The sequence below is a fragment of the Typha angustifolia genome, chromosome 1 (assembly GCF_048772165.1).
Source record: "Typha angustifolia cultivar Huaian chromosome 1, ASM4877216v1, whole genome shotgun sequence".
Lineage (NCBI taxonomy): Eukaryota > Viridiplantae > Streptophyta > Magnoliopsida > Poales > Typhaceae > Typha > Typha angustifolia.
Window position 1 is genome coordinate 10210474 of NC_133239.1, and position 51330 is coordinate 10261803.

Sequence of the window (51330 nt, forward strand, 5' to 3'; positions counted from 1 at the left end):
TTGATAAAAAAAAATTACTATATCTTGAAGTGCAAATTTATGGGCAATATCAATCTCGATCATAAGGTTGGGTTCTTACAATCTCGAGTCAAAACCAACGGTTCATTTATGTTAAAAATCTTATTCAAGATTTAGATAAATTTATAATTCATTTTATTTATATAATATTTTAAAGAGAATAGGAGAGAATTTGTATTGATTAATTGTACATAAATAAAATCTCCATTAACATCAGAGGTAAAAAAAATTTCAAAAGATAAATTAGGAAAAGATCTCCTTAGGTATAGCTGAAACTCAGCGCACACCCTGAGTTGGCAAACAGATCTGTGACGTAATTGGCTTCTCTGTACACAAGTATAACTTTACATTTTTGTAACGTTCAATAAGAGAATGTCATTAATGATATTTTTGTAACGTATAATAGGAGAATATCATTAAGAGGAGACTCTCTAGACCATCCAACCTTCATTGTTGGTGCTTCAGCCTCTAGGCCTGATTTGAAGGTGCATGTTTGAGAGGGAGAGCAAATCCATCTCAATTCCAAGGTAAGAGATTGCAACCTTCATCATCGCTAATAATACCTTATTGATCGACCATGCTTTAGCCTTTAGCCCTAATTTGAAAGTGCATGTTTGAGACCAATAGTGAATCTATCTCAATCCAAATACAGGAGATAATAAATTCCATCACCAACAACATCTCATGGATCGTTCATGCATTAACCTTCGACGCCGATCTGAAACTGGTGTACCAATTAGTTGGCGACTCTTTAGGGCACCGGGCGAACGACTTAATTCTCTCGATCTTTTTCAAGTTAGTATCATTTATGTAACTAATATGGTTAATTTTTACCATAATTTTACTTTATTTTTTTAGCATCTAATATATATATCCTAAATACATACTTTTGTTTTCTGATTAATATTATAATTGTATGGAGGATGAAAGCTCTTCCATTTTGGCAAGTGCAATCCCAAATTTCATGAATACATTGTCGGTCGGTACCACCAAGTCAGAGGCGAGCACTTCTAGGCACTTTCAGGGTCTCCCCTCACGTGGCAACTTCTCGTCTCCTATCATCGCGTCCAACCTGGTATTCCTATGCTCTTCTCTTTCTACTTTAACCCAAACCCTAATTTCCTTATCTCTTATTAATTTGGATGTTAGATTCTTTAATATTTTGATAAATTTTTGTTATAATCCTCATTTCTATGTTGCTAATTGGATTTATGCAGGGTGGTGCTCAAGAGAACATTTGTGTTCATGATACAGCTCCTCAAGGTTCGCTTCGGTTGTTTTTATTTGTTTGACGCATGATTATACAAAATTATTGAAAAGATTCCAATTTTAAGTCAGAAATAGAAAAAATTAGATGATAATATTTCATGTGTTAGGATTTTCATATAATTTAAAATTATTCTTAAACTTGTCCTATTGCATTTATTGTGGTTTAAAAGTGTTCTTTTTTTTTTCTCCAAATAATGGTTGTTTCAATCCAACTTTAAATCTTCATTTTTCAAAAGAAAAGTTCACAATGATTTTGCATGGAACAGATGGGGTGATTTTATATTCATGAAACCATGGAAATGTAATCAAATTGGATTTGAGAACATCTTTGCCAGTATTTATGAATAACACTAGTTGTGAATTGATACCATATTATTAGAGATATTTAATCTAGAAAGTACATAATTTGGAAAGTTTTCTTAGTAATTTTGGATTTTTAATCAATTTAATTTTGAAACTTTTATATTTAAAAGTACATATTTTAAATGCATAAAATACATAATATTTCTCGTCCTAAATTTGCCATATTGCATTTGTTGATTGTGTGATTTTGTATTCAGAAAATCAAGGATAAATTTAGTATTGGTTTCAGCTTAAATAAATTTGGTTCTAACACTGCAAAGCTTTTGAGCTTGTGATTTTTTAATGATTTTTTTTAATTTCTAATAAATTAAATAGAGAATAGTCCACTTATATTTATGCATAATATTGATGGAAGATCTGCGTAAATTTTTTTACGAACTAGATCTAGACTATTCTAGACGTAAGAAAATTATGAAAGGATTTAATAGGTTTAGTTTTATGTAAATCCGAGGTTGGAGTGAAAATTAAAAATAAAAGAGTGAAGGATTAAAAATAAAATAGTGAAGGAAGGTTAGGATGGACAAATCGATAAATGTCCAATGTTGCGGCAGTTGTTGGAGGGTGGTAAACGGCCAAGGGTGGTGGTGGGCTGCTGTGTAGATATAGTAGGGTGACTCGTGATGGAGAATCGTGGCTAGGATTTAAGTGTTTGAAGGTAGATCTACGGTTACAATTTACTCTTTCAAAAATAAGAATGATATAACAATTATAATAAAAGATAAAGACAATAAGAATAAATTTACTAAACTTAAAATTCATTCTATGGTAATTATCAACTCATACTACTTTTATTTATACGAGTAAATTCTAGCGGATCGGATCCACGTGCAGATTATTCACTTTATTTAAATTTAAAACAATAAGCAAATCTAACCAACTAACTTGACTCGATTCTATTCGATTTGACTCGACTGGACTTGGCTTGATTTATGATGTTTGATCACAATAATATTATTATAGGAATAAAGTCTTATCCACATACATTGTATAAATATTTTACAAAAATGTAAGATATGCCATTATCTTATATTAATTATGATGGTTTCTATATGGAGTAAAAAAAATCAGAGGTAATAAAATGCCCCCCATAATCACTTTTTGTGGCCTGTAAGAATAGCAATATTCTTATTATATATTATGGGTGTGGGAAATATTTTACTTTTGGAATGTATTAGTAATACATTCCAAATGTGAGAAGGGAGAGAAAACAATGAGAAGGGAGAAAGAATGATGCACTTGCTCTCACATCTTACTTTTATTTCCTTTCACTTCCTTTTTCCTTTTCTCATCTTTCTTTTTCTTTTTCAAATTTTACAAACTTTTTTATTGTTTGGAATGGTAAGAAATTCTAGCAATAGGAACTATATATATATATATATATATAAATTACTGTTTTGGTTGATTATTTGTAAATATATTGAATCTTGACAGTTAAATTGTCAACATTTAATTGGGTTAATTAAGGCTTCAATATGTCATCTCTTTCTAGCAATAAGGAATCATAATCTATTATTAACAAAATGATATCCAATTATTATCGGAACGACTAAGGTATTTGGTAGGAATTATAATTGATGTTGCCCCTTGTTTCAAGTATTATAAAAAATGAGAGAGAAGATATTTTTTTAATTATTAATAGGGCAAAATGCATTTTATACCACTATACTAATGCCCGAAATTAGTTTACCTCTCAAATTCTTCAAAAAGTCTTAAATCAAAACTATGTACTTATAACTAAAGTGAGACCATTAGTTTTTATGTCAAAATTAGTGTAGCGCGCCCAAATGACCAAAATACCTGTTGTGTTTATTAGGCAAAATAAATGGGGTTTTGATATAATTTTTTTAAACTCATATTCCTCTTCTTCCTAGATGTGTTCTAATAACTAAACTTCATAAAAACTCAAGTTTAATAATACTTTAATTATGTGTAATACATTGAATCTTTTTTGAAGAGAAAAAAAATGTTCATATAAGAGGAGAAATGTATTCTTATCCATAAAAGAATTAGAAATTTAGCGAATTCAATTTTAGATATTCTTCGGTGTGCTATGTTAATTTGGATAGAAAAAACTAACTATTTAATTTTAGTGATCATAAGTATAGGATCTGATTTGAGATATTTTAAAGTATAGATAAGTAAAATATTTTTTTGGGCTATTTTGATCATTTAACTGCATTATCTCAAAATCTGTATGTTGTCCACCATGTATAAAATAAGCTAACAAGTTGTCCAATAAACATATAATATCATATGTCGGGACCATGTAGGCTTTGTATATAGTACCTAACAGTATAGAGTTAAGATGTAGTGTGGAATTAAAGACTTATAAATATGTATTGTCATAATATGCAACGATAGTGATATGTTAGTTATGAAGTTTAAGATTGAGACCTTTAAGTTTGTAGTTATAGACAATCAGTTAGTGACACCGAGCATAAGTATGTGAGATTTATCTCTAAGTTCTATTCCCTTATCTTGTGGTAGCTTTGGGTAGTTGCAATACATAATGCCTGAAATGGATGATAGTAGATGCCAATTATTGAGTTGTATAATGCCCCAAGATGTGTGTGTGAATATATATAAACTTAATAGGAATATGTTACTTGTTGTAAGCAATCTACTTTCATTTTGATCATGATATCGTAGCATATTGTATATACTCTTAATGATCTTAAATATTAGTATAAGATTGTCTTATATGAATGATTGTTCAATAGATGCAACTCTTATCTTTTTCGCGTATAGTTCGTTGAGCTTATTTATATTTAATTTCATTTCATATTAAGCATGAGTAAAACTCATTTGCTGAACGTTAGACTCACTCTACATTCTCACTCTTTAGTTGTTGAATTTCTTAGGGTGTTAAATGAATATTACTATAAAAAGAAAGGGTCGTGTTATCAAATCCCCAAAGACGGGGTGCGAATCACAAAATAAGCAAAATATAGGGTGTGATTTATAAAAATCCTATTTTAAAATTACTATCATAATCAGTAATTTTTAAATATAAATTCGTTAATTGAGTCAATAATTAAAAAAAAATCATATAAAATTAATTTTTAATTTATTAATTTCCTTGCAAATTATTTATTAGGAAAATGATTTATATGAGAAAACTTATATTTAATTGAGATTTAGTTGCATATTGTAATTAGTAGAAAGTTTTGAAGTCCGGTAGACCCGTAAAAAAATTTATTTGGGAGGGCTAATTTGGTAAAAGAAAATTCGGAAAATTGGACCGAAACCCCCACCGAAACCTTAAATACTCGGTCTGTTCCTTCCTCTTTCCCAGCTCTCTCGACGGCAAATTCGACTGCGACGGTGGTCGGCGAGCACGACGGAGACGGTAACGTTAGTCTCTTCCTCTTTCTCTCTCACTCCCACTCTTTCCCTCTCACAGTCTCTCTCTCGATCACTGTCACTCTCTATCTCTCTCCCTCTTCACCGCCGGGGCTAACTTTCTCCCTCTCACGGCCTCACCCACTGCCGCCTCTACCTTTCTCTCTCTCTCCTCTGCCACCGATCACATTTCTCCCCCTCCCTTTTTATTTTTTATATATTCAAAATTCTCGTGATGCGTTTTTTTTTAATTTTTGTTTTTATTTAGATGGTTCCTTATTTAAATGCTCAAGCTGTGAATTTCTCGAGACATTTCTTTTCTTTTCTTTTTCCTAGGTTCTCAAGTCGTGTATTTTCTAAGATGATTCTTATTTACATGCTTGGGTTGTGTGTATTTTGAAGATTTCTTATTGAAATGCTCAGGTCGTGTATTCCTTGAAATGATTTTTTATCTAAATAATCCGGATGTGTATTTCTCTAGATAGTACCTTGTTTACATGCTCAGGTTTTGAACCTCTTAAGATGAGTGTTGTTTTCTAAATGCTCAAGTGGTGTATTTTCGAAGATGATTTATTTACATCCTCAGATTGTGTCTTTGTTGGGACGATCTTTCGTTCAAATGCTCAGGTCCTAGATTTATTGACATGGTTCCTTATTTACATGCTCAGGCTGTGTAGTTCTTGAGATTGAGATGGTTTCCTATTTAAATACTCGAGCTGTGAATTCTCGGGAATTCTTCTTTCCTTTTCTTTTATTAGATTCTCAAGTCGTGTATTTTCTAAGATGATTCTTATTTACATGCTTGGGTTGTGTATTTTGAAGATTTCTTATTGAAATGCTCTGGTCGTTTATTCCTTGAAATAATTTCTTATCTAAATAATCCGGACGTCTATATCTTTAGATAGTACATTGTTTATATTGCTCAGGTTTTGAACCTCTTATAGACGAGCGTTGTATTCTAAATGCTCAAGCGGTATATTTTCGGAGATAATTTATTTACATTCTCAGATTGTGTATTTTTTGAGATGATCTTTTGTTAAAATGTTCGGGTTTTTGATTTCTTGACATGATTCCTTATCTACATGCCCAGGATGTGTATATCTTGAGATTGTTCTCTATTTAAATGCACTGCTTGTGTATTCTTAACATTTTTGGTTGTTGTTGTTGTTGTTGAATGCTCGGGTTGTGTACCTTCAGAGATGGTATTTGTTATCTTAATGTTCCTCATCTTGTAAACAGTGAAACTCCTGGATATGTTTGGGTATGCGGGTCATTCTTTCAGTTATTTGGTCATGTGAAAAGATGAGCTTTGTTGTTTAAACCCTTTAGTTGTATGTCTTGATATTGGTTTTGTTCACTTTGCTATTTGAGCGTTGGACTTATCTTAAAAGAAAAGAAGAGAGAACATAATTTCGATCCATTCTTAAATATTAGGAGGATTTCTTTTTATGGCTTCTTTGAGGTCTCTTGGTTTGATGCTAATGTTTTCTTATTTAAAAAGTAAAATTAGTGGACTTTGGTGACGATCCCCTAGTCATCTGGTTTTCCTCATATGGGTTTTTGCTTAGAATATTGGTATATTCGATGTTTTGTTGACAAGAGGTGGTTTCAAGAAATATGTTCTTTCGATTCTAATGTCTTAGCATTAGGGCCTTAGGGATGAATTCAAATATTGATTGGCAGACAAGCCAAGAGTCAAACTTAGTAGAATAGGATTGTACTTGGGTATAGGTATTTCTTTGTATTATACTTTTGAAATTTATTATCAAGAACTCTTGTTATTTTTGACATTTTCAAGGTAAGGCGGAGAAGAACAATAGGATAGTATGCTATTAGTTTTGAATGCAACTGATGTTAGGAAATGGGAAGGGTATTTGAGCAATGGATCATACATCTATCAGGATGCTATAATGGTAGTGTGAATAATAATTTAGCAGTCACAATTGCATTTTCAAGGTAAGGTGGAGAAGAATGATAGTGTAGTATGCTATTCGTTTTGAATGCAACTAATGTTAGGAAATGGGAAGGTTATTTGAGCAATGAATCATACATCTATCAGGATGCTATAATGGTAGTGAATAATGATTTAGCAGTCATAATTGCACCTGAATATTGATTTTTATGTCTTGGAAAGTGGAATGCAACATTATATGCTACAAAGTTACTAGGAGTATTGGTAAATATCATGGTTCAAAATTTCATTTTTAACTCCTAGAAAAAATAAATAATCTAGGCTGAAATAGAATGGTTTTAGGCTTTTAGCCTATTGTGGTCCAAAATAAATGTCAAACTAGAAATCTTGATAGTTTTAGCCTTCACCAATGAGTCTCAACTTTAGTTTTTATTAAGTTTTGGCTATTATTGTTCCATCTCCAATGAAACTTCAAATCATCGTAAATATCCTTAGGTGCCCCTTTAACCTAACAAATTTTGAGGTCAAAATTTCTAATAGTAAGGAGTTGTAACACCCAATAAAAAAAAATTGAAGGAAAAAAATGCAAACAAAGAAAAACTTGACCCAAATATCCATCCCCACTGTTTATTCTCCCTCTTTTTATCTATGCCCTTCCTAGCCGCCTCCTTCTAACCTCTTGCCGTTGTCATTGTCGTCACCCTCTGCCACTGTCATCATCTTCTTACTCCAACCCTACCATCAATTTGCCCCACTTTTACTCCCCTTTCTTCTCCCTCTTGTTTCTTCCTCTTCTTGCTTATCTTTTGACCTACACCACGAAGCAACACGACTGTTGTGGCTTGTCTTGCCATATGAGGGGTTGTGAGATGCCACGGGGATGAAGGAGATGAGGGAGAAAAAAGAGAGTTGTCAGATTGACAAATAGAGAGGGAGTGAAGAGTTGGGTTGTGGGAGTAAAATAAGAAATAAAGTAGGCTTTAGAGAAAGAGGGGTGTGGGAAGAAGAAAAAAGAGAGGGAAAAGAAGAGAGAGAAATTTGGTAGTGAGCCCCAGTAGGCATGTTAGGCCTTTCAAGCCCGACTAAACATCATGGGATGTTCTGAGCCTTCACGTTAAGTTTGCGGAGTGGTTGCAAGATTTGTTATTTACTGTTGAGAACATCAAAGCATGGAGGACCGCAACCCTCTCCCCCCCCCCCGATCTTTGGTGGGACAACTGTGCCATTTTGAGACATCATAACTTTTAGGCAAGTGGACACAACTCTCCTCTTTTTGTTCTTGCATATATGTTTGGTAGGGATTTGTGTTAATCATAAGCACCAACACATGCATATAAATTGTTGGGTAACATAGAGAGATAACCTTATAAAGTTGAAGGTGCTTGTGTGCTTCTTATGTTGGTTCTCTCATTTCATGTGAATGATTGTGTTTTTATACTATTTATTGTATTTATGTTATGTACTCATATAATGGTGACAATTATACATATGTGCGTGCCAACACTACACTACATACACGAACTCATGCTAAGAAACATATCGTATTGACGATACCCCATAGGCCTCACCAAGGTAAGGGTGTGGAGCATACTTATACATTACATTATGTTAAGAGTCTCGCCTAAGGTACTAGTTTGTGTTTTCTAGACATTTAGGCATACTGTCGGCCAGCGATAAGTAAGCGTTGAATTATTGTCGTTAAATGAGTATGGGCCGGCGAGTACTCCAAACATGTAATATCAAAGGCAGGAACTATGTAGACTTGGCAAACTTGGCAATACACGATGACGCTTGACTAGGGTGTAGTGTGGAGCTCAGAGTTCGTGAGTATGCATCTCATCGATGTGCGATGGTGGTGATTAGATGATGGTAGGTTCACGATTTTTAGTCTTCATCTACAAATAATTATTTAGTAGTTCGTCGAGCATGAGCATGCAAGATTTATTGCTAAGTTCTCTCCCATTCTTGTGGGGTAGGTTTGGGTAGTTGCAATCCATGATGCCTGAAAGGATGGTAATAGATGCCTATTGTTTAGTTGTATGATTCTCTAAGGGGCTTAGTAGTGGATGCTAGGTGTGTAAATAATGTGTATGGATATGAACTTGATAGGAATGTGTTACATCGTTACTTCATGTATGTAGTTACTGTCACTTTGATCATGACATTATAGCATATTGTATTTACTCTTGGTGATTATGGATATTAGCATGGGATTGTCATATATGAATGATTGCTGGATTGATGCGACTCCTATCTTCTTTGCTATTGTTATTGAGCATGTTCATATCTAATTCTTTATATTTACTTTTGCATCTTTACATCACTGGTGTGACCTACTTGCTGAGCACTCGACTCACTTTTCAATTGATTTTTTTATTTTTCAAACTAGTCAGTGTCGTTGACTAAATGTTGAGAGACTAGGCTCTTGTGAGGCTCTAGCTTTTCCATTTCTTTTGTTAGTGCAATTGGTCTAAAATAGGTTTAGGCTTCTTTAAATTTTTATATCAAAATCCAAATGTATTTTCAATTGTCGTTAGTCTTGTTCGATGTACCACTAATAGACATATAGTCGCCTGAGAGCCCTATTATATACTTTCTCTATATGTTTGGGGGCGTTTGATGCTGATATACATGTATGAGGCCTTATTACTTGGGTTACTGTGTGAGCCTCACTAGTGTGAATCTCATGAATGGGAAGTGATAGCCTAAGGGTATTTCAATCTAGTTCCCCTAACCCTAGCCAAGTCATTCTCATTTATATAACTTTACAATTAATCATCACCACAATTTCACTTTACCTTTTTTGGCACTTAATATGTTTTGAGGTATAGTTCTATACTACTAAATGCATAGTTTTGTCTTCTGAAGAGTATTATACTGGTATGGAGGAAGAAGGCCCCGCCATCCCGATGAGTAAGACCCCTGAAGCCACGGAGGTGACGCCAACCGCTGCCCCCAAGTTGGAGGCGAGTGCTTCTAAGTACCTTGAGGGTCTCCCTTCACGTGGCAACTTCTCCTCTCCCGTCCTCCAATCCAGCATGGTATCCCTTCGATGTTCCTCTCTCCATTTCATCCCAAATCCTAAGCTCCTCTTTTACCTTCTTGATTTGGATGTTTGTTTCTTTGAGATTTTGATATGTTTTGGTTATGATCCCCCATTTCTGGGTTGCTCATTGGATTTGTGCAGGGTGGTCTCCGATTATATGTCTGTGATCATGATACAGCTCCTCAAGGTTCGGTTCAGTAATTCTTGAACTCATTCTTGATGACATTATTTTTATTTTCTTGGGGATGCATGGTTATGTGAAATTTGTTGAAAAGATTCCAACTTTAAGTTTGAAAGGGGAGAAATTAGATGATAATTGTGCATGCATTAGGGTTTGAATAGAATATGAAATTATGCTTAAACTTGTCATATTACATCAGTTGAGGGTGTTAGCTTTAAATGTCTTTCAAAATAATGGTTATTATTATCCGACTTGGTTTTGCATGTAGCATATAGTGTGATATTTGTATTCAGGAAACGATGGAAATGTAAATATGGCTTGCATTTGCTTCGGCCATAATGGATTTGGTTTGAACGCCATGAAACATTATTTTCGAAGTTGCTAATTTTTTTTTATATAAATTGGATTGAGAATATTTTCATCTGCGTTTATGCATAGCAATGGTGGGGAATCGACACCATATTACTATATGTTAAGGATATTAAAAGTTCTTAATTTGGAAATTATTGGTTGGTAATATTGAACTTCTAATCAATCCAATTTTGCAAAGTTTCATATTTAAACTACATGATTTAAATGCATAAGATACACTTGGTTTTGCATGTACATGGTGTGAATTTGTATTCAGGAAACTATGGATAATGTTAAGTATGACTTCCGCTAATTTGGCTGTAAGGAATTTGGTTTTGACACCACAGCATTATTTCTGGGGTTGCTATTTTTGATGGTTTTCTTTATAATAAATTGAATAGAGAATATCTCCTCTGCATTTATGCATACTATTGGTGACAGATCGGCACCATATTATATTATATTATATTATAGCTATGGGATAAGCAAAAGTAGGTGTATCATGTCATTCCTTGAACAGAAAGAATTACAAGTGGGAAAAGAAATTGAGGGCGGAGGATATATGTACACAGATAAGCAGATATAGCCAATATATAAAATGTGCATGTAGACTATATTTATATTTTCGAAGTATATGATGCTAAGGGTGCCTATATATAGGTGTTTATTAGTTGTCAATTCCACAATACATTGGACTGTCATGCCATTTTATGGCAGTATGCCTTGTGGAGCATGCTAGCATCTTATTAGGATGTCATGGTTCAGGTGCATTGGCTGACACAAGTGCTCTTGATATCCTATCCATCTTTCTTCCATGAATAAAAATAATATGTTAAAAAGATGACATTTTTTATATAGAGATCTACATACATTTATACCACTTAATATAATTACTAACAAATTGGCAATAATCTTATTACAGACTCATAAGTCCATTTGCCATGTTGTATTGTTTGACATAATGTAAGATTTCAATATAAGTACGTGAGTTTTTGTATAGTAGATTCCATAGTTCTATCACGATTTGAAATCGAAATCATAATCAGCTATATACCTCAATACACTTAAGATATATAAAGCCTTAACTAATATCATCTAAGTCCATAATACAAGAATTAATATGGAAATCTGACTTCAATAAATTTTATTCAATAATAATGAGAAATAATCAATGTCACCACTAATGTGTCTCTAATTAAATTGAATTAACAGATAATTTAAAACATAAAGATTAAAATAACTGAGAGGTAAAAAGGGGTATATCCTAAATAGAGGTAGAGTCCTGGTGTATCTCGCTTAATCATCATGTTGACTAGTACTTGAAATATTGTCCTGGTGTATCTCGCTTAATCATCATGTTGACTAGTACTTGAAATATTAGAAGAGAAATCTCTTGAGCCAACAACTATAGCTCAGTAAGTAAAATCCATTTTAAAGCCAATTAAATCCAAATTCATAAACGTAACTTGAAAAAATTCAAGTCCAACGATATAAAATGATAATTTTACTAAACATTCTTATTGTAACAGTAATAACAGCACAAATAATAACAAATTAAGTCATATCTCATAACATGCTTAGTTTCAACATACTAAATTTTTTTCAATAATAATAATGTCATTTATCTCAGTTGGATCAATGCTTTGTGTATCAATATCAATTAGAAGTCACTTCGAGATGACGCTTATGTCTTTTCCTTATCTTATAATTTAATTTAATTCATATCATAATTTCTGAAATTGAAACTAATCAATTACTAAAATAGGCTAATTTAATCCCTGTGGCTGGCCCGTAGCCCACATTTTTCCTTTTATAATTATTAGGCTTGGCCAAGGTCCAACCCATTACCAAAATAAAAGGCTGGGCTGTGGAGTAATCCGCAGCCCACAACTTAAAACTAAGGATCAAGTCGGATCCTTAGGTCCAAAACCCAGATGAGAACTCGAGAACCCAAGCCCAACCTTTTCTTCCTCAATGAGACTGACAAGGGAGAAAAGAAAGAGAGGAAAGGGAAGGGAAAGAAAAGGAAAATCGTCGACGATCACTATCATCGACAGTTCACCGACCTAGCCAACACTCTTCTCGCGACCTCGACGACTTAAACGAGGGGAGGAAAGATCAGCCATGGCGATCAACAGTGGGAGACCCTCCATCCATGACCGATTGCGACCCAAGCCATGAGAGCATCCCTAGAAGGTACTAATGGCATGAGGCCTAAAGCACGGAGCTTTCGGTGACGGAGTGGCAGTGACCCAAAGCCGCTAGCCAATGTGATTCACCGACGAGGCCGAAATACCAAAATTAGGTATTTTTATTGTAACCCATTAAATTTAAATTAAAGATTAAGGGGCGGGGGAGGATTGACGTCTTAGTCGCGTGGTGGTCTTCGATTGCTCCGGTGATGCTTAGGCCAATCTTTTGAAACGCGGTGGGGAGTGGCCGGCGGTCACCCCACCGCCCAGCGCCAAGGCAGAAAGCGGGCGACAAGGCAGCTGATAAGGTGGTTTAGCATTATTTATATAAAAGAATTAAAAATAATTAAAGATTATATGTAAATATTATTAGATAATTAATATTAAATTTATTACATTGTACTTTTAAATTCACACTATTCATCACTTATATAGAGAAATTTGCAGCATGTGGCAAGTTTAGTAATTAGAAAAAAAGAGGGCATTTTTTCCTAAAAATAGGTGCACTAGGACAAAGCTAGTGCTTAGGCCAGCTGCCATAAATCACTTCACATCAATCACTCGACAATCTACATCACCTTTCTCCTAAACCAGCTGTCGTCCCCTTTGCCTAAACCAGCTGCCATCTCAGCCTATGAAAATCAGTTGCCATCCTCTTTTCCTAAACCACTTATCCTTTTCTTTCCGTTTTCCTTTTCTCTTCCCTTTTCCCTTCCCCTTTCCAGCCCACAAACAGATGTAATGCATTATATTATTCTTCACTGAGCGGTGTTGTTTGAGTTCGTCGTCGTCGTTGCTCCCACTGCCGCTGCCAATATAGCTTGCTGTTGTCGCTTAAGAGAAGATGGAGAGGAGGAAGAGAGCTCAATTGGGTTAGGGTGGAGTGCGATTTTTTTTTAAAAAAAATTTAGTTACTCACTAACTAACTATATATTAGATAATCCAACCCGTTACCGTGTTACCTAACCCGCTATAACGACTAAGCAGGCCATGTGGGCCACTAAACGATAAGGGGCCTGCCAAAAGACAAATGGTGGCCTACTCGCCATTTGCAGGCAGCCAATGTGGGATGTGGGGCGGCTGGCTCGTTGCCCCGCCATGGCGGCCGCCTTGGCTGCCATTAAAAACACTGGTTCCGACAGTCCAATCTCATTGCGCAAGCTCCAATGGGTTTAGGAAAGAATTTGGATTTGATTCGGAAAGAATATATATATATATATATATATATATATATATATATATATATATATTGACGTAGGGTGTGAAATAATAGGGTTGGGATTTATCTTTATAAGTTAAGTTTTTAAATCCTAATCCGAATTTGGATTTGATTTGGAGTGGTCGAAAATCTTATAGCCACCTCTCCTGTCGTGTGACAGGGAGGGAGAGAGAAGGGGGTTGCATGTGTGCTCTCTTTTCTATTTTTTTTTTTTTTCAGTTCTTACATCTTCTCGCTCATGCTAGAGTAGTTGCATTAATAAGCTGGTAGAGTGTATTTTTTTTTACCTCCAATCCTGCACTTGGAGGTTTAGCATGCACAGCAATGTTCATACAGTGACTAAAGTTGTCTTGTTTTCAATATGTTAGAATTTTTTTCCCTGTTCTTTGTTTCTTTTGCATCAAGATATTTTGTCTAATCTATCTTCCGTCATTCACATTGAATGTTAAAAGAGACCAACTGCTTACTGCTTTGTGGCCTCCTCACTTGGAAAAAAAATCTTCAGATGGTCTTATTAGGATTATATTGTTTTCTCTATAGGCTTCGTAGTAAGTGGATATGGTGCTGTTAAGAGAGTTTGGGAATTTTTTATACATCTTCTGGGTCTTTCTTGTTCAAATTAAGTGCTCCATGACAAGAAGCTAATTACTTTCTACTTGTCATTGTAAATTGCCAGCTGAATACCTCTTTGTCTATTGTTCTTTCAAATGCTTTTCTGTGTTCCAATCTTGACTTTGTTGTGATTGTAATTACTGATTCTGGTTGTTAATTCAGAAGGGCAGATAATTAAGACAAATACAACAAACATATTAATCAGAGCTCTTCAAATCAACAAACTGAAGAATGAGTCAAAGGATGCAAATGCTAAAACAAGAGGAAGTGGCAAAGGAAAGAGGTACAACTTCTCTCTATCTTGAATAGTTGACAAACACTTAAAATTAATGCCAACTGATGTTCACTGCATGCACCTGAATCTTGAAGAATCCCGTTGCTTATCTGTGTTTACCATTCCAAACTCGTCTGTAATTTGTAACTGTATCTTATATTTTTGTGACTTTCATATACTCTTATCTTTTCCATGCACTTTTCACTTCTTCTTATGTGCTTGTTCCCTCTGTTTTTTTATGCTTCTATAATTATCATCTAATTGATGCCCTCTAATTACATTTTTAGCTTTTAAGGCCTATATGTTAGTAGTTCAAGGAGGGGAAAAACAGTGAGAGAGATCATCTGGGTCGAAGAGGCAATTGTCGATAACAGTCAATCTAATTTACATTAGGTAGCCTGTTGATCCATTAGTATGTTTCTGTAAGTACTAAGGCTTGTCCTAGTGCCCTGTTCTCCAGTCATTGAAGCATCCCTTCTAGAAGTAAGGTTTTATTTCTTTCCCTCGACATCAGTGTTAAGTGGTTTAGGACTCCCTTCACTCAACAAACCTACTCCCTTCCCTTAAAGAAACCTGCTCACATCAGCTCAAACACGCTGTTAGCTCCATGCCCTTAGAAATCCCTCTTTGATCAACTTGAAAATTAATTCTCTTGGATATCCCTGTTTTTATTTTTTGGTTGTCCAAGTCTCTTCTTTTCTTTTCTTTTTCTTTTTCTTTTTTCTAGTCGTTTTTTCTTAAACAAAAACATAAATGTTGAAGGTGAACCTCCACGAACTTGATTAAACGTATGTTGTGAACTTGAGTCTGCATTGGTTATTTATGACTGAGGATCAAAAAGAGGAGCTTGAGGTTGATAAGTAATCCATTAATGTAAAGTAGTGTTGGAAGATGTGAATTCATCACAGAGAAAAGTTATGGGCAAAATTCACGGGATGCATGGCAAGGACTTTGTGGATGGTCTCATTGATTTTGTGTTGCTCTTGTTCGGTTTGACATGGGATATGTTCAAAATAGCTTGCCCAAACCAAGGCATGCTTTAACAAAAGGTACATAACAATGGTTAAGATGATGCTGATAGATCTAGAGATTATATGATGTTCTGTCAAATGATGCAAATTAATAGTAGACGTAGTGTCAAAAGTTACTGTGTTGTCGGTTTTACTTGCATGTGTGGTTCAGATACTATAAAATAATATTATAACGGAATTGAAGCATGTTGCATGGGATTGAGGGAAAACATGTTAATTTCTTACAAGTTGAAGTTTTTAGGATTCATGACTTTCATATATCATGGTTTTTATTTTGTGATGTTAAATTAAACTTATCATTATCTAATATCGTAAGGTTTTAGAGTAGTTGGTGGGATATCATGGTATCAGAGCTAAGAGTTCCTAGTTCAAATTCTATTCGGCTTATGCCATTTAAAATGTAAAATTTCTACAAATGTAATTCAAACTCAGGAGGTAACACAAATACACATAACAGAGTAGGTTATTGATAATATAATGGTCAGTGTATTAAAAGGCGGCTATGGATTGTGGCTGGTCAGGCGGTTACACCACCATATAGTGCCTAGGTGGAAGGCTAGCGCTAAGGTAGTCTAGTATTTTTAATATATAAAAAAGTAAAAATAGTTGTATAGGATATATGATATATATTAATATAGTATATATAAATATTTAGTCAAATAACAAAACTCAATCACTGCTAATTAAATTCACAGTTCACAGTCAACTGATAGTTATAAATGTCAATCATATGATTTGCTAGATTATCAAATTGGCTTAATCAACTAAATAAAATCCAAGTGTGTGCTGTGCTTACACTTTTAATTTCATGACTTTCTAGATTGTGATTCATAGATAGAAGTGACATACATGTGGACACATGAGAGCTGAGACACCTCTTAGTGAGGTTTTTTTTGAATAAAAAGGGATCTGAGACACATTAATTTGTCTTCAGGTGAGCCATGAGAGCTTAATGCAGCAGAAGAAACAGCAGGTAATGTTTTGGAAGAAAGAGAATAAACATAGGAGAGTGGAAGGGAATAAAGAGAAGAAGAAGCAATGGTTTTCTAGGGTTTCCTGTTGCTGTCCGCTTGCCATCACTTTTGAGAGGAGATGATCAAGAGGAGTGAGGGAGAGAGGAGAGATTTGGGGTTAGGGCTCAAACAAATCAATAGAGAGGGAGTGAGGGAGAGTGAGACATTTTGGGGTTCTTTTTTTATTTAACTTAGTTCACCCATTAACATTCCAATTTGACTTATTAGCTAGAGACTTGCTCCAATACCCAAGCAGGCTGCAGGCCTGCCAGGTGAAAAGGCGGCCTGCCTGCCTTGTGTTGGCTGCATTCTTGGTTTGTGGGATGGTCGGTGTGTTGCCATGCCAAGGTGGCCACCTTAAATACCTTTCAAAACATCGATAATGGTATCGTGGGAAAGTATTTGCAAAAAACCCAAAAAGATCAATTGTTATGGAGTTGTTACTTTGTCGATGATTTTCTACTCGGCATTATTTTGTTAGACTTCTCTTTTTATTCTAAAACTACCTAATCTAAAAACAATGTCCTCATAAGAGGATATTAAATATTTTTTAAAATTGACATCTTAATATGGAGATCAATTATAGAGCTAATGCAGTTCTGGGAGTTACATAATCATCTATGAAGTGGTTTGATCTAATTATTCCCCTGACTATGTTTCATTATATATGTTTTACTTAGACATTAGTTAGCCAAGTTACTATACTGATGCCTACTAAATATTCCGTCATTTGGTAATAAGTAATTCTGTAATTGCAGATGAAATATGATACAGAAATAACAACATTGCTTTTTCATCTGCAGAAATTAATATTTTTGTTCTTCATTTCTGCTTGCATGTTTGAATTTCAAGATTTCAGTTGCAATGTCATTGCTACATTCTGTCATTCTGGTGCTTGTTCTTACCTGATGTTCTTCATATTCTTATATTTAATCAGATCTGCTGTAAGTTCAGATGGCAAGAGTCCTGTTAAAAGACCCAATGTCACTAATGCTGAAGGTACTTCACTACTTCTGGCCAAGGTTTATTCTTTGACAATTGTTTTATTAACTTAGTTGCATATATTGTAATGCCTAATGATCTCACTCAGCTGTAATTATGGGTAAAAAGAAAATTTTGTTATATTTGATTTTTCTGCACATTTTGCTACATGACACAAATATTATGCTAATGTTTGAATAAGGACTGTATGGAATTCTTATAGTGGTAAAAGGTGCGGAGATTATTCTGTTGGTGCTATTTTACAATATTTTATCCTAATTGTTATTACTTATAGTACTTAGTTCATCAACGCTTTCCAAATCTAAAGACTGGTTTACACTTCAATCTAGGACATTCTTCTTGTAGATACCAAAGTTGAATTGGTTCAACTATGGAGGTTTTCCTGTGAGAATATTCAAATAACAAGTGAACATCTTGGCTTTCAGCAGCTTACTACTGTATTCTGATGCTAGAAGTTTGAAGTTATTATCCAGTATCACAAATACCCAGATATATATGTTCTTCCGCTCTTCATAATCTAGTATTAAACTGTAGTGTACACAGGTGAATATCCAAGATGTTGTTCAGGAGGACATCTTACATTTATTTGAAAAATTCTCCATTCTAGCAACATTTAGCAGGTTTGGTAAATCAGCTTAATTGTAAGCTCTATATTGAGGAAATGAAATTTTAAATTGATATGGTAAAGTTGAAATTTTAATTGAGGAATATTTATTTATTATGGTACCATTTTATGTTCTTGTATGGATGCAATTACCTTTTATCACCTCTAATGGTGAGTTAACTAAACCGTCAATTGATTGGTTTGGCTACAGTTATAAAGGCCTTTTGTTCCACTTTTGTTTGGTTGGAGGAATCCTTTACCTTGATTCAGCTATATCTGGGATAATTTTGTCGTATCATTTTAAGGACTGTCCTATCTCCAAATGAACTGTTATGAGGCTAAAGTAACAGCAACTGGTTAATGATGCTCATTTTCTCTTTTGGATATAAACTTTTCCAGCTAAAGATTCTAACATTTTATGTCGGAGAATGATATTAGTATTAATTTTTACTAGACTATAAGGATTTACATAAGGGCAATGCAGGTTTTACTCATCCAGGACAGGTTTCCATGCATTTGCTTTATTTGATACGTCTGCATCATCTGTAGCTTGAAATGAAATTTTAATGTTGTAGGGGGATTAAGTGGATCAAGTTCAGGTCTTTCTGAAGGGACACTTCACTCTATGACTGTGGAGCGGCTGCGTGCGCTTCTAAGAGAGAGAGGCCTCTCACAGAAAGGAAAAAAGGTAATGACTAGCTCAGAGTGCTGTTATAAGATTCTGTAGCTTCTGCCAATCTTCTATTTAACAGAATAATGCTATTCACTGAGATCTGCATGGTGAGCAATCTTAGGTCTGTAATCTACATGTTATACAATACTAGGTAAAACATGTGCATGTGCATGTCCATACACACTGGTACAAGATAAGCAAGAAAAATTAGGTTGAGTTTCATTATGTTGAGAAAGATATAGAGAGAGACTTTCATCCACAGTTATGTCAAGTTGCGATATATATAATATAATGCTATTATTATGATTCATAAGTAATATGGATCTATCTTAAATTCTAAATGTTATAAATATATTGTATATATAGGCATATTTGGGCTCACGAGTGGAAGTTTTGGCCTTTTTTAGCTTTCATATTGTTAGTAATTCTGATCTACAAGGCAGATGATCCAGTTAACCCACTCTTGCACTTTGAAGCAATGAATTTCCAGAGAAAGTGAACTAAGATCATTGTGTAGCTTACCAAGGCTTTTCCTGTAGATTCTTTTAACATACTTGTTCTGAATTATCAGGAGCTTTTGAAAGTCAAATTTAGGTTAAATTTTATGCTAAAAAACCAATAATCATTGATGGTTGGCCTCATTCTTGCAGGATGAACTGGTTGCTCGCCTGACAGATGAAAGTACATAAGATGGAGAACCAACAGTATACAAGAAGTTGTTATAGGACCAATGCTATCATATGTATAGCTGAACTCCAGAAAAATGTTTCACCTTTTGGGATATATTTGTTCTTTGTTGTTGCCTAACTGTTTTGTTAGGAATTCTGAGACAGAGTGATGGTTGTTGTTAAGCTATATGGTGTTAAGATTTTCTGAATTTCCATTTCGGGACCAGCTGTGAGCTCTTATATCTAGGGACTCCTTAGGGTCATCTACCTTTTGGTAAAGCTTATGTTTTACTATCTGGATCCTTGTGGTTTGTTATAAGCTGCAGTTTGTGCTCACCTTGGTTGTAGACCAAGTAAAAAAGGTCTAATGTTTGCTCATCTTTAAAATCGTACTTTTCCCCTCTAGAAATTCTTTGCCTACGTTAGTGATGTTGTGTGCTTGCAATCAGTGATTACTAATTGCTGATTGTTAGAAGTTGAGATAATAATTCAACCACCCGAACAAGTTAATGTCCAATCCTGAAATCTGTGAAGCTTAGAGATCTTTATTATTTTGTACTAGAAGTCTGTCCTGCTACTTGAGGATATAGTTGATCTAGTAAACAACATATATCATTGCTTTATTTCAACAAAATCCAATGAGGACTGCATGAATTTATAGGAGAAATTGATGAGAAACTCTGCCAGGCTGATGATAGTATACTTGTTACACAGTCAAATTTTTGGCTCTTTCATGCAAAAGCCTGTATCAAGCAACTTGTCACTTTTATTCTGATGTTTATGATATCCAAGTTAGTATTTTGTCCTCTTTCATGCAAAGAAAGCTACTGTGAGCATTTAAAAGATATTTTCCTCTCATATATTCTTTTTGACGACATGCATATGTGGCATCTTGTTGCATGGTTTCCATAAGTTTGAACAGGTACGGAGAGCAGGCAGGCATGTAGAATTTTGAACAACATATACAACATCCAGTGAGGACTACAAACAGTGGACTCATCTCAGGTAAGCTGTCATCCCTTTATGAATTAAGCTAGATTATCATCAAAGGAATACGTGACATGCAAAACTCATTGGTAAGATGATAACAAAGGGAACATTTATATCAGGGCACAGAGAGTGCTAAACACTAGTAGTGTGGAAAATATTTTCCATTTATTGTGCCTTCAGTTGAAAGCAAAATGTTACATAGATTCTGATATATATTCTAGTTACATGGCAACATGCCTATTATCTTTTGTAAACAATTATTCATCTACATCCATCTCCAAGGTTGACATCCAGGAGCCAGACAGAGCTCTTTACCTAGAGCTCTTTACCTATATGCTCACATATAGGTTGCTGAAACAATGAAAACACTTCCTATTCTCCTCTGCGGTAAGGGTAAACTTGGAGCTATTCAGCTGAGCCAATTTAATCAGGTAGATGATCTTTCTAATTTTCTTTTGTCTTTTACACACTCCTTTCCATCATTTCTTTGTACCTCTTGAAAGACTCTAACTTCTGTATCTTCATTTGCTTGTGGAATCTCCTTATGAACACATCAGCTACATGGTCAATCTCATCCTCCAGAATGAATGTTGAACCTTCCTCTTTTGAGTTTCTAACCATATCAATAACTGATCCAGTGGTGTCAGCAAGGCTATCATCATCATCATCTTCTTCTTCTTCTTCGTCATTAAACAGTGAGTGCGTCAGGTCTGGGTAGTCATCCTCGACGCATTCCACTGGCTCAGCCTGCAGGTGAGTTGGTTGCGCCTCGTTCTTTTTTGCACTATAGACGACCATCGCCTTGTTGCTGTTCTCAGTGCTTTGCTCACTCTCGTGGCTCCTTATTGCATGGATCTTGTGGTTGATTGCTCTCATCAAGACCTTCTTGTTGCGATGGAGCTCGAATATGAAGAGCCTGATCTTCATGGCACTGGTTTTGCTCTTCAGTGCCATGGACTTGGCCTTCACTACAGTCATGATAGAAGAGAACACCTGCTTTAAGAAGGAAGAAGCCTTGTTCTTCATATTTGTATTCCTTGGTTTGGAGAACTACAAACAAAAAAATTTGTGGAACAACCACAGTGGTCAAAGGAAAGGATTTACGCAACAGTGTTAACTTGGAATTGTTGTGTCTAGAGTTTAAGAAGGGAGCTAAATTTTTTTTTGCATGCAAGTTGCAGCAGGTGTAATATGTAAGTATGGAACAGGAGGTGGTGATTTTTGCATGGAGTTTCTTCTGTGGGGGGTGAGGGGTTTATATAGAAGTTGAGGAGGATTCGAAGCAACTTCCAATTACTTGAATGGTGGAGTGGGCACTAAGGAAAGCAAAGCAAAGTGAAAAGCTAGAGAAAAAGAGAGGGTGGTAAAGCAAACATGAGTGTCACAGAAGAGTTAAACGGAAAGGAGATAGTAGGCAGGGAAGACACTTGGCTAAATAGGACTGGTGGAGGGCTTTGTTTGGGACCCAACTCTATAAGTTTGGCTTCTAGGATTCCTTGGGCGACAGTTGTCCTAAGGGTCTCTTTTGAATTATTTGACTGTTGATGGGGCTCAAAAGTGCAAAAGTAGAATGACACTGTTGTGCCCACAAGTTAAATCTTAGATTGCATGTCATTTTTTATTGTTACTTTCATCTCTCCCTTGAGTTTTCTTGCAACCACCTTCCAGATCACAGTTCTCATGCAAAATATTTAACTTCTCTATCATTTAAGGAATTTACTTAGCTGATGGAGCACTAAGAGCAACATATGATTGTGACTTCTAGATTTCAATGTCATGTGGATATTTTAGTGGGTACTGCTTTCTTGTGGTAATTTGAACTTTTTCTTGTAATCATCTTTCAGATCTCATGCCAAATATTTTAACTTTTACCATTGGCTAGTTTACTAGGCTGATGGAGTCATGGAACACTAACTAGATAGAAAGAGGGACATAATGATTGTGAATTTTGGATTTTATTTTGATGTGAGACAGGGAAACTCATACAGTAGTTCATTATTACAATAGCTCATAATAGTATACTAATATTCAAAATATAGCCAAGTCTAATGTGTTGTTCATTTACTTTTCTGAAATCTTCACTCTAAAGAGTCCAAATATATATATATATATATATTCTTCAATACAAAGGGTCCCCTACAAATCACCACCTATATTTTAGTCTTTTGTGTGAAAAGCTACTCATTCTGATATTTTTGCAGATGAACTCCTCTTTCTCTGGTATACTTGCAGAAGATCAACATTCCTTAGTTGGTAAGCAACTTTTTTTACAAGTTTCTAACTTTGATCAAAACTATCTGGAGGGCATTTGAGTTTAAGAAAATTGGATTAGTTGTGAGAATATCCCTCAAGAATGGATAGAAATGTTCTCTTCTCTTCTTTTCTTTTTGTTGCAAATATATATATTAGACTACCAAAAGAGAGTTGCTACCTTTTGAATCAGACAATGAATTAATTAGAGATATAATAGATTGGCCTTGGTTTGAAGAGCAATAATTGGAGTTGTATATGGCTGCATGAGTCTATTCCCATGCTTTATTTTCCCTGCCTTTTGAACTACCCACTTGTACTCTTGTAACCAGAGGAATAATTATTTGAGCCATCTTTTACAAAGTTAAATGAAAAGCTTCATCTGAAGAAGCTTTTTAGTTGTCATATTCACATGCAGTGGAATATCTAATGTCGGCCCTGGGAGTGGATCATCTGCAACCTCAAATGCATGAATATGTCTGCAGCTAATCAGAGGCCAACAAGTACCCAACTTTAGGGTGGGGTTGCAGCTAATCATCTGCTGGTTTTAAATCTATGGGGTTGTATTAAAAGCAAGTCGGCGAAGAACATTTGTTTAATTTAAATGAAAAGTGTGGAATAAAGTGTAGGTTGCATTTTATTCTTTGCTTAGCCCATGACATGCATCACTTGTAAAGCTTATTAAAAAAAAATAATAATTAAAAACTCTTCTTTTCCATCAAAATTTGCCTCATTTTGTTTATGTGACAAATTTGAATCATATTAATGTATCTTATTTTTGAGAGATTTTTTGACATAGTTGCCACTATAATATTTAAAATATTGACTCTTTTTGATTTCCTATTATGATTGATTTTTAACAAAATATTCCTTATAGAAGTTAATAAACACACAAATGACTACTAAAATATTTCCTTTTTTTTTTAAGTTTAGTGTAAAATATTTATCTATAATTTTTTATCTGATATAAAATTAGATATATTTTATTGCGTTACGGTATTGGGTGTAATATTGGATAGCTTTTAAACTAATTTTCATAATTTATGCAAGAGAGAAATAGTTTTTTTTAAGATCTAACTTGTGTTTTTATTATGATTAGTTAATTTTAACTAATTGAATGATATTTTTTAAAGAGGACTAATGATTTCAAAGGTAGTTATGATATTTTTAAGAATGTAGCGGTGATTATGATCTTTTAGAAGTTAACTGAGGCAATTATATAAAAATCCATACTTTTAAATAGAGTAATGTCCATGTACATCTTACATCTCTTTACCCTAATTACTTGCATAAGTGGATGATTGAGCTTTACTCGGGCTCGAATCATATTTAGTATTAAGTCACTTAGACATTAGGGGTCTCGACTATAGTAACATTTGAGGACTCTATAACAATAGATGTATCTAAATTGAATATCCTATAAACTCTACTATTTTTAAGTGACCTAAAATATTTCCTCACGTCTTCTAGAATCAAATTTGGTTAAGTGCTCAAGATCTCGCAAAATATAACACTTGTTGCTAAAGACTATAAAACATTTCTTATTAGGCTTCTTTCAATTCTAGATTTCATAAGCTATTTATTTTCTTCCAGATCTAAATTAAACTCAATTAATGACATGCACAACAGTATACACAGCCTCGGTTCAGAATCTTTGAGGAACATTCTTTGCATGCATCATAACCAAAGCTATCTCTTGCATTTTTTCTCAACTATACTACTTAATATGTTTTTCTATTTGACAAGACCCACATACACTTTTTTTATATTCAAATTTGGTATACCTTTGAACGATTCAAAATTTGATAGCTATGATAAATCATTAAAGTTCGTATGGCCTAACTTTTGATGTCATAATTTAAAATCATTCAAGGATGTAGGATTATATTTTAAGACAACATTCAAGTAAACACCGTAACAATTATTCATAGTTTAAACACCATGTACGACAGTATTACTTTTCTGATCTACAATCACACTTATTTTATAAAAAACGTACTTCATGATGATCATCACACATTTGACTAATACTCATATTTGCCTTTAAACCCTTAACATATAGAAACATTTTTTAATCTAGATGAGTTAGGAGTGATCACAACATCTCTTCCTGCAACTCTAGTGGTGCTACATCACTAAAGGTCACACTATCTCCTTGAAACAAAATTTTATCACTAGACATATGTCTAGAGCAGCCATTAGCTAAGAATTACATGTTAGAATTCAAAGCTTTAATGGTAATATGCACAACATAACACTTAAGATCACTTTTACTTATCCACAACCATCTTGTTTTCAAACCAATTTTATCAATTTTCATATTATTTAAAGCATGACAATTTGGTCTTATATGGCCTAAAATACCACAATAGTGATAAATATGTATAAATTTTGATTTTCTTACTTGAGTGTTGTTTTTAAAACTTCAATGTTTCTTATTCTTGTTTAGTTGAGATATAGGTTTAGTTTCTTATGGATGTGATAGAACACTATGGGTCACAGGTATATAATTTTTAGTTGTACACTCCTAAGTGCCTACATAAATAAAAATTGTTTTTGTATTACTCATATTTCCTACATTACCAGATCATACATGTTTTTTTTCCAATGATCTGCACATTCAAAATCTCGCCCAATTTGCTCTTTTCTTTCAAGAAAGTAATTTCCTTAAAAAGTCTTTCTGATTTCAATTTAGACTTCTTAAAAAGATCTTTAACCGCCTTCTTATAATCATTGAACCTTTTCAATTCTTCTATTGCTTCATTAAGTTGAATATGTAATTTGTCTTTTTGTTTTTCTAGTTTTTATTTTTTTAAATTATGAGAGCTTTAACTTGCTGGAAGTTTGATAAAGTTCTTCAATTTAAATGACTCCCGGTATAGTTCATCGTATGCTTTCATCATCTCTTAGTCATTGTCTTCCTACTCATTTGTGCTCAAATTTCCACAATAATTGTTAGATGATAAAATAGATGCAGTAACTGCTACGAACTTTTTTGTTTCAATTTAAAATTATTGTAATTCGACTTATCTGAATTATCCCAAGTGACTTTCATTGCTTTTCATATTCTTTTCAAAAACTTTAGATATTCTTGTGCAATATGATTGGAACCTTGATATTCAAGCATTGGATACCCCTAGACATGACCATTAGGCCTGACTTGCCCAAACTCGGCCCATACTCGCTCGGTATTAATTGGGCTAAGCTCGATTCAAGCTCGATTTAGGCTCGGCCTGACTCGAGCCCGAGATGGTAGTGGAACCTGGCCCAAAGTCTACTACTCTCATCTATGTCCCAACCTATAATGCATGTATATTCTTATAATTTTTTTTAGTTCTACATTGGATATTTAGTAAACTATATATTAATATATAAGTATGTTACCATAAAAGATAACTAAAATATCTTGATATAAGCCCATTAAACTCGACCCAATAAGATATAATATTTTTTTATATTTAACTCATTATGTTAGACTAATTATACTCAATCCAAGTCCAATATTTAATGGGTTAGTGGACGATAACAGGTTAGAATATTTTAACCCGAATGATTGGTGGATCGGATCATGAACAAATATTTAAGTTCGGTTGACTCGAAGAGACGGGCTTGCCGATAATCACATCTTGGTACCCCATTAGCTTTATTGCCTTTTTGCTTTTAAGTTCATAGTTTAAATAGGAGAACTAGACCTTTCGTTTTTAATAAGAGGCTTAGACTTATTGTTTTTACTCGAAGCTTCTTTGCCTCGTTCATTCCAATGCCTTATCTGTCATTCGAATGCCCACTTTAATATTCTATCTTTCAATATTAAATCTCCATATCATGCTCTTTACTCGGTATTCATTCCATTGCCAACTAAGAAATCTTACACATTCGTCAATGCCTGTTGCTAAATTATGATATCAACATCCAACGTTTGATCTACACATTACTACAAATAAAAGTAGTATGTATCAAATATACCGGTCATATTAAATAAAAGCAATCACTTTGCAATATGGTGTAACGTAGATTTGGAGTTATTAAAGGATAGCAATCAATCTACAATCTGGCAGGACAGAGATTTGGTGAAATTAGGGAGCAATCAGTATCTAAGATTTTCTCTACTCATGAAACTTAATTTGCTAAGAGAGCCGGAGTTGGCCGCGATCGATCTAACTCGGTATCAAAGTGTTGTCGAATATGAGTTGAAAACTTTTATCCTTCTTGATATCCAAATCCTTTTATGTATCTATATAGTCTATACACATACGTATATATGTAGAAGAATAATATTCAAATCATTATAGGTATATCATTTAATTTAGACTATCATAAAAATACTGATACAAAAGACTTGTTTATTTTTTATATAAATATCTAACCTAGTGTTCATATATGTTTACTAATAAAATTTTATAAAAATTTTAGCCTTACAACTGTTCTAGATTGCAAATTCTTGTTTTCTTCCTCATTTGGATTCTATATCCATCAAAATTTTCATAGTCATATCAATTTTAATGTCACATCATATTTAATGTCACATCATATTGCAAGTCTTCATCTTTACCTGGGACAAACTGATGTTGGAATTCCGTGACCATTGCTAGAATTTTCAAATTCTAGTTTAAAGAAAACAATTTCTTTGTTTGATAGAAAATTGGTAATTAATTGTCATTCAAATCGTTGTTTTCACTTCAAAAATAATTCTTTTTTCCAGAATATAACTCTTAATTTTAAAAGAACAACTAGACATCATAATAATGACAGTCTAAAATACAAACACTATTTATCAAAATTAGATTTCATACCATAAACTAATCTACTTACTAATTTACCCTTAAAATCTATTTTTTCCATCTTTTATTTTATTTAATATCATATCGAAGATAATTATTATACTATTGTTCCAAAATACAAGTGAATAAAGAATACCTATTTCTAAAATAAAAACTTTATTTTAAAAATAATAAAGAAAAATACATATTCTAGAATTGATCTTATTCCTAAAGTAATTAAATCCTAAAATTTTTAGCATATTAATACTATTCTAAATTGTATACTACTCTTGTTTCCTTCTTTTAGATTCTACATTCATCAAAATTCTCATAGTCAATCAATTTTAATGTCAGGTCACATTACAAGTCTTTATTTTTATCTCGGACGAAGTGATATTAAAATTTTATAACCATCAATAAAATTTTTATACTTTAGCATTTAAGAAATAATTGTTTTATTTGACAGACAAACCGTAGTTACTTGAGCATTTTACTATTTTCTTTTTCTTTTGTTGAAAATAATGGAAACAATGTTTACTAATATATGCAATTTTTTATTCTCTCGTAGAATAGTTTACTACGTTGATGGTGGTAGACTTTGACTTGGACTAAGTCGATCCTAGTGGAAATGCTCAACTCTGAGAGCCATGCATTACACGAATCTTAAGTCTCATGACTTTGGATTATTTAGTGAGGAAAAATGCATGCATGATTTATAGTTTATCTTCCAATGTCATATCACACCATGGAACTGATTAATTGTTTCTTACGCGACTTCAACTACTATTCTATCTTTTTTTTGCTTGGAAATTCAATTTGTCACTATTGCTTGACTTAGTGGACTTCATATCTTGTCACGTAGTAGCTGAACAAAGAAGAACATCATAATAACAATGCAATCTCTTAATATCTTTGAGTGATTGTATAACATACTTCGTCCACTATATATGTTGGTGTGGAGTGGGAATAATAAAACCATGGCTAAGCTTACGTCCTCCACCATCCATAGAGTTTTACTTCTATGTTTCTGCCTTCTACTTTTCCACATCTTCTCTCCCGCTCTATCTCTAGAGACCACCAAACTACGAGGAAGTTGCGTTGCGAGTGAGAGAGATGCACTTCTCATCTTCAAGGAGGGCATCAATGGTCTACCTGGGAGGTTATTATCTTCTTGGGAAGGCCAAGATTGCTGCAGATGGAGGGGTGTCATGTGCAGCAACAAGATGGGGCACGTTGTCAAGCTCGATCTCCGAGTCAAACTCGACCTGTTTCTACCGTTTTCGATGAGCAGCGACATTAGCTCTTCTATTCTCGCTCTAGAGCATCTCAACTACCTCGACCTAAGCTTCAACGACTTCGGAGGTTGGCAGATACCGAAATTCATGGGCTCCTTCAGGAACTTGAAGTATCTCGACCTCTCTAATGCAAACTTCGGTGACAACGTACCTCCTCAGCTTTGTAATCTCACTAAGCTGCGCCATCTCGATCTTAGTGGTAACTCTTTGCATTCGGTTGATTTGGTAGCTTGGTTACCACGTCTCTCCTCTTTGAAGCACCTCGATATGAGCAATGTGAACCTCAGTGCTGCTGTGGATTCGGTGCCAGCCTTGAGCATGCTTCCAGCTTCTTTAAGAGTCCTTCATCTATTTGATTGTAATCTCAACGCCACACTCGCTTCTCTCCCTCTTTACTCTTCTAATCTCACAGCACTTGTTACCCTTGATCTTGAGGATAACTACTTTCATGTTTCTATTTTTGATGGGCTGCTGGGAAACATGACCTCCCTCGAAGAACTTCAGCTCAGAAGCAATGATCTCGTCGGCATGATACCGGAGACTATGAAGAATCTACACAAATTGAAAGTGCTTGATCTCAGCGAGAATCAGATCAGTGGAGACATAGCAGAATTGATGGAGAGGTTGCCGCACAAGATACAATCATTGTATTTGGGGGCAAATAATTTGAATGGAAGCCTGCCAAATTGGATCGAGAATATGACCAGTCTAAGCACTCTTGATCTCGGTTACAACAGTCTCACCGGTTCCATACCTTCCAGGATAGGAAAGCTCACTAATCTCAGTTCCTTGAACTTGGGTTCCAACCAGTTGGTCGGCATGATATTAGAAGACCATTTTACAAGCCTGACGAGATTAGAGGAGCTATACCTTAACAACAACTCCCTGACCATGCTAGTAGGCCCAAATTGGATCCCTCCATTCAGATTGAAGCAAGTCGACTTGAGCTATTGCAAGCTGGGACCCCATTTTCCTACATGGATTCAATCACAGACTAACATTACTTTTCTAGGTATGTCTAGTGCAAGAATTTCTGATAGGTTGCCAAATTGGTTTTGGAATGTAATTTCTCAAATCCAATATCTTGACCTCTCCCTTAACCAGATCAGCGGAGTGTTACCAATGACTCTCGAATTCCTATCGACAGCAGTATATATGTTCATGCATTCAAACCAGCTCAAAGGTCGGTTACCAAAGTTACCGATGGGTCTTTGGTACTTAGATATCTCAAAAAATTATATATCAGGTCCACTTCCACTAAACCTTGGAACTGTAGAGTTGAATTACTTGTTTCTTTCAAACAACCTTATCAGTGGAACCATCCCATCATCTTTGTGCAACCAATTGCAGTCCTTAGAAGTTCTAGATCTATCAAACAACCACATCTCAGGACAGCTTCCTCAATGCTGGACAAGTGGTAACTCTTTTAGAGCCAAAAGTGAATTGAGAGATGTAGGTTCGAATCTCATCATGGTAAATTTCTACAACAACAGTCTCTCTAGTAAATTCCCTTTATTTTTTCGAAGTTGCCAACAGCTTTCATTTCTTGATCTCTCTTATAATAACTTCACTGGAAACTTACCAGCATGGATAGGAACAAGACTACCAAATTTAGCCTTCCTCCTATTGAAGTCTAACATGTTTTCTGGCCATATTCCTATTAAGCTTTCAAAACTTGACCATCTTCAAGTTTTGGACCTTGCTCACAACAATCTATCGGGAACAATAGATCCGTCCCTCGTGAACTTTAAAGCAATGACTCTTATCTCCCCATATACAAGTGATCTCAATACAATTGCAGCAGATATAATCAGCAATCTTGATGATTACAATGATCCCTTTAGCTTATTTGTGATCACAAAGGGGCAAACTTTGCAATATCAAAAAGACAATATCTTTTTCATGTTGAGCCTTGATTTATCAGGAAATAGATTAACTGGAGAGATCCCTGAAATGATAGGTGTCCTTGCTGGATTAAAAAACTTGAACTTGTCAGCAAATCGATTGACGGGAAATATTCCAAAGATGATAGATGGTCTACAGTCATTGGAATCTCTTGACCTGTCGAATAATGAGCTCTATGGTGAAATTCCTTCAACTCTCTCAACTTTAACTTTTTTGAGTCACTTGAACTTGTCCTATAATAATCTCTCAGGAAGAATTCCAGTAGATGGTCAACTTGAAACATTTGACGATCCAACTATCTACATTGGCAACAACAATCTTTGTGGGCCTCCTACTTCCAAGAATTGCTCAGGAAATCAAACTACTATGAGTGATCTTCCAGAACATGAAGATGGATATGATATGTCATCTTTTTATCTCAGCATGGGTCTAGGATTTGCAATGGGGTTTTGGATGGTTTTTGGTACCTTGTTGTTTAAGAGGACATGGAGAATAACATATTTTCTCTTCGTTGACGACATCTGTGATAGAATATATGTATTTATGGTTCTCAAGTGGACTAGACTCAATGCCAGGATTAAGAAGAAATAAAGCAAAGGAGCAGGATTGCTATTGAAGGAGTTCGGAAGGTTCAAACTATGGAGATCGGTCACCGATCAAAGGCTTAGATTGCCAAACCCAACATATAATATATAATCTTCTGTTTATATTTATGACACGCATGCAGAAATTAGTATAATGTATTAACTATTCCACTTTCTTATATTATTATAGTCTTTTCTGTAATACCATGATATTACCCTACACACTTTATCAATCGTCCAAACTGATGTGCACATCAAGATAATAATAATAATCTTTGTCTGTAACACCCGTTAAAAAAAAAAAAAAAGTTAGCGCACGCGCCATGCGCGTGCACCCTAACCGCAGCGCACGTGCTTGGCGCGTGCGCTGACTCCTTCTTCCCCCTCCCCCCACCTCTCGCAGTCAGTTGCGAGAGGTGGGAGAGGAGTGCGCTGGAGTGGAGTTAACTCCACTCCGTTGCCCTCTCCACCTTTTCTCTATTTAATCCCCACTCCTTCCCCTCGAGTTTCTTTTCTTTTCGCAACTTCCTCTTCTTCGCTCTTCTTTTCTCTCTTTTCTCTCCTGAGCCGCCAAAGTCCTCGTCGCGGGCAACAAGTCACCGGAGCGCCGGCAATCAACCAAAACCCCCTCACCTCGATCCTCAAGTTAGCCTTCATGCCCTCTTTAGTTCAATTTAAAATAGCCTAGTAATCATGCGTAATTAGGATTTTATTTTCGTCTACTTTCACCGGGGAAATTCACTGACCGGCGACCTCGGGTCCACCACCCACTGGTCCGAGAAGTTTCCCCACTTCTCCCCATTGCTGTGGGTACCCAAATTGTGTACCCACGGGGCGCGAGGGAGGCGATGCCATGTCGCCTCCCACTGCCGGGTTTCTTTGGCACAAGCGGCCACCACCGGCGGTGGTGGCCTCACTCGTCAACCTCGGCTGATCCACCTCTTCACTTGGAAGAAGTAGGTACCCGAGAAGAGGGCTTCGAGCCCATCTAGCACTGAGTTGAAAACTCCATGGCCGCCGGTCATGGAGTTCCTCAACTCTCACCCTCCGGCCGCACTAGCCGGAGGTTCTGACCACTCCTGCGCCCAAGTCGACCTAGTCAACTTGGGGAGGAGTTGCCGGAGCGGGGGGCTGCCGGTGACGAGGATCACTGGCAGCAACACCCCTCTCCTCTGTTTCTTCTTCTCTGGCAAGGAATCGAGGAGAAGGTGGGGTTGGGTCAACCCCCCCTACACTGCTCTCTCTCTCTGGGCTGTGGCGTGGGCTGCGCTGTAGCCCAGGTCCTCAGTTTCTCTAAGGCCTTGGTGGACTGGGCTTTAGAGCCCAGTCCACCCCCTTAGTTTCTGGTGGGCTGCGGTAGGCTCGCAGCCCACCTCTTCACTCTGTTGGACTGGGCTCCAGAGCCTAGTCCACCATATCACCCTGCCGGACTAGTCCTTTGAGCCCAGTCCAGAACACATTAGAACCTGGTGGGCTGCGGTAGGCTCGCAGCCCACCTCCTCATTCTTTTGGACTGGGCTCTTAAGTCCAGTGGACTGCAGGTAGGTCTGCAACCCACTCTCTCTCTCTCTCTCTCTCACCTAATTTGCTAGGCCTTAAGCCCAGCCCAATCATTAACCCTAAGACTAATTTATTTATTTAGTCTATTATTTTAAAAATTCTGTTAGCTACATAAATTGTAATTAATTAAATTTTCTCAACCATGTTAAAATTAGGATTTATACATAATTAAATTAGATATTTGAATTCATTAGTCTTTTCATTTATCTTCGACACTTACATTGTAAACGACTCTAAATGACCGTTATTTTTTTAAAATTAAGACAAATAATATTTGGGACCTAGAAAATCAAACTTAAATTCATACAACCAGATAGTTAGTCTATAAGTCCATTAATCTTATGTTATTTTATTTATAAATTATTAGATCCATTATTGCGTGGGAAGGATCTCGAAAATCAAGAAGAGCCGACTAATTAGGAGAGTAAGACGGATTTCAGAAATAACTCACGCGAGTAGAATTCTATAATAGTCTATGAAAAATGCATACTTATGTCATTTCTTACCTGCGATAATTAAATGTCGTTATCTTACTTGTGAAACTTATATGACATTTCATATTTGCATTTAATTACATGTCAATTCTTACTTGCATTATTTATCACTTAATGCACATGTATGATAGACTCTATGCTTGTTTATAATATCTGTTATTGTGATGAATATGTTAAATAAATAATAGAGGTCATGGCACCACGTGCACCTATCACTGTTAGTCAAGTCCCAGTTAGGCAGTGCCCTTTTACCCACTCAACCCGAGGTTAGGGGTAGAGTGTATATTATATAGTATTATATTAACGGTCCACACCTGAGGTCGGTAGCTGGTGGAGCATTCAGGTGATTACACTGCCCTAGTTAGAGACTAGACTAGTATGATATTAGAAAAGATGATTGAGAGGTAGGGATTGTAGTTCTAGCGGTACCCGAGGACGTAGGGTCAGGGCATCTATTGAGCTGTGTGCTCTTATCAACCGTATGTGATGATTTTGCTCTGTGCGATGATTACTAGAACGGTGTTGATAGGCCTACGACTGGGGTCATTAGTCTGATGGCCATAGACAACCGGTCATATGCAGTGTCGCCAAGCACGTATGGGCGATAATACCGCTAGTTGACTAGTCCCCCTCGATTTTTATGATGCTTAAGATATGTTATTGTGGCTCGACTCCTGTGTGGATTTCTATGTAAAATGGGCTATAATGATGGAAGCTATTAAAAGTCATAATATACATTTTTCCCTGACATGTTATGAGTTACATTTTTATTTAACATGTAATATTCTTAGATTATTATTAGATTTTACTTGCTGGGCCCCGTGCTCACCGCCATTTTTGGTGAAAATATTTCAGAGTTGATTATAGAGGATGTGGACATCGAGGAGTAGCAGATTCATTCCTTTATTTTTTTTAGCATTTGTTTATTCTATTATTTCAGTTGGACCTAGCCCCTGCGAGGGTATTTATGTTCTAACAAATTTGTGATGGACTTGTATTCTTAGAGGCTTGTTGAGGCCTGTGATATTATGATTCTGGATTATTTGTTGGATTATTATGGTATTTCTTAACATATTCAGATACTTGGTGAGATTATATTCACTGACAGGTCACGTGGGAATCATGTGGACATGCTCCACGTGAGGAACACGTGAATTTTAGAAGTGGGTGTTTCATTGTCAGAATTGCTCAAGAAGAGACATAAGTTTTAATCTACAAGTCCAATCTTAATGAAATTTGACGGACATCGTTTTTTATATAGAGAAGTGGCACGAACCAGATTTGGACGTAAACAAATTATAATATTTTTATTAGAGGAAGCCTTGGAAGTAACATATTGAATGGCTTTCATTTCACCTAAGTCAGAGGTTAGGGTGAACAGTTAAAAATAAAACAGAAAATAAAAGTTAGAATAGGATAAAAGTGAAAATATCTTACGTTGCGGCGGTAATCAAAAGGTAGCGAATGGCCAAGGATGGTAGTGGACGGCCATATAGTAGGGTAGCTTGTAGTGGTGATCGTAGCTAGGGTTTGGAGGCAAAATTACGACTCTCAATTAGATCCACTCCTACAAAATTAAACAATTGTGATTAATTTATTTCTACTTCTAAATTATCTTATTTTTACTCTAAAGATAAACATAAAGCTAAAACAATGCTTTGATGCTTAAACAAAATAGTCCAACCCATTTATATATACAATGAGTCATACTAGGATTACCTAGAAGGCTAACACGACTCGAATTAGGACTTGCCTTCTAGGTTTAATTGGACTTACTTTAAAGACTTACATAACTTAATGGACTTGTCTTAGAGGTTCACATGATTTAACTAGACTTGTCTTAAGGGCTTACATAAGAGATAAGTATAAATTAATTAGAAGATAAATATACTCAATCCATTGAGCTCAATATCCTCATAATGCGATCCGACCTCACTCAGTTCGCATCAAGAAAAATCATTTCATAGAAATTTGATAAATTGTCGGGGCCTAAGGTAGACGTGTATATTAGGATCTTTTCCTATATTTGATAATAAACATGTAGTAGAATTACTAAAGTAGCAAGTTCGAGAGACTGATAATATTTATTATGCAAGTCCAAACTTAATGAAAGATCACGGACATGTTCTTAACATAGAGTAGGATCATTATGAAGTCCTATAATTATAGAGAAGAATCATTTTGGGGAATTCCATTAATTAACAACGCCTCGTCTCCTTTAAATTATGCTCAGTTGCAAACTTTAAAAGAATAAGCTAAATTTATACAATAAAGCATAAAATCCAATCAAGATTTGGACCATAAGAGTTAAAATTAAACAGGTCATGTAATGATTCTAACATGAGTAGGGGTGGCAAATATTGACCGGACCCGATAACCCGGCTTTTAATTGGATTTGGGTTTAGTCTAATCGGGTTCGGGTTGTAAACAAGTCAACCCGCATAACCTGATTAATAATCGAGTTGTGTTCAGATTATACCAGTGACCCGTTTTAACCCATTTGACCTGTTTAAGTAATGGGATGGGTTGGGTCGGGTCAACCCGCCAACTCGCAATCAGTTAATATATATAGATAAAATTTCTAACCTACCCTACCCCATCTCATATCTCACACTCTGACCATTTCATTCTCACCCTCTCACCATCAATTTTTATATTCTTCAAAGCATAACAATTTGGTCTTATATGTGAGAAAACCTAGACACGCGTATGTATTTAAACTCTAGGCAATAATTTCAACTCTTTACTTATGTAAATTTACGGAATAAGTATCAAAGAGTAAAGCAAAGATGTTCAAATCAAGTTTGAACCATGTTGGTTGTTTAGTGACTGCTCTGGTGATAAAAGTAGTTAATAATTCTGCTCAAACACTCATCCGTAGTTCCAGAATGTGTTAGGTGGATGGTTGTGTTCTATAATATTAGGTTTTCCTTCATAAGTAGAGTCACCTCAGCTCATAATCCGGCTAGTTTTGCTCTCCAAGATTGTATGTTTAACAAATTGACTGATCCACCGTTGGATCTTCATATAAATCTAACTCTGAATGAAACCATAACATCTTGTTTGCCGTCTTTTCTCAACCAAAAAAAGAAAAAATTAAAACCAAGCTTGAATCAATCTTGAGTTGAAACTTGAATGGTAGAAAATAATATATAAATTATTATTCGAATCATTATCTATCATTTAATTTGAAATATTATAAAAATAGTGATATGAAAGATTTTTCTTTATATAAATGTCTATTCTAGTTTTCGTATATACTTATCAATAAAATTTGACAAATAGTACAATTTTTCAATGGCTTACAATCTTTCTGAATTGTATACTCAGCTTATTTTCTTCGTTGTATTTCCACATCCACCAAAATTTTCATAGTCCACATCCACCAAAATTTTCATAGTCCACATCAGTTTCAACATCACAAGTCATCATTCCTAAATAGGACCAACTTGATAATTTCTATACTCTAGCAGTTAAAAGTGAATGGTAGTTGCTTGTAGTTGTAGCTTCAAACAACCCTTTTTATTGGAAATAATGGCAACAATGTTTACTAACTTGTTTACTACGTTGATCGGTAGACCTTGACTTAGACTTGGTCGATCCCAGTGGAAAAGAACATACGCAAATGCTCGACTCAGACTGGCATGCATTACACGAATCTTGACTCCCACTTTCTACTAGCGAGGAAACATGATGTATAGATAGCTATCTTCCAATGTCATGTCACACTATCCAATTCATATACACCACTTCAACTACTATTCTTCTTTTTCTTCTTGAAAATATAATTTGTTTGACTTAGTTTACTTGATATCTTGTCACTTAGTAGGTGAAGAAGAAGATGTGAAACACCCTCCTCTACAGTAAAAGAAAGGATTAAGTTTTGCAAAACTATCTCTGAAGGGCATTTAAGTTTAAGAAATTTGGATATAAATGTTCTGTTCTTTTCTTTTCTTTTTATTTTTCTTTTTGTTGCAAATATATATATTAGACTACCAAAAGAGAGTTCCTACCTTTTGAATCAGACAATGAATTAATTAGAGATATAAATTGGCCTTGGTTTGAAGAGCAATAATTGGAGTTGTATATATATGGCTGCATGAGTCTATTGCCATGCTTTCTCCCTGCCATTTGAACTACCCACTTGTACCCTTGTAACCAGAGGAATAATTATTTGAGCCATCTTTAGTTGTCATATTTTCATTTAAAACTAGACATTTGTTTTTAAATGAAAAAGTGAGGAATAAAGTGGATGAGAATCTAAATTGCATTTTATTCTTTGCTTAGCCCATGACATGCATCACTTGTAAAGCTTATATAAAAGAAAAACTTAAAAAAAAATTCTTTTCCATTAAAATTTACCTCATTTTGTTTATGTAACAAATTTGAATCAAACTAATGTATCTAGATGTGCTTCATAAATATATGTCTTTGACCTCAGACACTAATTGCTTAGTATTTACTTGTCATGGTAGTTGTAAACAAATATTACGAACTTGATTATAAGGAATAAATACTCAACTTGGATGGAGATTTCGTTGTAATTCCAACTACATAATTATTAAGGAAAATTTTCTAATAAACATCCTACACTATTATTTTTGAATTAACACACTATGTGTTTTGAGGATTTTGTAACCCAAAATTTCTTCTTTTTTCTCTATAATTTTCGTAGCACATCCCGAGTTAATTAAATTCAACCAATTTCAAATAGAAAGGTAATATATAAGAAATATTATGTTAAAAATACTAAAGATAATTTCCAAATTATCTAAATTATCCTCCTGTAGAATAGATTTAGGATGGGGATATAGCTTAAAGAAATTTGGGTCATTGTAAGAAATTTTCCAAGCATATTTAGTAATGTAATGAGTATGCTTCCAGCTTCTCTAAGAATCCTTGATCTATCCAATTGTAATCTCAACGCCACACTTGCTTCTCTCCCTCTTTACTCTTCTAATCTCACAGCACTTGTGACCCTTGATCTTGAGGATAACTACTTTCATGGTCTTATTCCTGATGGGCTGTTGGGAAACATGACCTCCCTTGAAGAACTTCAGCTCAGAAGCAATGATCTCGTCGGCATGATACCGGAGACTATGAAGAATCTACACAAATTGAAAGAAAATGCTCGATCTCAGCGAGAATCAGATCAGTGGAGACATAGCAGAATTGATGGAGAGGCTGCCGCACAAGATACAATCATTGTATTTGGGGGCAAATAATTTGAATGGAAGCCTGCCAACTTGGATTGAGAATATGACTAGTCTAAGCACTCTTGATCTCGGTTACAATAGTCTCACCGGTTCCATACCTTCCGAGATGGGAAAGCTCACTAATCTCAATTACTTGGACTTGAGTTCCAACCAGTTGGTCGGCATGATATTAGAAGACCATGTTACAAGCCTGACGAGATTAGAGACACTATACCTGTACAACAGCTCCCTGACCATGGGAGTAGGCCCAAATTGGATCCCTCCATTCAGATTGAAGTAAGTCGACTTGAGCTATTGCAAGCTGGGACCCCATTTTCCTGCATGGATTCAATCACTTACTAACATTACTTCTCTAGGTATGTCTAGTGCAGGAATCACAGACAGGTTGCCAAATTGGTTTTGGAATGTAATTTCTCGAATCCAATATCTTGACCTCTCCTTTAACCAGATCAGCGGAGTGTTACCAATGACTCTGGAGTTCCTATCAACAGCAGACTCTATAATCCTGAATTCAAACCAGCTCAAAGGTCGGTTACCAAAGTTACCGATGGGTCTTCGGTACTTAGATCTCTCAAGAAATTATATATCAGGTCCACTTCCACTAAACCTTGGAACTGTAGAGTTGAATTACTTGCTTCTTTCAAACAACCTTATCAGTGGAACCATCCCATCATCTTTGTGCGACCAATTGCAATCCTTAGAAATCCTAGATCTATCAAACAACCACCTCTCAGGGCAGCTTCCTGAATGTTGGACAAGTGCTAACTCTTTTAGAGCCAAAAGTGATCGAAGAGATGTAGGTTCGAATCTTGCCATTATAAGTTTCCGCAACAACTGTCTTTCTGGTAAATTTCCTTTATTTTTCCGAGGTTGCCAATATCTTTCATTTCTTGATCTCTCTTATAATAACTTCACTGGAAACTTACCGGTATGGATAGGAACAAGACTACCCAATTTAGTCTTCCTCCTATTAAAGTCTAACATGTTTTCTGGCCATATTCCTATTAAGCTTTCAAAACTTGACCACCTTCAATTTTTGGACCTTGCTCACAACAATCTATCAGGAACCATAGATCCGTCCCTCGTGAAGTTCAAAGCAATGACACTTACCTCCCCATATACAAGTGATCTCAATACAATTGCAGCAAATATAGTTGAGAATATTGATGGTTACAACGATCCCTTTAGCTTATTTGTGATCACAAAAGGGCAAATTTTAGAATACCAAAATGACAAGATCTTTTTCTTGTTGAGCCTTGATTTGTCAGGAAATAGTTTAACAGGAGAGATCCCTGAACAGATAGGTGCCCTTGATGGATTAAAAAACTTGAACTTGTCAGCAAATCGATTGATTGGAAATATTCCAGAAACAATCAATGGTCTACTGTCACCGGAGTCACTTGACCTATCAAATAATGAGCTCTTTAGTGAAATTCCTCCAATTCTCTCAGTTCTAACTTTTTTGAGCCACTTGAACTTGTCCTACAATAATCTCTCAGGAAGAATTCCATCTGGAGGTCAGCTTGAAACATTCCTCGATCCAACTATCTACATCGGCAACAACAATCTTTGTGGGCCTCCTACTTCCAAGAATTGCTCTCGAAATCAAACTACTATGAGTGATCTTCTAGAACATGAAGATGGATATAATATGTCATCTCTTTATTTCAGCATGGGACTAGGATTCGCAGTGGGATTCTGGGTGATTTTTGGTACCTTGTTGTTTAAGAGGACATGGAGAATAACATATTTTCTCTTCGTTGACGACATCTGTGATAGAATATATGTATTTATGGTTCTCAAGTGGGCTAGACTCAAAGCCAGGATTATGAAGAAATAAATAGATGCCATTGACCATGCGAGATAAATGGATTGGTATTTACTTGTCATAATAGTTTCAAATAGTGGTTAAATAATCGACCTGGATGTAGATTTTACTGCAGCTCCAGTTGCATAAATTATTGTGGGAACTTTTCAAATAACACTCTAGATTTATTATTTTTGAATTAACACTCTGTCTATAAAGATTTTGTAATATAAAATCTTTTCTTTCTTTATAATTTTCATTTCACCATTTGAGTTAATTAAATTAATTATTCTCAAAATAAAAAGGTAATAAATAATAAAAATACTAAAGATAATTCCTAAAATACCTAAATCTTTCTCTCAATAAGATTAGATGGGGATATAACTTCAAGAAGGGTGGGTCAATGTTAGACATTTTTCACGAGTATTTATTAATTTTTATATAAATCATATACTAAGATTAATGCCAGTTGATCAAAATAATATTATAATATTATATTACTTTATAAATTAAAATAGGAGTTTAGGTATAAATATGATTTGTTAATTAAAGAATAATAAAATTATAAGGTGTTATTTAAAAATTTCCTTATTATTGAACTTTCCAAGTGAGGAGACAAGAGGGCAGATCTTCTCGTCTATCATAATTCATAAATGAAATCAGTTCACCCATTTGTAGCAGGTAGAGCATCAAAACTAAGCAGATTACAAAAATAACTCTAAGGAGAGGGTCATCTAACCCTAGCACAAAGATGAAGGAGTTTTCACCCCCTTGCTTCGCAATTCAGTCAGCAACTCCGTTGCCTTCTCTAAATAAAATATTATTTTTTAGGGAAATAGACTAGTTTTTGTTTTGAAGAAAAAAAATCTAGCATTAAAGTGAAAACATCTCTCTCCCCACCCAAAAATAAAGTAAGAACACTTTAATCTAAAAATAAAGTTAATTAGGTCATAATAATAAGTATAAATTTATCTTTTAAATAAATATTTGAGTAATAATAATAACAGTCCTTGTCAGAATTGCTCAAGAAGAGAGGTAAGTTTTAATCTACAAGTCTAATATTAATGAAATTTGACTTATTGTTTTTATTATAGAGAAGTGGTACGAATCAGATTTGGCGTAAAAAAAAATTATGATATTTTTATGAGAGGAAGCATCGGAAGTAACGGACCGAATGATTTTCGTTTCACCTTAGTCAAAGATTATAGTGAAAACTGAAAATATCCGACGTTGCGGCAGTAGTCAGAGGGTGGTGGACGGCTAAGGATGGTAGTGGATGACTATATAGTAGGGTGGCTTGTAGTGGTGATCGTATCTAGCGTTTGGAGGTAAAATTACAGTTCTCAATTAGATTCACTCAAATTGTGTTTAGAAAATTTGACCAATTTAATAAACGGGTCATGTTCATGTTTATACTATCTTGAACCGACCCAAATCTAACCTAACCTAAACCCAACTAATCTGACCGGTTGCCACCCCTAAACATGAGGTTGTCATTTTCTTTTTTATTCAATAGAGTTATGGAACAAGCTCAATGACTAGACCTAATCTTGATGCTAAAATTTCACAACTATTAATAAATTTTTTATACTTTTGCTCCTTATTTCTTTTCCTTCTTTGGAATTCCACAAGTATAATTTTTAGCGTAATTGTATGAATTCATACTCTTTTTTGTTTCCTTTCCTAAAATTCTATGACGATCAAAATGTTTATAATTCACATTGCAACTCTTGGTTTCTAGTTAAGACCAGCTTGGTGATATTAAGGACTTAAATATGAGCAACCATACAAGTACTATATATATATATATATATATATATATATATATATATATATATATATATATATATATATATATATATATATATTGTAAATATCTAATAATTAAGAAAAATATCATAATTTTAAAGTTTGTGCCACAGTAATAATAATAAATAAAAAGAAGAAGTTTAATGGCCATGAACAAATCCTTTATATACGATCGAAGCTCTTGCTTTGCCATCTTCTATTTACCCAAATCACCCCCACCCACTCTCACAAACCCAATGGTTGTTGCAATGCTGAGTGAGAGTGACACACTTATCTTCTTCAAAGAGCATATAATTGATCTCTGGATGTTGTTATCTTCTTGGGAAGGATGGTAAATGACTACTACAAACGGAGAAAATAAAACTCTATGACATTTTATATAACAAAGGATAAAATCTTATCAAGCCTAGGTTCTTGTTAAAAAGAATTACTAAAAGTACAAGAAAGTTAAAATTAGATTGATTATGTGATGATTCAAGAGGAGATTGGCATTTTCGCTTAAACTTAACTTGATTATGGTACAAACTATATGAGTAGAGATTACCTTGATGCTGTCCACAACCATTAATAATAGAATAAATTTATTACAATGTTGCTGTTACAGTTCTTTGAGACAATTCTATGTACTTATTTCACATGAAATGTTACGGTGAATTCGTGACCACTATAAATGCAGTATTGTTTCTGCAATCATGATGGCTTAGAATGTAATTGAGATTATTAGTAATAATAGTTTTATCGCTCATCACTTGATACATAAAAAATTATTAATCATCAACAACATTCTGAATTTAACATATGCGAAATGGGTAAGTTATCTCTGCCACTTTATATGCACAATAAGGAGATGAAAGTTGGTACCAGTTTTGCAATGGCATTTCAAACCCAGCATTTCAGCAGAATTTCAGAATAGTTTTTGTGTTAGATCGTCTTGCAAAATATAATCTCCTTTCACAACGATTCTAAACTTCTTCTGGATCTTGTCTTTCTTTTTCTTTTGTTTCTCTTTTGGAAAAAGAAACTGAAATGACCATAATTACTATGTGAATACAAAGATCAACTAGTGCAGCACAGCGGCAAAGTCGTTACCCACATGTAGGGGCGAAAATCATAATTAAGTCGAACTTGATCAAGCCGAGCTCTGTTCAAACTTGGCTTGAACATAATTTCGAGACTAAGATGAAGAAAGAAGCTTGAATTGATTAATTTCAATGCAAATATATTTCGTGCAATATTTCATGTTCTCACCAGACTAGCGCCTATTTTGAGTTTCTTAGTAATCAAATTTAAGCCTATTTCAAATCAAGTTTGAACCATACTGGTTGTTTAGTGACGGCTCAAAAGTAGTGAATAATTTCTGCTCAAACAGTGGATTGATATATCTCATTCATAGTTCCATAATGTGTTAGGTGGATGGTTGTGTCCTATAATATCAGTTTTTCTTCACGAGAGGGGTCATCTTAGCTCATGATCCTGCTAGTCTTGCTCTACAAGATCGTATGCGTAAAGAATGGACATTGGGTTTTTCGTGTAATTCGAACTCTGAATGAAAACTTTTGTTTGGTCTTTTCTCAACCAAAAAAAAGTTATTCGAATCATTATCTATCATTTAATTTAAAAATATTATAAAAATAATAATATAAAAAAAGTTATATAAAAATAATACAATTTCCGGTGTCTTACAACCATTCTAAATTATATACTCAGCTTGTTTCCTTCCTTGCATTTCCACATGCACCAAAATCTTCATAGTCCACATCAGTTTCAACATCACAAGTCATCATTCCTAGATAGGACCAACTTGATAATTCATACCATGACTTTTGGAGAGAATCTTAATGTAAGAATTTCATAGATACTTATACTCTAGCATTTAAAAGTTAATGGTAGTTGCTTGTTATTGTAGCTTCAAACAACCTTTTTTATTGGAAATAATGGCAACAATGTTTACTAACTTCTTAACTACGTTGATTGGTAGACCTTGACTTGGACTTGATCGATCCGAGTGGAAAAAAATATATACGCAAATGCTCGACTCTTATATGAATCTTGACTCCCACTTTCTATTAGTTAGGAAACATGATGTATAGATAGTTATCTTCCAATGTCATATCACACTATCCAACTCATATACGCCACTTCAACTACTATTCTTCTTTTTCTTCTTAGAAATATAATTTACTTGACTTAGTTTACTTGATATCTTGTCACTTAGTAGGTGAAGAAGAAGATGTGAAACACCCTCCTCTACAGTAAAATAAAGGATCAAGTTTTGCGAAACTATCTCTGAAGGGCATTTAAGTTTAAGAAATTTGGATATAAATGTTCTGTTCTTTTCTTTTCTTTTTCATTTTCTTTTTGTTGCAAATATATATATTAGACTACCAAAAGAGAGTTCCTACCTTTTGAATCAGAAAATGAATTAATTAGAGATATAAATTGGCCTTGGTTTGAAGAGCAATAATTGGAGTTGTATATATATGGCTGCATGAGTCTATTGCCATGCTTTCTCCCTGCCATTTGAACTACCCACTTGTACCCTTGTAACCCAAAATTTCTTTTCTTTTTTCTATAATTTTCGTAGCACATCCCGAGTTAATTAAATTCAACTAATTTCAAATAGAAAGGTAATAAATAAGAAATATTATGTTAAAAATACTAAAGATAATTTCCAAATTATCTAAATTATCCTCCTATAGAATAGATTTAGGATGGGGATATAGCTCAAGAAGGCTGGGTCATTGTTAGAAATTTTCAAAGCATATTTAATAATGTAATGAGTAAAGTTATATAAAGTATAGACTAAAATTAATGATAATTAGTTAAACTATTATTACGGTGTAATATAAAATTACAGAGAAAAAAATAAGAGGTCCGAGTACACATCCTTAATAACGAATTATTAATTAAAAATGATATACAGTGTTATGTAAAAAGTTTTCTATTATTAAACAGCCATGTTATGTCATAAAGTGACTACGTGAAATTTCTTTGAAAAAATAAAATTATAAAGTAATAATATTCGCGGAAAATAGCATATTATGCAACCTATGATGCCCTGTCGCCTCCATTGGTTGTAAGACTGCGAGGTTTTATCACCGTTTTGCATTATAAAGTGATATAATAGATTTTTTTTATTTTATTTTTTATTATAAAGTTATTTAATTTCACTATTTTCTATGAAAGTTTGGCTTACAATCTATTATCATTTTGTCATTTTTAAATATAAACAATATTATTTTTAAAGACAACGGTAAGTTTTTAAATCTAAGGAATTAAGCATTATTATTTATTATTGTCCTCCTTTCTCTTAAACTCACAAGGATTGTGAAAGGAAATACAATAGAATGAAGAGTAGATGATATGTTCACATAAAGAAGATACGTGTTTGATACCTTGGAAAGATGATCGATCCTCCACTAGGGGTTGCATGGGGTTTATAAAGAGGAGGAGAGACCAAAGATGGGGTGTTCAAAGGTTGAGAAATTAAGGAGTTGGGTTAGAAAGTTGAAGAGTTACTTTGGCAAGTTGGTTGAGAAGTTAAAAGAAGTTATTTAGAAACTCCAAAATTGAGAAAAAGTCTAGAGTTTTCTAGAGGACTCCCAAATGTTTTAGGCAGCCAGCGGCTTAACCCAGCTTAGCCCAAATTGATTACCGAGTCTACTAACCGATTCAATGGCCTAATAAAGCAAGTAATCTAATTGGAAGTTGATGTCACGTAGAGACTTAAATATTTTGAAAAAAAAAAATAGATCATACATATAGAAGCTTGGGGAGCTCTGCTACCTAGTCAGTTAACCGATTACTCTCTCAATAAAGAAAAATATATATATTAATTTTTTTTATGAAAAAACTATCATTTAAGTTAACTGGATCATAATAATAGGTTAGATAAATATTTGAATACATAGACATCTACAGCCTCCGGTAGAAAATCCCAAAAACAAAAATCGGTAGATTTCATCATAAAAGACTTCGCCTTCTTAAAGTAATAGTTTACTAGGTATATATGTCGGTAGAGCTTGACTTGGTAGTGGAAAAGGAATATATGCAAATGCATTACACGGTAACTTTTTCAAAACAAAAACATGTATATTTCCTCATAAAAGAGTACTTCACCTTCTTATAATATGCAATATTCTCTTATGAAATATAGTTTACTACGTTTGTTGGTAGACCTTGACTTGTAATGGAATTAAAAGAACATAATCCGCTCTAGATCGCCATGCATTGCATGAATCTTGATTCCCACTTTCGATTATTTAGTGAGGAAATTAACATGCATGATGTATAGTTATATATATCTTCCATCGTCATATCGCACCATCCAATTGATTGTTACTTACGCCACTTTGTCCACTATATATATATTAGTCTGGACTTTGGAGTAGGAATAATAAAACCATGGCTAAGCTTACGTCCTCCACCACCCATGGAGTTTTACTTCTACGTCTCTGCCTTCTACTCCTCCACATCTTCTCTCCCGCTCTATCTCTGGAGACCACCAAACTACGAGGAAGTTGCATTGCGAGTGAGAGAGATGCACTTCTTACCTTCAAGGAGGGCATCAATGGTCTACCTGAGAGGTTATCATCTTCTTGGGAAGGCCAAGATTGCTGCAGATGGAGGGGTGTCATGTGCAGCAACAAGACGGGGCACGTTGTCAAGCTCGACCTCCGAGTCGACCTCCGAGTCGAGTTTCAACGGATTTTCATAAGCGACGACATTAGCCCTTCTCTTCTCCCTCTAGAGCATCTTAATTACCTCGACCTAAGCTTCAACTACTTCGTAGGTCGACAGATACCGAAATTCATGGGCTCCTTCAAGAACTTGAAGTATTTCAACCTCTCTAATGCAAACTTCGGTGGCGACGTACCTCCTCAGCTTGGTAATCTCACTAAGCTACGCCATCTCGATCTTAGTGGTAACTCTTTGCAAGCCTTGTGCATGCTTCCAGCTTCTTTAAGAGTCCTTCATCTATCTGGTTGTAGTCTCAATGCCACACTCGCTTCTCTCCCTCTTTACTCTTCTAATCTCACATCACTTGTGACCCTTGATCTTGCGGATAACTACTTTCACGGTCCTATTCCTGATGGGCTGTTGGACAACTTGACCTCCCTCAAAGAACTTTATCTCGGAGACAATAATCTCGTCGGCATGATACCGGAGACTATGAAGAATCTACACAAATTGAAAGTGCTCGATCTAAGTTGGAATCAGATCAATAGGGGCATAGCAGAATTGATGGAGAGGCTCCCGCACAAGATACAATCATTGTATTTGGGGGCAAATAATTTGAATGGAAGCCTACCAAATTGGATCGAGAATATGACCAGTCTAAGCACTCTTGATCTCGGTTACAACAGTCTCATCGGTTCCATACCTTCCGGGATGGGAAAGCTTACTAATCTCAGTTACTTGGACTTGAGTTCTAACCAGTTGGTCGGCATGATATTAGAAGATCACTTTACAAACCTGACGAGATTAGAGGTGCTATACTTGTCAAATAACTCCCTGACTATGGGAGTACATCTAAATTGGATCCCTCCATTCAGATTGAAGGAAGTTGACTTGAGCTATTGCAAGTTGGGACCCCATTTTCCTGCGTGGATTCAATCACTTACTAACATTACTGTTTTAAGAATGTCTAGTGCAGGAATCACGGACAGGTTGCCAAATTGGTTTTGGAATGTAATTTCTCACATCCAATATCTTGATCTCTCCCTTAACCGAATCAACGGAGTGTTACCAATGACCCTAGAGTTCCTATCAACAGCAGAACTTATATTCCTGTATTCAAACCAGTTCAAAGGTCGGTTACCAAAGTTACCAATGGGTCTTATGTACTTCGATCTCTCAAGAAATTATATATCAGGTCCACTTCCACTAAACCTTGGAACTATAGAGTTGAATTACTTGCTTTTTTTAAACAACCTTATTAGCGGAACTATTCTATCATCTTTGTGCAACCAATTGCTGTCCATAAAAATCATAGATTTATCAAACAACCACCTCTCAGGACAGCTTCCTGAATGCAAAGATGTAGGTTCGAGTCTCGCCATTATAAGTTTCCGCAACAATCGTCTCTCCGGTAAATTTCCCATATTTTTCCAAGGTTGCCAATATCTTTCATTTCTTGATCTCTCATATAATAATTTCTTTGGAAACTTACCAGCATGGATAGGAACAAGACTACCAAATTTAGTCTTCCTCCTATTGAAGTCTAACATGTTTTTCGGTTATATTCCTATTAAGCTTTCAAGACTTGACCATCTTCAAGTTTTGGACCTTGCTCACAACAATCTATCAGGAACCATAGCCCCATCCCTCGTGAACTTCAAAGCAATGACTCTTATCTCCTCATATGCAAGTGATTTCCATAAAGATGTAGATGTAGCATCTATATTTAACGAGGTTGATTATAACAATGATCCCTTTAGCTTATTTGTGATCACAAAAGGGCAAATTTTAGAATACCAAAATGACAATATCTATTTCATGTTGAGCCTTGATTTATCAGGAAATAGTTTAACTGGAGAAATCCCTAAACAGATAGGTGCCCTTGCTGGATTAAAAAACATGAACTTGTCAGCAAATCGACTGATTGGAAATATTCCAGAAACGATGAATGGTCTACGGTCATTGGAATCTCTTGACCTATCAAATAATGAGCTCTTTGGTGAAATTCCTTCAACTCTCTCAGCTTTAACTTTTTTGAGTCACTTGAACTTGTCCTACAATAATCTCTCAGGAAGAATTCCAAGAGAGGGTAAACTTGAAACATTCGACGATCCAACTATCTACATTGGCAACAGCAATCTTTGTGGGCCTCCTACATCTAAGAATTGCTCTGGAAATCAAACTACTATGAGTGATCTTCTAGAACATGAAGATGGATATAATATGTCATCTCTTTATTTCAGCATGGGACTAGGATTCGCAGTGGGATTCTGGGTGATTTTTGGTACCTTGTTGTTTAAGAGGACATGGAGAACAACATATTTTCTCTTGGTTGATGACATCTGTGATAGAATATATGTATTTATGGTTCTCAAGTGGATTAGACTCAATGCCAGGATTAAGAAGAAATAAAGCAGAGGAGCAGGGTTGCTATTGAAGGAGTTTGGAAGGTTCGAACTATGGAAATCGTTCACTGATTAAAGGCATAGAAGGCCAAATCCATCATATAATATTATTTCACTTTCTTATATAATGAATTAAGTATTTCACTTTCTTATATTATTTGCGGTCTTTTCTATAGTAGCATGATATTACCCAATTTATATGCTTATTTTCTTAATTACCATTGCTTTTGTAACAAACTCAATGTACATACCACCATCATTTGAGATTATGAGATTATGATAATATATATGTTAATCCAGATGTGCTTCGTAAATATATGCCATTTAATTAGTATTTACTTATTATCGTAGTTCCAAATAATGGTTATGAACTCGATTATAAGGAATCAATACTCGACCTGGATTGACTCCAACTGCATAAATTATTGAGGGAAATTTTTAAAATAACACCCTACGCTATTGTTTTTGAATTAACACTCTATTTTTAAGAATTTTGTAACCGGAAGATCCTCTTTTTTTCTCTAGAATTTTTATATTGCATTCTGAGTTAATTAAACTCAAATATTTTCAAATGAAAAGGTAGCAAATAAGAAATATTATGTTAATTATACTAAAGATAATTTCTAGAATATGTAAATTATTCTCTCGTGGAAAGGGGATATAGTTTAAGAATGGTGGGTCAAACGTTTGAAATTTTTCGAGGATATTTATTAATTTAATTAGCTGAGTTATATAAATTATATACTAAGATTAATGATAGTTTGTAAAAGTAATGTTGTGGTATTATATGAAAGTTATAAAAAATATAAGCGATCTAAGTATAAATATAAAGTGTTAATTAAAAAATAATAAAATTATAAGGTGTTATTTAAAAAATTTATATATGCTCTTATATATTTTTTTTGCAAATTTAGAGCACACTTCTCTGTATTGTATAGTAATACATGTGGAATAAGTATATAATAAGGGAAATTGCATCATATTGATGCATATAACCAAAGCATATAATTAGTGGGAATACTTAACCTCAGAGTTTTTGTCCAACCTAGGCCTCTTTTAAAATTTATTTAGCCAAATATACCACACCCTAAATTTAATAGCAAAATGTGTATCTTTTACTATAGCTCTAAGTAAAATACTGATAAGTTCAAAGCTTTATTTTTAGATGAATATACCAAAATATTTATTTTATAATACGCTAAACTATTTAACGTTTTATGAAGAAAATGTTAATAGTTCAACATGTTATCAGAAAAAAAGTGAAAAAAATTTAAAACTAAAATTTGGAGGAGCTATTATCCTTTTTTACAATTCTAATTGCAATTGACTACGTGGAATTGCTTTGTGATTCCAACCCGTAGATCTTTTTCATAATTTTATAACAACATATTTTATGACTAAAATGGATAATTGAGCATAATGTTACAACGCTACAAAATTTTTTCTTTATATTTTTATTTATATCTTTCTCATTTGAGGTCCAATTAAGCTATAATAATTACATTCTTTTTTTTTCACTTTCATAATGACATCGTATGTCCAAAATGAACTATTTATTAGAAAGTAATCACCTGTGAAATTTAATTTGGCAGTTTAACTTAGTGATTAATTTGCTTAAGTTCAAATGGGAATATGTAAAATGCCTACCAGGCCAGCATTTTTATCTTATAGAAACGCTTAACCTGTTAGCATTTGTCTCTTATAGTTTAATACTTAATAGTTTGACATTTTAGGTAGAACTATAGGGAAATAGACCCTTCTTGATATTAACCTTGAGGGATAGTCTATTTCTGTTTAAAAAAGAA

At 34.7% G+C, this 51330-nt stretch overlaps 5 protein-coding genes across 5 annotated transcripts; 4 read left to right on the forward strand and 1 right to left on the reverse strand.

Moving 5' to 3' along the window:
- The first annotated feature begins 4950 nt into the window (after positions 1 to 4950).
- Positions 4951 to 20106, forward strand: LOC140764025 (protein LOWER TEMPERATURE 1). The gene is made up of 7 exons (XM_073102450.1): positions 4951 to 4999; positions 9773 to 9945; positions 10092 to 10137; positions 14668 to 14788; positions 17761 to 17822; positions 19005 to 19117; positions 19753 to 20106. Exons 2-7 carry the CDS (start codon positions 9787 to 9789, stop codon positions 19789 to 19791), a joined length of 540 nt encoding a protein of 179 aa, XP_072958551.1. The 5' UTR covers positions 4951 to 4999; positions 9773 to 9786; the 3' UTR covers positions 19792 to 20106.
- Positions 20107 to 20878: 772 nt separating this feature from the next.
- Positions 20879 to 22885, reverse strand: LOC140762373 (uncharacterized). The gene has a single exon (XM_073100128.1). It carries the CDS (start codon positions 21784 to 21786, stop codon positions 21223 to 21225), a length of 564 nt encoding a protein of 187 aa, XP_072956229.1. The 5' UTR covers positions 21787 to 22885; the 3' UTR covers positions 20879 to 21222.
- Positions 22886 to 28747: 5862 nt separating this feature from the next.
- Positions 28748 to 31561, forward strand: LOC140767411 (receptor-like protein EIX2). Its single transcript, XM_073107310.1, has one exon. It carries the CDS (start codon positions 28748 to 28750, stop codon positions 31559 to 31561), a length of 2814 nt encoding a protein of 937 aa, XP_072963411.1.
- Positions 31562 to 38844: 7283 nt separating this feature from the next.
- Positions 38845 to 40664, forward strand: LOC140767417 (receptor-like protein EIX2). Its single transcript, XM_073107322.1, has one exon. It carries the CDS (start codon positions 39183 to 39185, stop codon positions 40662 to 40664), a length of 1482 nt encoding a protein of 493 aa, XP_072963423.1. The 5' UTR covers positions 38845 to 39182.
- A 6180-nt stretch (positions 40665 to 46844) lies between these two features.
- Positions 46845 to 49532, forward strand: LOC140767428 (receptor-like protein EIX2). The gene has a single exon (XM_073107333.1). It carries the CDS (start codon positions 46845 to 46847, stop codon positions 49530 to 49532), a length of 2688 nt encoding a protein of 895 aa, XP_072963434.1.
- The last annotated feature ends 1798 nt before the right edge of the window (positions 49533 to 51330 follow it).

Bases quoted from the DNA above. Each gene is read 5' to 3' on its own strand.
- LOC140767417 (XM_073107322.1), top strand. From the start codon at position 39,183: ATGTCTAGTGCAGGAATCACAGACAGGTTGCCAAATTGGTTTTGGAAT.
- LOC140767428 (XM_073107333.1), top strand. From the start codon at position 46,845: ATGGCTAAGCTTACGTCCTCCACCACCCATGGAGTTTTACTTCTACGT.
- LOC140767411 (XM_073107310.1), top strand. From the start codon at position 28,748: ATGGCTAAGCTTACGTCCTCCACCATCCATAGAGTTTTACTTCTATGT.
- LOC140764025 (XM_073102450.1), top strand. From the start codon at position 9,787: ATGGAGGAAGAAGGCCCCGCCATCCCGATGAGTAAGACCCCTGAAGCC. The intron at 14,789-17,760 runs GTACAACTTCTC...ATATTTAATCAG, and splicing joins GGAAGTGGCAAAGGAAAGAG to ATCTGCTGTAAGTTCAGATG. The intron at 17,823-19,004 runs GTACTTCACTAC...TTAATGTTGTAG, and splicing joins CAATGTCACTAATGCTGAAG to GGGGATTAAGTGGATCAAGT.
- LOC140762373 (XM_073100128.1), bottom strand. From the start codon at position 21,786: ATGAAGAACAAGGCTTCTTCCTTCTTAAAGCAGGTGTTCTCTTCTATC.